General features: G+C 43.2%; 4 protein-coding genes across 14 annotated transcripts; all 4 read left to right on the forward strand.

Annotated features, from left to right (window-relative positions):
- The first annotated feature begins 2,497 nt into the window (after positions 1-2,497).
- LOC139915864 (uncharacterized) lies at positions 2,498-11,061 on the forward strand. The gene is made up of 12 exons (XM_078290564.1): positions 2,498-2,757; positions 3,922-3,947; positions 4,030-4,107; positions 4,213-4,355; positions 4,458-4,580; positions 4,690-4,747; positions 4,944-5,321; positions 5,713-5,852; positions 5,984-6,100; positions 6,853-6,910; positions 7,452-7,523; positions 7,669-11,061. The coding sequence occupies exons 2-12, from the start codon at positions 3,923-3,925 to the stop codon at positions 9,216-9,218; spliced, it is 2,742 nt and encodes a 913-aa protein (XP_078146690.1). The 5' UTR covers positions 2,498-2,757; position 3,922; the 3' UTR covers positions 9,219-11,061.
- Positions 11,062-12,246: 1,185 nt separating this feature from the next.
- Positions 12,247-23,902, forward strand: LOC139915863 (regulation of nuclear pre-mRNA domain-containing protein 1A-like). The gene is made up of 7 exons (XM_071904635.2): positions 12,247-12,583; positions 14,817-14,946; positions 15,092-15,198; positions 18,274-18,368; positions 18,749-18,875; positions 20,480-20,655; positions 22,736-23,902. The coding sequence occupies exons 1-7, from the start codon at positions 12,433-12,435 to the stop codon at positions 22,832-22,834; spliced, it is 885 nt and encodes a 294-aa protein (XP_071760736.2). The 5' UTR covers positions 12,247-12,432; the 3' UTR covers positions 22,835-23,902.
- Positions 23,903-24,508: 606 nt separating this feature from the next.
- Positions 24,509-34,403, forward strand: LOC139915854 (uncharacterized). Of its 2 annotated transcripts, XM_071904602.2 has the most exons (13): positions 24,509-24,782; positions 24,971-25,039; positions 27,127-27,151; positions 29,555-29,641; positions 29,743-29,891; positions 29,997-30,116; positions 30,266-30,311; positions 30,867-32,067; positions 32,221-32,299; positions 32,514-32,603; positions 32,752-32,853; positions 32,996-33,275; positions 33,921-34,403. In XM_071904602.2, the coding sequence occupies exons 1-13, from the start codon at positions 24,723-24,725 to the stop codon at positions 34,175-34,177; spliced, it is 2,565 nt and encodes an 854-aa protein (XP_071760703.1). In that variant the 5' UTR covers positions 24,509-24,722; the 3' UTR covers positions 34,178-34,403. The 2 variants fall into 2 exon arrangements, with proteins under 2 accessions (XP_071760703.1, XP_071760704.1); XM_071904603.2 differs by lacking the exon at positions 27,127-27,151 and having other exon boundaries at positions 24,742-24,782.
- A 344-nt stretch (positions 34,404-34,747) lies between these two features.
- Positions 34,748-58,582, forward strand: nfyc (nuclear transcription factor Y, gamma). Of its 10 annotated transcripts, none has more exons than XM_071904580.2 (11): positions 34,748-34,834; positions 47,063-47,172; positions 47,331-47,402; positions 49,204-49,317; positions 51,045-51,140; positions 52,466-52,642; positions 55,557-55,625; positions 56,141-56,299; positions 56,712-56,816; positions 56,971-57,030; positions 57,328-58,582. In XM_071904580.2, exons 2-11 carry the CDS (start codon positions 47,074-47,076, stop codon positions 57,445-57,447), a joined length of 1,071 nt encoding a protein of 356 aa, XP_071760681.1. In that variant the 5' UTR covers positions 34,748-34,834; positions 47,063-47,073; the 3' UTR covers positions 57,448-58,582. The 10 variants fall into 10 exon arrangements, with proteins under 10 accessions (XP_071760681.1, XP_071760688.1, XP_071760684.1 ...); XM_071904587.2 differs by having other exon boundaries at positions 47,334-47,402; XM_071904583.2 differs by having other exon boundaries at positions 34,750-34,838.
- The last annotated feature ends 5,996 nt before the right edge of the window (positions 58,583-64,578 follow it).

Below are 64,578 nucleotides of genomic sequence, written 5' to 3' on the forward strand. Positions count from 1 at the left end.
TTTCTTTTTCACTGAATTAGCGTACAGGTGGAAGGAGTGGGCTCTTGTTTTTGTTTTTGTTTTGGTTGTGCCACAGGGACTTTTCTTTTGTTTCCAGGTTTGATCTGTGGATTGGGTCCTTCAAGGACTGATGCTGTGCTGACGGACTTTTGAATCTTACTTATGAATGCTGCAGAGATGATGCTGTGCTTTTGTTTAGTCTGTGTTGTTTTGGTTCTTGTTTATGTGTTTATTTTTTTGTCTTTTGTACTTGTTTATTTGTATTAATGTTCCTTAACAAAAAAAAAAGAAAAAAGAATTCAATAAAAACTTAACTAACAAAAAAAAAAAAAACATAGACGAAGAAAACTTAGTACGTTTGGTTTCACCGAATAGTTCATTGTTTGTCCCTTAAAATCTTGGGAGAGAGTGTGTTTGGAGAAGGGTGCATTCTTCAGATAAGGATCCTCTTCTGCAGGGAGTAAATTGTAGTTTGTGACAGGTTTACAGCCGGTTCTGGGGTTCTGTTTCTGCACTGAGCGGTCAACAGGAAAGAAGAGTGTTATGTGTGTGTGTAGGAGGGTCGTATATCGTGGTATCAGTCACAATGCTACACACATTACCACTAACGTCCCCACAAAAACATAGTTACTTGTCTTTGGGAGTGGATGGCATGGGGAAGATCCACTGAAGTGCGGGGTATATACCAATAGAGAAAGGGAAGTATAGTGACCACCATTCATAGTATTCTGTTACATCACCACACAGCCATCTTGGTGGGAAAACAACAGGTGATTGTAATAAATGAACAGGTATTATAATCAAATGACAGCCACAGCCACTGAGCTGTGTATATGCTAAAGCACCATATTGGTAGGAAATACATCATGGGAATACTATCAATAGCTTGTGCTGAAAGCCATCAGGCCAGGAATGCTGCATGCCCCTAATTGCAGCTGGGGCCTGACTTAAACCTCTCTTTCTAGCTCAGGTCACATCATAGAGAGCGGGGCTGAATCAGACCTGTCCTATGAAGGAATAGCTATTTGTCATTGGTTTAGCCAGCAGAAACTGGTCTCATCCTATGATGAGTCCTGGGAATAGAGGCAGTTGTTGAGGAAGATCATTATGTCTCCTGATACCAAAGTGATGTGTCCTGTTACTGATAAGAGCAGCCTAAGAAGTGACCTATTTACCTGAACCCCTTACTCACTGCAGTCAATTAAGCTTGACTTGGACAAGTCATTGTGTCATATTTTCCACCCCCAGTTCCTCACAGTCTGTCTTTAATCCCTAGTGGTTAGAAATTGTCTCTTTTCTCAAGGTCAGGTGGTCAGGTGATGCTCTTGTTTGTTTCACTGCACAAATTTGACTACACTTCCCAAGAAGAGCAGCAGGTGAGACCCTCTCACACTGTTCCATACATACATGTGTGCAATAAAGAAGACCATACTTGGGCACTCCAAACCTGAGTCTGAGTTCTGATTTCCTCACCACTATATACTGTACATGTACATGTATGTTGTTGGCTCTCCTTTTCTCTTGCACAGCCTCATCCTGAGCCAAGATAACAGTGAGAAAACCAAATGTGCAGGCCATGGCACTGCTGCTCTGTAGATAACGTTTGCCAGAATGTAGACCAGATGGCCTTGAGATATGTTGACCCTGAGGTCATCATGTAGCACTTTGCTCCTTGTGTTCATTCCTTGTTGAGGCTAGCTCGCTCTTCAGCAGATTCCCCAGTCTGCTGAAGACCAGTATTCTCCTCTGCAGATCTTGTGTGCCTTTTACTAAACTACAATACATTGTGGCGATAAGTAGGCTAATTTAATTATCCCCTACAGCCTTGGACATAATTATCCGCAACATTGGTGTAAGGCTGCATTCTCAAACCAAAATGTTTTCAAGATGATGTCGAGGAAAGGATGATAAATTAAGTGTACAAATGTGGAGAACGCAAATCCGAGAGCCGCTTTTTGATGACATATAATAGGCTATTATTATTATCATCATTATTATTGCAATAATAATTAGATACCCACCAAAAACACACCCACATCCCATCTGCTGGCATGAAAGTTACGGTAAGCACACTATGGGTTAGTAGCGGTTAGTAATAAAATAGGCTAGTTTTTTTTTCTTTTGAGGACAGAATCATTTCTCAAAGATTGCCTGATGAATTTCAGGTGGCAAGTTATTTCGTATTTTTCATTATTATTATTCAAAAAAGAGCATGTTCGTAAATAAAGTTGAGTGCTTTATGTTGCCAGTTTTGACGGAAAGTCCTAATGTTGAATGTAACTGGCATGACGGAGAGTCCAGCCCACTCCCGTTCAGCAGCAGGAACCTGGTGGTGTGATGCAGCGCGTGCTTCAGTCTCGCCTCAGTGACAGGAAGAGGGTGAAGCGTTTTAAAGTCGCGGCGGAAAATTGAGCCCCGGTGCCCTTCCACTCCCACTCGATGCAAAAGCAAGCGTGGGTGGCTTGACGTCTTTCTCGATCACTTTATCCATGCTGTCGGCATATTTTGGGTACTTTGTGGACATTAGCGTCTCAACGTTTCGACTACCTTGAAACAGACCAGGCGGACTGCGGACGTCAACTTGACTTTTTTCAACGGTAAGTTAGCTTTAGGAAGGCAGTTTGTGTCGGTGGCAGGCAGGTCGAGCTGGTTCGACTGTCAAACTGAAAAACGTGATTGCGAACAGCCGTTTGAGTTTATCTGAGCGTACGGGTTAATCAGTTTGTTTTCACTTTGACATTAGTCATTGCTGTTCAGGTATGTGTTGGTCATGGTTGGTGGCAGTGGACATATAACTGAACTTCAGACGTTAAGGCGTTGGGTTCTGTAATATATGATGATATGACGTTATGTATCTAACGGTTGAAGTGTGAAATGTAGGCTACTAACTTAGTTAGTTGCATTGAAACAGTCATTTCTAAATAATTCTGAGCAGCTCGATGATTGCTCTTAACTAAAGCTACTTAACATGACTCAACTTTTATGTGTTGGCTGTTGGGAAACACGTTATTATTGCTTAACTTGGGATAGCTAACGTCAGCGATTTTTTCCCCCAGTCGTCATTTATTAGTAAAACTGGCAGGTACTCGTCCTGCTGTTTAGTGTAGCGTTAACCTACCAGGGGTTATTGGTCCTCAGCAAAACCGCCAGGGGCCCCCAGCAAAATGAGGAATAGTTTAATTTCTCTATTATTTAATGTGAAGAGAGGGCAGTGAGAGAATGATCTAGGAATGAGAGGCTCTTCACTCTCCTCACTCCTACACCTACAGAATAAACAGTTAACCTAATGTTATATAATTATGTAACAACTAAGCCACAATAAAAAAACTTCTCACAAGCGGTGAAAACCGCATCAAATGAAGGTTTGTGGTCGAATGCGTGTCTTCATGTGAAACAGCCTCTGTTTCTTTTCTGTCCTTTCTGAATAGTCAGCTTGTGTTGCAGCGCCATCTGGTGGTTAGACAGTCCAACCTAGAGCTGCACTCTATCAAGGTGCCATATGGTTATTGTAGTTCAGTGTGTTTGAGAAAAAGACCATTAGGCAGGTCATAGACTAAAATAACCCTCAAAGCTCGACTAACACAAAATGAGCTATTAATCAGCTTGCACAAAGGACCAAAGTGATCTGAGAGATGTGGAATACCCACACACCTCTGTCTTTTTTGCCCCATGTTTTGACGACAGTTATTTTTTGCCCCCCAATGGTTGGCAACCTTTAGAGATAGTATAAAGGAAATCATTATTTGTGCCAAACTGCTTCTAAACAGCTATTTAGGCGGTGCCGGGGGAAATTCAGTATAAGCCCTCTCCACTTCCATGCACTGTTTTCTGAGCATATCTACTTTTGGTACTAAATTGTCTCTTTCTTCTGCTACACCCTCCTCCCCCAACTGCATGCAGGTGGTGATCCTAAAGCTGCAGCATGCAGCCAGGCGGGGCACATAAAGGTAAGCCTTTTCACACTTCAAGTGAGTCATTGAACCCTGTTTTGTCTACATGCACGTTAAATGTTTGTCTCTTTATTTATAGGAGTGTCTGGCAAGAGCGAGCTGTTCCATTCCCTTAAGGTGTATCTGAACAACAAGAACAGACTACAACCCATCATTGGTCAGTAGTAACAAATGTCTCATAAGATTTTGATTTGTGCTTTGTTGTCTGTGCTGCCGTATGTGTGAGACTGAGATAATTCCTGTCACTTTATGTGTATTCCAGGCCTGGGCAGTGTTACAGAATGTGTGAAAGCGGGCATGCACAACAGAGAGCCATTGTACCTGTGTGAGGTGTGTGTGTGTCGCCTCAGCAAGGCTGACATACGGAACCACATCATGGGAAGTCTCCACAGATACAACTACATTGTAAGTAGTAGAGGGCCGGGTGGTGATAAACGTCTTTGTGTCAACATCTTTGTGTCAGTGTCTGACCAGGATGATACTCACTGGTGGTGTTTGGCCTGACAGAAAGCCTGGCACCCACACTTTGTGGCTGAATGGAAGAAGAGTGCTGACCTGTCCAAACTGGCCTGGCCACTGATGGAGATGGCTAAGATACTTGAGAGAAGAGAGGGACCTGGGGAAGTACAGGTAGGCGATTGAATGCATATGACTGTTTATGATTGCAAACAAATGAGTGTTTTGGATATGGGATGTTTGAGTGTTCATATCATTTTGTGTGGCCTGTCCTCATGTTAAGGTGCTGGAGTTTGAAGAGGCTGTATACCAGGAGATGGCATTACACAATGAGGCTGATGGTTAGTGTTTATCCCTGTCTATCCATTTGTTTAGGATGTGTTTGTCCCACTTTATACACTCTGCTTACCTTCCCAATCCCACCCTCCGTCTTCTCCTATCCTCCATCTATCTCCTTTCTCTATTTTGCCTCTATTTTTACTTCCATTCACCCCTCTGTTTTACTTTAACCATATCTCTGTCTCTCTCACCATACAGCAGTTACTCTGTTAAATACCTTCAGATGTGGGCAGGGGCAGAGTGAACCTCGGAGCCAATCAGAGACCACCTCTGCCCAGCTGGAGCGCCCTGCTGTCCAGTCACAGAGGGTTGTGCTTCCTCCCCAGAAGCACCTGAGACAGTCAAAGAAACCAGTAGGCCAACCGCTCAAGGCCATCACGCAATTACAAACGACCTCAGCTCAGACTGACAAGCCTCTACCCTTGATACAGTCAACTGCAGCTCCCCCTGTCAAGTTGAAAGAGAACCCCTCTGTATTGCAACTGGGGAACAGTTGGAAGTCACTTGAGCCCCCTGTGCAATCAGAGAACAGCAACAGCTTTATTGATGGCTACACGGGGAACAAGCCTCTTATTGGTGAGAATGGTTGGAGAGTAAAACATTTTTTAATTTGTTGGATTACTCAGAAACATGTTTGAAAAGAAAAAAGGCATTGGCTTGTGAGATAAGACGTGGCATTTTGCACATCTTATTAGAAATTAGAGTAAACTGTTTAATGGCATATTCAGTATATTCATTTTTGAAGCAACATAATCTGCTGGAATATTAACCATGTTCAGTTACATTACTGAGTTTGCTCTAGTATCCAGTGATTCCAATTTTAAACTGGTCATCAGTACTTTATAATGGATATTTTCTAATAGTAACCTACATAATTCTGTTGGTGAGTATGCTAATGATGAGTTGTAGTGCAATATTTTGGGGATGGATCATTTAAAAAAACGCTGTGTGTGCATGTTTGCACTAGGTCTTAACTGTGTGGTTGAGTGTAGAAGTGAAGAAGATGGCCACCCATACTGTTTCATATGTCACTGCTGCCGCATCAAATCCATCAAAGATGACATCATTGATCACCTGACCAGTTCCTCCCATCTCTTCAACTACATGGTCAGTTTGTTCTGCATCAGTAATTAAAGTGAGCTAAAACATGAATCCTGTACCATTCTGCATCCAAAGGTTTCTGTAGAGAAGATACTAGGAGTGAGTTTTAAGTTAATTTAAAACATCTTTGTGTGTAGATGGAAGCTCATCCTGAGCAGGTGGAGGTAATGATGGCGGGGATTAATGGCAATAGACAGCTTCTCCAATCAGTGGCCAAGAAAGTGGAGCAAGAGGAAGGCAGAGGAGAATTAAAGGTATCACATACACTCTTGTGCACACACTGTCCTGCTTTGGTTTTGTATGTAAAAAGGAGTGGAGAGTTTGGAGAGTGTGATACAGTGTACAAACAGACAGGGTAATATCCTCAGCCCAGTATCATACTTTTATAATTGATCAAACGGGCCTAATGTCTTCCCTGAGAATTTCTCAGTGGAATTGTGCAGTCAATATTTTGACCAGCTTTACATCCTTAGAGAATCCAGTGGAGAAAAGAGTTGCAATGAGGTAAAGAGCAGATAAACCAACCTAAAGATGGAATAAAGCTCCTCCAAATTAGCTTACATTTGTTGAGAACAGGTGTTCGCTTGCACAGACATGGTGATACTGTGACAGGGATATGTGACCGTTATAGACTGCACTAATAATTTGTATAACCTTCCCTAAAATTCAACACCGAATTGCATATATACTTGGTTTACATGACAGGTACTGCATGTTTCTAGTAGTCACCCTGGAGGTGTCTGCACATGAACAAACCTTTGCCTACACCCTGTGTGAGAAAACAGAAAGTTTAGACTAGAATTATTTTTGCTGATTGACAACTTACAGTATCTGAATTGTCCTGATGCAGCAAATCCCACCCATTTAAATGTTAAGTGCTGACAAACTGATGAATTGGCCCAGGGCCTGGGCTGGTACAGTCTTGGTTTCTCTTCTCCACTCAGTCTCCATTTTTCCTCTTTCATTCATCCTCCATCTTATGTTCAGAACATCTCATGTTTCCTAGGTGATGAGGGTACCAGCCTCCCTCTGTATCCTGCTGACTGGCAACAGTTATCACTGGTGTAAGTACGAATGTATCCTCATCCACTGTCTTTCCTGTTTGGCCTAACCTCTTCCCTTTCCAGCTCCTGCTCTTGAGTGACTAGTGATGTAAGTATAACACTACACTGACACTACCCTACACTCTCATGCTGTTGAAGAGAAGTTTACTGTGATAATTGTTGTTTGTCAAGACCATGTTGCTTCACCCATGCATTTCGATGTGTAGATTTGATTAGGCTCCATAAGTCAAATTCAGGCATTTTCTTTGCTCCTTCTGTGTTATTCACCCCTGGTGTTTGATTTTTTATTTTACACTCTCCTTTCATCCTTTGTGCTTGGTTTTTTCTATTCTCCATAACTTATCTCTTAAATTTGTCTGCATGTTTGAATCTTCAACCACTTCAATGTTTCTTTTCCAAATCCAAATGCATTCTCTTCACCTGGCTTATTCTTCTGCTCCTCCTGTGTTTTTGAGTACAAACACTCATGATTTTTATGTATTTTTCTGCGTATACCCCTTGTATTCTTCTCCTCTCTTTCTGTTCTGTCTCTTCGTTTCAGGTATGAAGATGTTGTCTAATGGTAATGGCTGGACAAGTACTAACATCCAGAAGAGAAAAATCCCTGTCAAAGGTGTGTGTCTCTGATGGGCAACAGTTGAATCAATGGAAACCAAAAACTAAAAGAGCCTTCTGTTTTCTTTCAGTCATGATATTGTCCTTTTCATTTTCTGCTGCCTTTCAAACTTTCTGGGTCCATTTTATGCCTATTCTCTAAGGGCCAAGTGTTGGTGTCATCGAGGCCTCGGATCAAGGCGTGCCACAGAAACGCACTGCAGTTCTGTCAAAAAAGGCAAATAGGGCAAAGAAGAGGAAGAAGTTTGCAAATGTGACAAATCCTGTGTTCAAGGTAAGCCTGCCTCTGACCAAAGGTTCAACGGTGCTGGAGAGGACACCTTTCAGCCTGGACAGCCTCCCTGTGTCACCCACGCACTCACCCACTGCAGACCCAGGTCTTAGCCCCTCATCCGAGATAGACCCTGACTCTGGGCCACTGGCCATTAACCAGGCTGAGCACACACCACAACCTCAGCTCGACTTTTTTAGTGGAGGCACAGATGCACACACCGACGGTCAGTACCTGGGACAGGAAAGAAACTTCAAAGACACTCAGTATGAAGAGGTGGATGGTTATTTCAGTGACAGTCAGTGCTTCAACCAGTCTGAAAACATGACTGGAACAAATCCATATGAACAAAGAATCTTCCATAAGCCAGCATATGAGACAGAAAAGGGACCAACCCATGCCTCATTCCTGCATGAAAAGCAGGGTGGTGAGACATCGAACTGTTCAGTTTCTGAAATACAAAATGCTTATGAGGAGCGGAATAATGGCAGATGGCATCATACTCTAGGAGGACTAATTAAAACCATGTATAAAGACCGGCAAAATGAAGGCTCAGACAGAGAAGACGAAGGGCTAACTGCTACTGTGTACCACAGTCAGGATTGGTCAACTTACAACTCCTGCCAGAGCGAAGAGGAGGGTTGCACTGAAGAAGACCAGCAGTACAATTCTGATTTTCAGAATAAAGTTGGCTTAAGAGTGGAAGTGCCAAGAGAAGAGGGACAGAGGGCAATGAGCTCAGGCAAGACTCACCGACAGTATTACCAACACCAGCCCCAACAGCAACACTTGGCAGAAGATTACACAAGTCTTCCAGACAGCCTAGGGCATCATGGCTCCTCTGGTTTAGTCGTTCATAGGAGCAACATGGATCCTCACGTAGATGAGTCGATTGCTCGCAGTGGTGGCATCGCAGCAGAGCCTAGAACGCAGTTCATTGAAATGGAACAAAGAGGATTGCAGACTTCGGGATACATGCAGTTCTCTTCTGGGTATGTCCAAACGGCTCCACATGGGTACACGACACAACCTATGGCCTATGCATCCTTCCACATAGGCCATGGGGTGACCTCTGACCCCTACTACAATACTGGACCTAGGACCAACCCTGACCTGCACCTTCCTCCTCCAAACCCCAATGCTGGTGGGCATAGATCCCAACCCCACGTGTTTATCCTGCCTGGGCAAGCTCAAGGTTATGGAACCCACTCTGAATTTTCTTCCAGAGGGGCTGGTAATGGTTTGTCAGGTATGATGATGCCAGGGAATGCGGGTTGGGCACCCTCTCCATATATGGTTACTTATCCCAGTACAAGTCCCACATCTGCACATCTTGGAGGACCTCACTGGGACCACATTTCTGCTCAAAGCACTGATGTCCCTGTTGGGTCCAACCACACTCAAATGGTCCAACATTTCTAACAAGACTTGGATATATCTGGTTTCCTTAATTAATGTGAATCTCCTAATGTTGGGATGTTGTTGTAACTGTAGTGATACACCCTTCATTGCCTCTTAAGGTTATGCAGTGTGAGATAATTATTCAGCTTTGTCCTCCTTGACTTCTTATTTACATTGCATCACTTTTCAACTAAGCAGTGTCATTTCATTTTAAGCCATTTTTCTTTCATATAAAGTTGAGGCAGTAGCCTTTTCTTCCACTTGAAATGGGCAGAAATGTTTAGTTGATGCATTTGCATATTCATGGGTACTTGGATGCTACACAACAAGAAGAATTCTTGCTGTGATTGGGTCCAGGCCAGTTGCAGTCACCTAATTCTTAAAAGTAAAAGCTAGTACTTTTCAATTCAGTGTTGGCCCCTGTGTCGTCCACATCAGAATGTGAATTATCTTCTCCCTGATCGTGTCTTATCTGAAGAATGTACACACATGACTCGAGCCATCCAATTAGAATAGGAGCCAATGAGATCATTTAAAAAAGGAAAAGCACTAGCTTCTACTGCAAGACAATGCATGTGATTACTGAGTGAGAAACAAGCATCTTGGCTATTAATGTGCTGGCTATATTTATTTGGGCCAGTGTTTCCCTACAATAGAGAAATTACTCCATATTATATCATCAGCTCCAAATCATATTGAGGCAGTTTGTGGCTGACAGCTGACATGAACATTTTCTATTCCTTTTGGACCATTATGGCTATGTGACTATTTGATATTTTTAAGTAGGTTGTGACTTTCGTCTGAATGACATCAAGAAACATTTACTTGAAATTAATTCAATGTACTATAGGTCAGTTCAGCTTTGTTTTGCCTGATGATATTATTATGGTCTTGCATTATTTAACTATATGTCAGCAATGTGTTATTCCACTCAATATGTCATTAGATAAAGCTCTGCAGCTCTACGGTCTAGATTTTCTAGACCGTAATTGTTTAGTTTCTTTGATGTTTTGTTTCTTTGATGAATATATACTATATTTCTGTTCTAATTACTAAGGTGTGTAATCATCTAATTATCCGAGATTAACATGATATAGATTGCTTGGTTAGATGGAGTTAGTTGATGTAGTTATTTGGAGTTCAAATATGTTTCAGAAGCATAGGCAATCTAATGCTTTCCATTGGTAATTATTAGGCCATCTTAAAAATCACTCCACAGCAGTCACCTAGACCTGCAGCAATGTCTGTGCATGTTAAACTCCCAGCTTTACGATTTATTTTGAAGATTTAACTGTACCCTTTTGAACAGTGTTTAAATGAGTGTTTGTGAAATTGTAAAGTTTCTTCCTGTAATTCAAGTTAATGTGACAAGATCTACTTGTCTGAAGTTCCTAAATCCAACAGCACTCTTTATTTGTTTTTCATTTAGTCAACCTTTGCCCAAACTTGGCCCTCTGTAGGAACCTTGGTACACCAGCTGCAACCCTCCATTAACAGCATCATCAACAAAAATATTAAATTTGAAGATTAAGACAGGCCATGACCAGGGATTAATCCGAGGCCCATCTCTTAATGTTCTCATGATACTAAAAAAATTTCCAGAAAATACACGGCCAGTTAATTATCCCTAATTTTATGAAGCATGGAATGCAACCAAAGCATCGTGAACCTGTGTATACCAAGGTTGCTTCAAACTAGGGGAACTTGGGAATTGTTGTCTGTACATGCTGTTAAGTGTTGAAGAGAAGCTGCCATGTCAGAACGCTGTGAGGCCACTGAATGTTATTTTGATGTACATGTTTCACACTAGTATTGAATGGTGTAACTTCTGTTTACGAGTGCAAAATAAATGACTGTCTTTGCAGATGTCATGTAGTCACTTCATTTAGTTGTGTGAATCATCACTGCTGTGCCCTTCTTCCCTGAATCTGTAACCTAAATTATTGCTTGCTCATTGAATTATAAAGGAGAGGACTGACGGGAGAAGATGCTAGGTTTTATATCAACTGGCTAATATAGGCTGTAGAATGTTTTGTTTGTATCTCTTTATTTGCATGAGAAGCTTAATTGTAAAACCAGTATCTAGGTGGTTGCATTCACTAATCAAAGACCAAAAGCTACATGTACATGCTTCAAGTTTGTTTAGTCATGACCCCATTAGTCCCCACTGTCTCAATTCTCACTGGCAGACATACTGTCAACTGAAAACAACCTCTCTCTTTACCTGGTGTGTCTCTGTGGCTGCTCTGGAGCCTTCTGCAGACGTCTCAGAACTGACCATGACAAGAAACAGCACCACTACTACATCCACACCCACCTTCACCATACAGGGCCCCTCAAACAAATCTATTTGTATGAGTGCACAGAAGTGTGCTGAGTTTTAGATGAGTCTATTGTTTCTCTTTAAATAAAAACATTATCATGATTAATTACCTCTATGAATCATGATATTTTCACATTCAGATGCATCTGATGTATAAGCTCACACTGAATGGGTACAGGATTCAGGAGAGAGGACCCGTGGCTTTTCAGAGAAATATTGTGGTATTAATGGAAAATGTCTGACAAAGATCATTCATAAACATTAAAGTTCTCCTGGACCTGCATATAAAACAATACTATCTCAAATGCCTGCAAGAATTGGGACAATGTGCTTCCTACAGTTGTTTGAGTGTGAGGGAAGGAGGATTTTTGTCAGTGACAACCAAAATATAATCAAATCTGTATGAGGACACCACTAGATCTCTTGTTTAACATATTTTAAACAATTTCAAGTCAAACAATTACATTTTGTTTTGCAAGCTAAAAATGTTTGTCATCAATCCTTTGGGTTTGTCTATAGTAGAAATTTGTTATGGGACCTTCTATCTGGAGGGGATGGAGGCTGCCTGGGGAAATCCAAATACTGTAGCCAATTAAAACACAGATAGATAGAGCTTGTATCTTTTCAACCTATCATTGGACTGTAAACAAACGCGGAACCGCCTCTTGCAAGTTGCTGTGGTTTTCACCAAGGCAGCAAGACACCCTTTAACAGCACTGAGCTGGCAGTGCACTAGCTAGTTTGTTAGCTGGCGAAAATAGCTAACAACAAACACAAGGAGGCTAGGCACATTACATTAACGTTAGCTAAAATTTCTGCAGTCACTGGCTATCTCGCTTTAGCTAACAGATCTGGGAGAAATCTTAAAGCTGCCTCCCCCACTGTCCAGTATTTCGCCTGAATCTCGTCGAGATGTCAGCTTTCTCTGAGGCGGCTTTAGAAAAGAAACTATCCGAGCTTAGCAACTCTCAGCAAAGTGTTCAAACCTTGTCACTGTGGCTCATCCATCATAGAAAACACTCGAAGACCATTGTCAACGTTTGGTTCAACGAACTTAAAAAAGGTAAGCTTAACATAGTTCCTAGCAGTCAAGCCAGCTAACGTGTTTCTGCCAGTCACAACCAAATATTTTTTAGCGTTGGCTAACAGGGATAACTTGGCTAGCGCTAGCCAAAACGTTGCTGTTTATTTCAAACTTTGTTAGCCAATGTGTAATCAAGTAGTCGAGTAACGTTAGTTTCCCAATAAGTTTTGACTAGCCAACATCAAAAATAGCGTTAAAGTTAGCTGTCTTCTGTCCTGTAAGTTATCGCTGGGTTTGGCTAGTTTACAATGCTGTACCCATGTTAAATGAGAGGATAGCAACAATGTTACTCAATGGCTCAACCCCAAATGCATGCTATATCGTGTTAGCTTACTTGGGCTAATGCTGCTCGTGTTTACTAGCTAGATAGTAGTCATAGTAGTAGCTACTGCCATTCAGTTTAGCTGTTGGGATGGGCCTAAAAGGTGGTGTTTTTACTTTGGGAGGTCAGTGTTAAACGGCAAACGTTAGCTAGGCCAAAAATGGTGTCTTACATCTTTTTTGCGAGGTAACATTACATACACTAATGTTTCAAAATGAGCAATTCTGTTCATTACAGCACCTTTCCTTCTTTCTTCCATCTGATGTGACTTGCTCTTTCAATGGCAGGAACACACAAGCTGACAAAAGTTTTAAACATAATGCTTTGGTGTTAGAGGCTGAAAGTGCTCAGCTCAAAATACAAAGGTGCAAGGTGTAAAGGCTCAACTGATAGAATATGAAGAAATAGACAGCACTGGAAAGAAGAAAATTAGTTAACTTATCAACAGTTACAATTAACATGTAGGCTATATAGCTGAAACATATTCATCATGACTGATATGTGACAGATTGTTCATTTCTTTAATGATTTTATGTTTCTCACAAGTGCTCAAGTCTGTCAGCCACTTGAGGCTGTTGCAATATTACCTGTTTTTTAATAGGATAACTGTTATAATTTTGTTTTTGGCTCATTACTAACATCTGTTCATAGAGGTAGAAAGGTACTGGTCACACACATACTTACATACGGTATAATCATACATTTCTCTGTGGCTTCCCGACACCAGTCTTCAAGAGAAACACTGCTTGAAAGAGAAATCCATCACTGCAGAAAAGAACACGGCTGTAGTGAACATTGCTATATTACACAAATGTTAGATTTGCCATTCAAAGCATATCAAAACGAGAAGATATTGACAGAAAATATTGATCACAAAGCTGCCATGCATCACTATAAACAAACGTAGCCAGATTGTGGTATATCAGTAAAATGCTGTTAAAGAATTTGTTATGTAGATGGAGTGATAAGTACACCATTGAATTGTTGGGGTACAGTCTTGAATGTAAATGTGCTATAGTCTATTGTGTGGAATTGGATACAGCTATTTCAGTACAGCTTGTATTCTACAGTGCTTATATTTTGGATATGTGTCTAGGGCTTAACGTGTTGTATTTTCATTCTGGCACTTTTCCTTAGGGTGCAGGTCAACAGCCTAATGATACCTCAGGTGGTTGTTGTATTTTGGGAGGTTTTCTGTAGACCGAAAGGAGTGTGGGGTGTTTATAGCAACAGGGGATTCTAGAGATATTTCTCTGGGGCTTTTATGCTGAGCTCAGTGTTGACTGTGAACTGTCCTGAAACAACAGGCATATTTATCTATTTATTTAAATTGTCCGATGTGATGTTGTAAGAAGCTACATGTTGGTGGATGTAATCTGAATGGAAAAGATTTACAAGATAAGGTCTGCAATTAAAGAGAGTGGAGAGAGAAAGAGGAGACCGATTAACTTCTTAAAACATACGTTTGCCATGGGGGCTTGTTTGTAACCATAGTGAAGAGTGTGCTGTGTGTCTAAATGATTGTGGCTGGGGAGGTTTTCTTCTCACTTGTGGCTGATTGCTCTGGGGTGATTTGCTCTTTTTTAAGACATTGAAAGGAGTAACTGAAGTAACACGTTTGTAGGTTTTAGATAGGTAATCTTTTTTGTGATTTAAGAATGAAATTAATATTTTAAATAGGTTAATTGATGCATCATTATTCATTAGTGTATAATGCAGGCTATCCATGAGTTGAAACAGGTAACCTGTAAATTAAATTGTTTACTATTCCTTTTGGTGCAATGAACCATGTGTCTCTGTTGCTGCTCAGCTTGAGGTTCAGTCTTGTCAGTTATAGCTGATTGACTCACTGTAATATGTGTATGTGTACGTGCGCATGCATGTATGCAGCTCAGGTATCACGCAAGCTGACCTTCCTCTACTTGGCCAACGACGTCATTCAGAACAGCAAGAGGAAAGGACCAGAGTTCACCCAGGACTTTGCACCGGTCATCATCGATGCCTTCAAACATGTGTTCAGGTCAGATTTAACAGTACCAAGCATTATTAAACCTGAATGTATGAAAACAGCACAGGAAAACACTTTTTTTTGGTTTACCTCAGTTGGATTTCACAAAGCCACTGAAAATGTACATGCCTGGTCTGACCTGTGTTGCTCTGTGCAGGGAGGGGGAGGAAGGCTGTAAGAAGCAGTTGGGTCGGATCCTGTCCATCTGGCAGGAGAGGGCTGTGTATGAGAACAACCTGCTGGACCAGCTCTCGCAAGTCCTACGTAAGTTCACACAAATGGTTGGGTTTCCTCATAGTTTGTGTCAGGGTTTTATTTTTTACTGGACAAGGTGTCTGGCTAGATTTCTGTTAGTGGACAAATTGTTACATTTCCAGCTATATCTATTAGCTATATCTATTTGCCTAATAATGAGTATATATAATAATATATATATAATATATAATATATAATATATAATATTTTTGTTTATGTAATGACATGATTTTGAAATTGACTTTTTGACTTTTTTAAACCATTTCAAAACAAACATGAAATACGATGTACATGTCCTGCACAATAGACTGAAATGAGCAAATGGAAATACAGATATAAATGTAGTCATCAATGGGCAGAGACAGGTTTGCCTGTGCCCTAGCCTGAGTTTAGCCTCACTCCACTCACCTACTTGCTCAGTCTCTCGACAACACAAACTGAAGAGTCTAGTTAACATTTAGTCTAAAAAGTTACTTTAATGGATACGTTGTTGCAATGATTTTCCCAGCCAGCAAATGTGTAAGAATTCAAGCAGAAATTTAACTGGAATTTCAACTTTAACAGAATAACAGAGAGAGAACAAAATAAAAGCACTTTCCTGCTGGTGAGTAAATTCAAATAAAACATGGATATCATCAAATCTGGTGTTGCAAGATTTATAAAAGGCACTCAGCCTTTTGTTTACTGACTAATATTTGTGACCTGGGGGTCCATGAAACCAACTCAAAATCCACTGTAATTAAAAAAAACAACAAAAAAAACATCAAAAACAAGGATGTTTTTTTTTTATTTTTATTTTTTTATTAATATCTGAATATCTGACCTTTGGACCTATAATTGACTGCAACCACTAGTTCATTCACTGATACTGTGCTAGTTAAAAGCTCCAGGAAACTGAACCCATTCTAGACTGTGTGCTCACACTGTGCACTTGGTCCCTATCTGACAGCTGACAAATTCAATGATCATCTAAAGATGAGTTTCAGGACAGCCTGCCAGATAAGAGGCTCAATTACTCAATTATAGGCCGCAGTCTATACCAGCCATATGCATTTATTAAGTTGTCTGACTAAGGTGAAGGTTAGCTTATTTTATCTTATATATTTAAAATTACATTAAAAGTTCTTTTTTTTTTTTTTTATTATAGAGAAGACATCTACATTTTGAAATACTGTATCATAATGAAAATTACTGATGAGCTGTAGCTCATCCAGTCTTTGAAGGAGGATGGGGAATTAAGTCAGGGATGCCCCATCTTTCTGTGCGTATTTCAGTGTTTGGGTTATTGTGATACAAAGAACTTAAGTTTTAAATTGGGTTTATCAAGTGGCCCCCTCCCATCACATATGTTTCACTGAACTAGACCCACAACAACCTCCAGAAGGATCAACAGTAAGTTCTGGTGTCCCAGAACCAAGTCCCGCCACACTTGAACTCTACACTAAACAGAGCTAGAGTTAACATTTGGTCATGGAAATTTAGAAAGGGTTCATGGAAAAGTTTTGGAATTTCATCAGTGAAAAGGTGTGAGAACCCTGATAATGTCTAAACTTGCTGTTGGTCTCAACAACAATAGGCGAATGGGACAGCTGATCCCGCTGACTAGGTTTAAACTTTGCTGGTTTAAATTTCCTTGGGTGTTTTTTTTGCATTTTTAAGCAGCAGGTAGCACAGACTTAATAAAGTGGTATGACAGGATGATCTTGAAATTTCAAATCTTCACAATATCCTCTGCAGCTAATGTGCTGTATGGCAGGAAAATCTGCCTCTAGCCTGACTTGGAAACTAACCTGATTAATCAAATAAGAGCCATCCTTAAGACAACTGTGGATGGATAGAACAGGTTATTATATCATTATATATATGCATAGAAGAACAGGTCATTAAGAAGCAAACTTGAGTGAATCAGGCACCAGACACTAAAATCCTCTATGCCTATGTGCTGTCAGCCTGTCACTGTGCGCTGTCAAACCTCATCATAGTTTATAGTATTTGAGAAAATTGTTTTTCACAAATCATGCCTGTTGTGTAAAAAAAAAATAGAAAGTTGGGAAGGCTACTTGGTGCAGTGTCCGTTTGGACATTGTTTCCCTCCCTTGCATAACACTGTGATAGGTAGCACTTCCAAAGGAGGAGTCGAAGGCACTCCATATTGAATTTATAGCCTTTAATTCACGTGGGCAAGTATTAAAAACATGACTTATAACCTGCTTACATCAAATACATTTCTGGGGACAAGTGGAGTAATTACTGATGACAATACATTATTATTTGGTCAGTGTGATTAAATTATTGGACATACATTAGGTCAGCTTACAGGGAACACTGATCGTGAAAGCTCCGCTGATGATGCAGCCAAAACTGAATTTCTATTTTTCCAAGTTAAATTGGATTTCAAAATATTTGTTCAAAAGGTTTAATCCTTACAACTACAGTCAGGTCCTCACTGCATATGGCACTGGATAATGCTTCAAATTAGCTTTTATGCACATACTCTCCTCTGTGCTCCTCCATGCAATACCCTCCAAACCACACTGTTAATGTGGCCATGTCCTGTACACAAATTTGATGTTGCAGGTGAAGCTGTTGTCCATCCACTTACTGACTGTCCCAGACATGAAATCGGCCTGAGAATATTATTTGAAGGCAGTAAGCTTTTTGCACATTGTCTGTCTGTTTGGTCCAAATGATTATCCTATTTTACTGAATACCAGCACCCACAGTGTTCAATCCCATCGATCCTGTGGAAGGTGAGAGGCAATCATATCTACCACTTATTAGCGGGTGTCCCAATATAATGGGCATGAAATATAGGAAGATGAGACGTGGAACAGCCTGGCCTGCCCTTCTCACCAAGACAAATGTTGGATTGCTGTTGATTGACTGACACTAATCAAGGTTAAACAGTCAGGTGAAGATCAAACATTGAGGAAAAGTGGTGGCTATTCAGGATGGATTGGAAGATGGGGGGGTTATTATTCTGCCATTTAAAATTGTAAATTTTCACTGTTCTTGTGCTGGCAAACAGTGCCTCTGGATGTGACGTTTTCCTTTGCCTTTTTGCTCTTTTCTTGTCTATTTTAGATGGAGAGAAGAAGGCTAAGAAGAGGTCATATGAGGAGATCCAACTGGATGATGAGGACTTTGCCTCCCAGAGCTCCCCAGCAGAGCCCCCACAGGTGCTGGCCTAGACAGCCCAACACCCCACAGCGGGGCCATAAATAGAGGGTGTTATGAAATTATGCATTTAACCACACAGAGGTCATTTTATAATATTTACTACAGTTAAGAGTGTTTCTGGACTAATTTGTAATATTTTTATCTTTATACTTCCATTCTCTGCTCTCTCTTCCATATTACTCACTTTTTGTTTTACTTCTGCCTCCTCCTGCGCCCCTCCCTCCCCAAACACACACACACTCACTCACTTGCATGCTTTTCTTTGCCCTTAACTGCTCACTCACTGTGCCCTATTTCTTTGCTTCTGTCCTCCATTTGCTCTGCTTAACTCCCATCCCTACGTCATCATCCTCTCCCCCGTTTCCCCTTCCTCCCTCAGACAGCTGAGTTAATCCGGGCCCTGCAGGAGCTGGAGAATGCAGCCTCTGGCGACTCAGCGCTGCGTCAGCGCATCTCTTCCCTGCCTGCCGAGGTGCAGGACGCGTCACTCCTTCACAGAATCACAGGTAGGAGGCGGGACACAGCCCACTATTGTGTATGTACACACGCGCACAGAAATTTACAGTTACTAAAGGAAACCTGTTTCACAGTACATGCTCATTAAACACATACTCCTTAGCTAGTCAAGGAATCGTCATCATGAGCAAACAGGGTGGCTTAAAGGATAAGGCCGGTGTTTTTTAATGCATTGCTTACCGTCAACAAATCCTATGAAAATAACAAAATCAGCATGTAGCCGGTGCCCAATGAAGCCATGTCCCAGCAGCCATAGAACTCCACTGTATTAAAAAAGCTATTAAAAACACATCAAAGAGCAATGCTGTTGCTCTGGGCAACATATTTCATCATCGCGATGCACCGGGCCAGCCGACTTTTTCCTCAAACAACTTAATAAGCCGGCTGTAAACACTTTGTGATCTCAGGAAAGTAGTTCCGTAGCACCGAAAATAGTCCCCGGTGTAATGAAGAATTTGTTCCCATTTGAATTTGATTTGGTAATAACTACAACAGTCTGACTTTTCGTGGTAACAGTTAGTGATTTTTAAAATGTAAACTATGTCTTTGTGAGCTGTATTTCAAGGTTTTTAGCTTACAATTGGAGCCAATGACTTCCGGGTTGACGGCTAAAAACGGTACGTGGGAAGTCAGAAAGTAACGGGAGTAGAGCAAACGCATTGTTGATTTTGTTATTTTCATAGGATTTGTTGACGGTAAGCAATGCATTAAAAAACACCGGCCTTATCCTTTAATGAGTAAACAGACCGGCATTCAGCTGGAAGGCCTGGGCTCAAGCCCCTGTGACAGCAAACGTCCTGCTGGAGTGTCCTTGAACAAAACTCTGAATCCCTACCAGCTCTATTGCAGCCGACCCTCTGCTCCGACCTCCCTGTGGAGAGGGGATCAGTAAAAAGATGATTTTCCCCTTCAGGGATAAAAAAACCAAAAAAACAACAACTTTCCACAACTTAAAGACGAGATGAAATGAAAAATGCCTTTTTAACCCTTTTAGATCACATCCCCGGTCATACTGTGCACCTATTTAACAATATATGCCAAAAAAAATACCAAAAATCAATTTCATTGTATTCTTATATCAAAATTCAATCATGTTTTCTTCCTGTAAAACAAAATATGCCGTGTGCTTACGTAAGCATGCCCGTAACTAATTTCAACCAATAATATCATGACATCCACCCATCAATCAATCTTCAACTTTTAGCGCACAGAACTAAGAGGCTAAGATTCATTAGTTAGCTAGCTAGCAACAGCACACCCACTTTTCAACGTTCAAATCAAATTCCTCCCAACGTTATGTCCCACCTGTCTTTCCTGTTTCACTCGTAAATACGTCACGATACGGAAGTTAGATACTCTCGAAATGCCGTTTCATCTCGACTTTAAAGTTGATGGCATGATGAGGAGCGAATATGCTTCCACCGGGCATAGGGAACAGAAGAGTTGATATGCTTGCCAGCGATTAGTGCTATTTTCGTTTTGGCTGGCTGTTCTATCAGTACTGAGGGAATACTGCATGCCCTCCATCTGAACCCTTCAGACCGGTCATATTCAAGCACTGTGCCCTCCTCTCTGTGTGCTTTGTGTGCTTCAGATAAGGAGTCAGGGGAGCGGCTCTCCCGGCTGGTGGAGGAGGCCTGCATGCTGCTAGCAGACTACAGTGGCCGCTTGGCGGCAGAGATCGACGACCGGCGGCAGCTCACGCGCACGCTAACGCTCTTCCTGCACAGCCAGAAGGACGGCTTGGCCCAGAACGAGCAGAAACTAGAAGTGCGTAAATAATCACCTTTTTTTCCCTCCTCATTCAACCTAGTTGCCGTTTGTTATCTGTGTTTGTCCGTCTACTTCACCTTTCTATCATCATTCATCCTTGATGTTAATCTGTTTGTCTGTGTAGCTTTTTACTCACACTTATTGTTTGTTCACCTTCTGGAATTAAATTTCTTTTCATATATTTCAGGATGTTATATGTTTCTGCAGACTGTTTTATTACTAAACCAGGCTGTAGATTTTAAATTTGGTGGACAAACAATATGATTGTTATTAGTTTTATGAACACTGGGCAGATTTATTTGGATATACACTTGACATCCAAGTTCGGTATTCCCTTGCCATTGGGAAATACTTGCTCAGTGAGGTTGCTTTCATGTAGCTCAGTTGCGTTTTAACTCATCTCGTCTCTTATCCTGTGCATTTGCTAGAATGTAGTCCTTCCCTCAAGGTAGGTAACGACCAAAAATGCTTCAGTGTCTCATTTTCATCATCATCATCATCTCTACACTTTCTCTTGCTTTCTCATAGACTGTGGATGCCGTTTGTGATGAATGTTTAACTGTCCAGTCTTTATCCACAGGACATGAAGAGGATTAAGTATCTCGTGTTTGTATCTTCACTAAATCAAGTCTCTTGTAATAAAAAAAACAGGAAATAAAAAATGAAACTGATCTTGTGAGTGCTGTCATTTTGCTTTGACACCTGCTTCCCCTGGTGATGCTTGCATTGTACAATCAAATTTGTTACGTTTTCTTTGATGTAGACATAAATACTAACTACACACTTTAGGCTTAAACTGAGCTGTATTCAGTGGTAGGTGTAGATGTGCCCAAAGGGAGGAAAACGTCAGTTTCATATTATGACAAGAATAAGAAAACAGCAACCAGGTTTCAGCCATCTAAAATGGGTTTTATTCCTAACCAATAGGTTTGTTTCTGCTGTTCATAACATATTCTCTAATGAGATTTTTTTATTAATATTGATAACATGATGTCTAATTACTAGAAGACAAAGAATAAATGTGATATTTCTCAATTGAAAATTCATGTTTCATTTTGAACTGTGAAACCTCCCTTGGCCGGAGGAAGTTTGTGTTCTGCTTGCACAACACACCCGACATCCATCAGCTGTTTGGCAATCATACATGACAAGCATATCTGACACAGTAACACATGCAGAGAGAATAAAACATTTGACCGGCACTTGAGGTGACCGTGTGTATATCAGTACATCCTAAGTCATAACATTAGCCCCAGCAGTCATTTAACGTGCATATAGAATTAGGTGAAAACATTTCTGTGGGCATCAGCTTTGCTCCTCTGGTGACTGACCTTGGGCTGTGTGCCAGGGTCGTTGTTTCTGTGTTAATCTCACACACTCCCTGATGATAGACCAGCGCCACTTAGATATGACATGCACAGCACCCTCCCTCCAGTGGTCTTCGTAGGCTTCAACTACTGCAGAGAAATGTGAAATAAACTGAACTGCTCACATCCCCTTTGCTAAGGATATTCTCGAAATGGAGGAGAAAAGGTTTCTATTCTGATGGCCTCCAATGTGTTTTGTAGATGGAAGTGAGAATAAACCATGTAGAGATAAAATTGAGTAATACAAATTTTTTTTCATGTGGCACAGGAATATTTTTGAGGGAGGACAGCGTTGATGGCCTAAAAACATTTGAGGAACTTAATCACATTGAACCTTGGCATAGAATTTGATCTGTTACTCTGTGGGAAAACACACAAAGAAAATGTTTCATTTTGATGGGACACTTGCCTAGAAATTCACACTTAGTTCATTAGCCTACACCTCAGTTAGAGCCAGTTAGACCTTGAACTCCTGCCACATTCTGTAATGGAAAATGACCATGATGGATGACAAAACCTTAAGTGTAGACCTTAGTGTGCTCATAACATCCTTTATTTACAAGTTTTTACTAATACTACAAATGCACTCTTGTTTTCCTGATAATATTTGGGACTTGAAACACCAAAGACTCACAAATCATAACCCCACTGATTCACACCATTAGGTTTCTGAGTGCTGATGGACCTTTTCTGTTCCTTTACTGTTTCAGGAATACAAACGCAAACTGGCCCGGGTCACCCAGGTGCGGAAGGAGCTCCGTTCCCGTCTGAACAACCTCCCAGGGGGGCTGTACAACCCTGCAAACTGACCCCCCCCCCCCCCCCCCCCCCCCCCCCCCCCCCGACACCCCAAATCATCTCACCCCATCATTAAGCTATTCAGCCAGTGACATTACCATTGTCAGTCATTCTTGATTTTTGGGAACTGTCTCTGTTCCTCATCATAGAGCATCCTGACGTTTTCATTCTTGTCTTCAGCAGATTATTTCTCCATATGTCTGTCATTCTCCTCTTTGCATCTTCAAGCTCCTCCCTCTGTGTTGTATACTGTCAATACACTGTAAATTAAGATTTATAATCATCAGTCACAGGCAGGCCCCTCATGCTTTGGCCCCTGCCCGCCTACCTTTTCCATCTTTACAGTGGTCAGGATGATGCTGGTGTGATATTATTTTTGTATTCATAGTGACTTCAGATAATGCACCAGAGGCACAGCTGTGCTCCCTATGAGTATATCCCCTCCGTGTGATATTTCATAATCAGTTGCAGTATTTTGGATTGCCGTCATAACCTTGTTTTGTTTGTTTGTTTTCTTTAGCAAGTGCTGTAAATGCGACTTCAAACTGGAATAATTCAGTTTGTTTTCATACAGTATGATAATGGCCTTTAAGAAGATTGCCATGCCTACGTTTACTTATGAAACCATGCTGAAACTGAGTAGAGATGCTTCTGCAAGCAAACCGACATATGTGATTATAATTGACATAATTCCCCTTGGGGGGATGTAAACCATTGTTCAATGTATATATTATTCAAAGTTGCATGTAAATACGATGAAGTTGTTTGTTATACATGTTTGTCTTTATGATTTGTGTCCATGTCAACATGGCTTGTGAAATGGTCAGAAAAATAACTGAGGCATCTGTGTAGATTGGTGATATCGCCGTAGTTGCTCAGACCTCCACTGTATTGAAATAATGAGTGAAGGAGCCTGTGGTGGTCTTGTTTACTGTATCATTACAGCTTCATAGTTTTATCCTCCAGTCTACTGAATGTTGCGCAGCTTGACAAGTGCCCCACACTTTCCAAAACCAGACTTTATAACACTAGTTTGTTTTTGTACATACAAAGCAAATTCTTCTTAGAACCAAATAAACAGAAATATGTACAAACCTCTTCTGTCCTGCTTGCAATGTACGCCATGGGGTTTGCGTGCAATTGGGGTCCTGGCCAGCAGGAGGCATCAACGGTCATCCACAAGCTTATTTTCATCATGGTAGGACAGTGCAGGCGAAGGGTACGCTCGTTTTGGTTCACATGATAGTCCCAAGGACGGAGTTTTCGCAATTTTCGAAATTATTTGTATGCAAAAATGCACAAACACTAAGGCATGTTTGATTCAGAAACCACACGTACAACATATAAACAACATGTATTATAAGTCAAAAGTAAATCAACGAAAAATGAATAAAGAAAAAAAAAAAAAAGGTGATGTTATGCCTTGTGAGTTCAGCAAGGTGAAGATTTTCGTGTGTAACCAGTCGTGCAGATCAACACAGAAGGAAACAGGTGGTTTCAAATCATCACAAAATGTACAATTATTATAGTCAATGCCAAACCGCTGTCATGAGAGTTCACTGGATGGGTGTGTTTGCATTGGAGAAGATGTGAAATCATGACTCCGCTCATCTGGGCATCCGAGGTTGCCAAGGCCAACACCCGTGCACAATTTAACTGTACAGGAAGTACCCATCAGACTCGTTAACGTAAATGCTCAACGTAGCTAAATAACGAAGGAAATTGCAAAACTTACAGAATCTCACACAAACCTATTGACTTTGGTTAAATATTGCCGAGTGTAAGAAGGTAGTGCCCTTACCACAGAGTCTAGGTTGCGTTAACTAAACCACTTTAAGTTAAACCATTTTGCTATCTAGCGAGGTAACGCTAGCTGAAGCTAGCGATATAGCAATAACAATGGAGGGTCTCGAAACACCGTACGATGTTGAGGGTACGATTGAATTCATTGATTGCACGGTAAGTGAGCTATTAGACACATTTTCAAGACAACATAAATATAAAATGAATGGTGACCGAATTACAGCTTTAAGCATCATCTACATGTATTCATTTAAAGTTAGTAATCACTATTGGTGACCAGGTTTCCTTGGTGGCCCCACGATAGATGACAAGAATGCTGATTGATATTTTGACTTTTCCCCCAGGTCTGCAGTAAATCCATCAGAGGTGACACCTTGTATAAGATACACCTGACCACAGCGGGACATCTGAAGGTACACGGCACAGTCTATGGGTCCAAATAGCTAATTGCTCAGTGAATTTAAATGCTTAGTTAATGTTAAAATGCTTGATCCATGATAGACTTAGGTTAATAAAAAAAACTGTGCCTGTTACTATTCTTAATTTGATCTGCATATTTGCCTTTCAGTCAATCATGAGTCTTCTCTCTGCAGGTTAAAGATAAAACCTTAGCTGGAACCAGGAAGTGCACAAATATTTACTAGCTTTCCCTACTTTTGTTTACATCTGGGGACCATCATTCCTTACTTGACACTGATTCCGATCCTTGTGTCCTATGATTTGTCATTGATATTGTCTTCCTGCACTTGACATCAAGTGACGTTGCATGGGACCTCCTTGGTTTGGATTCCTTGCTATCCTTACTACATCATGCATTGTGGTGATTTGGATGCCTGATGTGGTGCTGGTACGATCTGTGTTCTCCAACATCGATGGGCAAAGCGTTCTGCCTTTTGCCTCGGCCAGATTTGAACCACAAATCCTGTGCACACAGGCACTTTGGTGACTTGTGCATAAATTCAGCATTCTTATCCAGTCTGCAAGAAAATGATCCAGTGAAGGTGACACAGCAAATGTATTTGCACTTGTGGTTGTGCTAACACAAAGAGGCTGTATCACTGTCGTCAAAGTGTCTCTCGTTGCCATGACTGAATCGATATCTATAAACCATTCAGTCTCCGGGTGCTCCAGTGTACAAATCATTGCACATTTCTCCAACCATATTTCCTTTCTTCAGCTCCTAAAACCAACTACCAACATTTATGTTTTTGACCGTCTTGAAGGCGGTGTCATGGTCATTTTTGAAGAGCACACCTTGCATTTTGGCTATGGCACATACGCACACATAGTTGACATGGTGTTGCATTCAGGTGGATGTTGTATTCCTGTCAGACTCGACTTCCTTTTCCTACACGTTGCAGCCCTTCACATCATTGTATGTGGAACGTTATGATGTGATCAACTTTGTGTTTACAGAGGAAATGTAACAGAGGAAATACTCACATTTGCTATGAGGCTACTGCTGCAAGAAATACTGCTTTGCACCATAAAAATATTTCTTCTCCAGTCTTCAGTGCCATGTCTTCTGGAGACCATCACCTCGTGGCTGAACTCGCTTTTCTGTTGGTCCACATCAGTCTAATATCGAGACTCTTACCAACAATGACACTGCATAAATCCTTGGATATTACTCTTTCTCATGCTACACCCTTGGAATGGTTGTTGATGGTTGTAAGCGTGACAATCAGAAATCTTGGGTAATTTTATCAGGGTTTCAGGAATAATGGAAGTAGAGAAATTAGATTAGATAAACACCAGTGGAGGCAGGTCGTCAAGCCAAGTCGTCTTTGTCATTCTGATCGAGCAAGAACATTTCACTTGTGGTAATCGGTGTACAGCGATATGGATTAACATTTCATAAGATACCCTCTAACCTTGGCAGTCATGTGTTTCAGTTGGAGGATGTCACTGGGAAGTGAAACGCTTCTTTCCAAAGGTTCTCCATTTATTGAGTGCCGGACCGTTTGCCCATTTCTTTTGGTCATGTTAGATTTTCTTTCTTGCATATAGATACACATATTCACAATTGAATTTGGTCATTAACAGTTAATAAAACCTTCTTCCAGGATGTTCCTTGGACATCATTCTTGCATTGTGACTGCGGGTCATGATGAGCTGTTACATTTCAAAATGACATTTGACAAGCTAAGCTAAAGGAGGGCAGACCGCCCATTCTGCTATTCTTCGTAAGCGCTCCCTATCAAAAAAAAGCTAGTTAAAAACTCTTGACAGTAATAAAAAATGGTGAGCATTCAAATGCTTTAATTGACTTATAAAGGTAAATAAATTAGTAAATAAAAATAGGTTAACTCTTGACCTTTACTACACCTCAAATGAGCTGTGGTCTTGGTTAACCTTTATGTGTAAATGGATTGTGTGTTTCCATGATATAACCCTTTCTCTATTTGTAGCAGTGGTGAACTTCGCCACTCTGCCCAGTGGCGAGTTTACCCAGCACTGATTGACTTTATTTTTATTGCTCTCCTTTTATTCCTGGCAGAAAGAGGATGCCTTGGTTGCTCAGGGTAAGTAGTTTTCATCTTCGTCAGCTTGGGCCCATCCTGGTATAGAGTAAGTTTGCTGTCTCTTCTGGCAGGTTATTAAGTCTACACATGAAGGTAACAAAGGTCACTATAATCTGTTGCCTGTTTTTTGATGGACAATATTATCCATCTCGGTCCACCCATGGCTTAAAGGCGGTGTCCTGTCTCTTCAAATAGGTTATTAAGTTTACACATCAAAGGCAAAGGTCATTATTTTATCTTTTTTTTGGACAGCGTTGTTGGGAAATGTATTCCAAGATGTTAAATATAAATTTATTGACTGAAAATTACATTCTGGATCTCTGCTGGACAATTAAACACAATTGGTTTATGGGAAGAAGAGTGGATTGTGGTGTGCGCTCAAAGAAAGGCAAGTGAGCTTCCATTTGTTTCAACCGAGGAAAACAATCATGACTTCCCATACTTAAAGCATGGCAACAGATTTTCGGACTTTGTTTAGGTACAATTAAGCTGTACCAGTGACATGAAAGAAATCTGCTGCTATCTCTACTCCTTGGAAATGCAAGTGGCATCAGCATTTAGCAGTTTCGCCATCAAGAAGTCTACAGTGGATACAACAAAGTTGGAAACCAATGTAGCCGAAAAGTTCCTGCCACCATATTTCTGTATATGAAGATGTTTTCACAACAGCATCAAAGAATCGTGAAATCCAGAAGATTGCGGCCCATATTGGTTCCTAAAAGTTCACTGCCCTGTCGATGCAGGGGTTCATTTAGTGGAGCAGAATTTGAGGTCCGTAGTGTTCAAAGCTGAACCGGTGGAGACTATACACAAAGACATGTATGGTCACTCATTCGCAGTCCTCAAATTCCTGTTGTCACTGTGTGAACTCAAGAGTTCAGTCCTTTTAGCTGCAGCTGCAGTATAGCAGTCACTGCATATACAATACTGCCTCCAATACAATAAAAAATGCATTTGCCTGCCAAGATCAGAGATTTTCTTTCACATTTATACCTCTAGGCATATTTCATATGCATGGCATATGGGCTCACCCACTAACAAGGGTGGAGTAAGGTTGTGACATCAAACATACACGCAGGCAGTTCATTCTGCACACTCACTTTACAGGGGGTCTTGGTCAGCCAAAGAGTAATACAAGACTCAATCATCAAATAACACTCTCACATTATTTGCGAGCGCTGAGATTTTAGTCGCACCTCTTGGAACATGGGGTTTCAGGATGGAGAGCTGAAACCACCAAGCCCCTCAGAGCCGATTAAAGTCACATTTGTTTGAGACTAGCTTTGGATTTTGAACCAGTATATTTGTCTTTCAATTTACTGGTTCAGTGCCCTTCCTTCTCAACTATGCATTACACATTACAGTGCAAAGACATACGCTGTGGTTATTTAACCACAGTTTGGAACAGAAGAGTCTTGCACTTAAAACAAAATCCCATACAAAGAATGGGGTCTACTGTTTGTGATACATACGTGTAACGTATGTAACATATGAGAAGATGGTGAAGATTGTGAAACAGTGGAAGAGTTCATGGATATATGCGGACAGTCCATACCTCAACTAATGTGAAACCAATGCAGAGAACACAGGACAACAGAAAGCTGAAGAACCACAACGATTCACAGCTGCCAGAGAGGAGCCAAGTCGTTTCAGATCCCATTGTCTCTTTGAAGTCAACTGTATTCATATAGTGTATGAATGTGGATTACAAGAGGAGTGCAACCTGTCTGCAGTTTTCATTGCGAACATGAGGCTGGCCACTTTTTGGATTTTAACTTGTATTAAAATATGGAATTATAGACTTTGCTGGCATTCCACAGTGATAAGGAATATAACAGAAGTTATAGTGCCTACAGCTGCGTCTCAGTAGAACGTTTTCTTTTCTTTTTTTAAATGCATACCCTAAACAGGAGTTAATTACAAGTAAACTACTCATATCAGCCCCCTGGATAGTGATGATGTGACTTGCTTCCAGTGTAGTCCAAAGTGCCATATTTTTAACACATGTAGCTTGAATGCTACTGTGACTACAGGCTTTGGGGCAGCCAGTGTTGGGGGTCAAGCGTACATGAATTGAGGACTCATAAAGGTATGAGCTCTTAGTTCATGTACAGTCGTATGACTGCAAAGGTCTGATTAAAAATGTTACACCAAATTAAAATCTACCTTTTATTATATTGCAAGAGCCTGAAATTGAGATGGTCTTGCTTTACATTTAAAGGGTTTGATCTAATCGACATCGTGAGTGAATCATACAAAAGATGTTTGCATGATATAAGCTAAACTACACACACAATGTGTCTATATATATTTTTCAGCACTGCACTTATAATTCTTTATGACCTAAACTGTCACTGTTGTAATGTTCATCTTTTTCTGACTACTATTGTTTGGGTTTGTCAGGCCTTGCCATCAGGGATCACACTGTACCAGATTTCGAGGACATTGTACAATACCTACAATACCTGAAGCTTGATGAGCCCATCATTGGTGAACAACTTGATAATCACCTTGAAATAATTTCATTTTATTGTACTTTTTTTTTATTTTTTTTATCTCTGCTTAACATTTTTGCTTGTCTTATTTCCTAGGTCTGAACTATTTGGAAGAAGTGCCTGGCACAGATGCCAGTGACCCTCAGCCAGGCCCTAGATACTTATGTAAACTATGTGATCTGCATGCAAACCTACCCAATATGGTCAATCATGTCATTGGACGTAAACACCGCCAGAAGTACCTGGTAAGGCGTTGTGCACATTTTCAGAACAAACTGATATTTGCTAGTGGGAGCTTTTGAATTTCTGCTGTGCTCTTGACTTAATGCTTTACTTTGATCTTAATGTAGCAGCTGAAACGGCCAGACTTGGTGACTTGGGACAAAACAACAATGATGAGCCAGTCAGGAAAGGTCATAAGGGCAAAAGCAGAGGTGGTAGAGAGACAGGATGGACAAGGAACTCCGAGGGTGGGTCACAGACATATAATTAGCCGGTCACATTTATAGGTATATAATAACTGCATTTGATCACTGAACAATCCAATCGATTTAGAGTGTAACAGAAGTTGTTTGTGGTATTTACAAATTGTTAATGTTAACTTTTTTGTGTGTTTTAGCCAATGAGGAAAAACAGGACTGTGGGCAAATCAAACATCTCAAGAGGTAGGCTACATTCTTTTACTCTGGATTCTGTATATGATTTATTATCTTATTATCTTATCTTTCTTTTACTTAAGAAATTTCAAGGAAAAGCCAAGTAATTGCTCGGCCTATTTCACAGAAATAGTTGAGTAGACCTGGAAGTGTCAGGCTTTGATGAACATGATCAAAATGTACATGGTAAAGGCGGGTTATGGCAGAAAAAGTTTGGGAAGCATTAGGCTAGTCAACACATGCAATGTAGAAATCATAAAACATAAATTTGTCGTAAATTACAGTGCCCAACTTGATTGAAGGCCATTGATAGTGTGTTATGGTAAAAGCGGTAACCAATTATAAAAAAAAACAATATTTAACATGAGAAAAATTCTAGCTGGATATATTGATATTTTCTCAATAAATGATGAAATGACCACAACTATAAATCAGTTAACTGGCTTAGGAGGTTCTGCAGATGGCAAATTGGTGAGGGCCACTACAAGTGGAAAGGGGCTTAAAGAAGGTACACAAATTAGTACATACTGTGACTAAAAATCTACATTTACTCTTTCCCTCTAGTTTTGCCAAAGCAAAAGCAAAAAATGGACCATAGTGTCCCGCAGAGTGTGGCCCAACTAGGTGTGCCACTTCACCCACCAGCACTGATGGATTACGAGGGCGAGTACTCCCACCGAGGGAGGCGTCCTCTAGACGATCCAAACACACCCCCCTTCCATCCAAATGACCCCTACCTGAGGGACGACCCTCTCAGCTGCGACCTTATGGAAGACGAAATGCGAAGACCGGATTACATGGAAAGCGATGTGTACAGGCAAGAGTTAATGGAAGCCGATTATGATAGGGAGTATCAAGAGGACTATGTGGAAGATATGCACAGAAGAGACGTACGTGAGCCGGGAGGTTTTCCCAGGCGTGATTCTAGGGAGGAGATGCCCCATAGACAGGCCTACCATGGAGACACTTACCCTGAGGAGGCCCCTCCTGACAGGAGGCCCCACCCAGAAAGTGATCCCCTCAAGCAGTTCTACTCTGAGGAAGTTCGGCGCGGGCGAGTTCGCTCTGCTGAGGCCGCTGAGCCTCGTAGGAAGGCCTATCCATTACATGACCCTCGTGGTGCAGCCTATCCAGAGGACGATCCTGACAGATACTCTTACCCACCAGAAGATTCTGAGCCAGCCTACCCAGGTGAAGGTCCTCATGAGCGAGAGTCTAGCAGGGATTACACTGATTATTCCCATGCCAGTGTTCACGATGAAGAACGCACCAGGAAAAGAGGAGGCTATCCTGAAGAGGAGACACGACGCAGAGCTTTCCCTGAGGAAGAACCCCTATGGCCAGCCTACCCAGAAGACGAACACCACCAGTGGTCTCTGGACAGGGAGCCGGGCAGACATGGAAACATGAATGGAGCGGGCAGGCAGGGATCTGGTGACCCAGAGGCCAAGAGGAGGAGGTTTCCCGAACCTTTGGAGAATGACCAGCCGTATGACAAAGATCATTTGTTTGAAATGGTCAGAGCGTTTCGCCAGGAAAGAAGAGCACCACAAAAAGGGGAGGCAGCGGACAACCCCGGGCCTAGCAGAACCGGCCCCCCTGCCTCACAGAGACCACTGGAAGTTGCCAGATCCATATCTGAGATCCCAGAGCCATTTAGACGCTTCCTGGAAGGGGCTGCAAGTAACCAGGACGACGGAAAAAGAAAAAGGAAGAGTCGCTTCTCTGATGCCACTGAAGAGGAGGTGGAAAGGGCAAAGGGGATGTAAGTGTTCATTTACTTTAAGATTTGTCTATAGAGACGACAAATGGCTGGTTAATATCTTTGAAATTAGACTTTTTACATTGTGTTACTGAATGCTTTATGTTTACACCTTTATATATTATTTCTCTGGATGTGCTTGATTTCTACTTTAAGGCTCACTGACGCATATAGAAACCCAACGAGACCAACAAGACCAGAAGTCCATGGACCACAGAGACCCGACCCCTTTGTGGTATGTCATCCCCCTCCTCTCACTGTTTTTCCTGTCTCACGCCACTTTCCACTGTCTAATAAAAAAAGGCCCAAAAATAATCGTAAAAAAAATCCTCTCAATTCTGATAACTAGTAACTGTCCAATGTTTTGGTAATGTCATACTTTTTAACTAATCTATATGATGTGCTCATTTATGTAGAACTGTTGTGATGTCAAACTTATTCTTGTTTAGAGCCCATATCATGCTGAAACCTACCAAAGAGGAAGCTCCAAGTCTTTGTCAGAGAATACTGCTGATCCAGGGATTGTCTTTGATTTGTTGGTAAGGTTATGAATCAATATTTGCAACATACATGGCAGGGAAGTGTGTATTATGCATTAAAGGATGGCTGTTGGATAATGTTTTTTTTTAAAAGGGGGAAAAAAATCTTACCAATCTCTCTTCTGTTTTCTTTGATGTCTTCTCTTAGAAAAACATTGAAATTGAGAATGTGGAAGAGGCCGACTTCCTCAAGGACAAACTTTGCCACCTTCTTAAAGAATTCCAAGCCAAAAAATCTGAGAAGACTGTGGTATGTTTTACGCTGCACAGAGCTGCTGTCCTCTTAGTGGATATGCATAGCCTTTATTATCGATCATGTGATTCAGTTTTACGCACTTCCTCAAAGAAGTAGAAGCGAATTGAATAAGCTTGTCTATTCCTTGTTCTTGTAGCACAATAGCCAAGGGCGAGCAGTCATCTCCAAAGATTACAACCATTTGAGCCAGGACCAACAGGAGTCTCCATGGGGCCAGTATGAGAGAGGCCTCAGAGAAGGACCAGAAGGAAGGCCTTTTGAGAACCAGCCCAGGCGATCAGAGGAATGCTACTCCCAGGAAGCTCCCCGAGGGAGAGACTGGGAGGAGCAGGAGCAGTTACCTGAAGAGCAATACCAGGAATACTGCCAACCTTCCCATCCTGAACCCAGAAGCACAAGCAGAAGCCGTTATGAAGGTGAACAGCCTGATGAATAACATTTCAGTTGCAATCAATTAGTAACTCCACATCAAACACAAATGACAAGTAATTTTCCACATGCAGCATATTAACAGCCAACTGCCCTATTGCTCAGTATCTGCTGTTCTTCACCAACTCCTTCTTCCCTGCATCTTCATATTCATTCCCTAAACATACTGTGTGCCGTGTGGAGCGGTTTTCAGTGCTGCATCCACTTAAGCCAATTAGGGTTTTCCAGAATTATTTGCACCTTGTTGTGCAAATATGACAACAGAAGTAATGAGTTCTGTTTTTTGGTCAGATCTGAGAAAATGTATTGCTTCATTAAAAAAATAATTTGTGTGAAAAGTCTTATTTTTAAAATGCAGCTGTCACAAATATTTGCACCTTATATATTTGCACCTGCAAAGTTAACTAAATCCTCCAAGTTTGTGTGCAGTAATGTGTGCACAGCTATATAATTTCAATCTGATGTTTTATAATGAGCTACATTATCTCTACTCTATTTCCCTCCTTCACACACACTCCATACACCATATACTGCACACTCTTCAAGTGTGTATAGTTATTTTTCTTGGCAAATCCTTTAATTCCCCTCACTAATTGTTTTCACCTATGTGCTACATGTGTCCTCTCTTTCAGAGGTCTTTGGGCGGCCTCGCATGTTCCAGCCACCACATGCCGCCCACCCAGAAGAGACAGAACTGTACCCCGAAAGGTTCCAGGAACCCATGCACCCTCATGACTACCCACCTGCTGCTGAGGAGTTTTTTGACCCCCCGTCTTCTGCACCTCCCTTCCACAGGGAGCAAGGATACAGGATGCGCCGGGGTCCTCAGCACTCCAGCAGCCTGGACAAAATCACCTCCACCCTCTTGGAACTTGTGGCTAGGAAATAATTGTCATCTTACAATTAAAGTCCTGTAAACTAAAAATTTGTACTTTTGATGAAATATTTTAGTTTGAAAATATGGTCTTATGTTTCATTTCCTTTGATTTCAATTTGTTATTGTCTGTTTTTAGGTTATTTGCTGTAGATTTACTGTAGAGAATTTGGTCCATCTTGTGAAAAAGTGTTTGATGCTGATGAATCTGATGCAAACATTAAAACATTTGTCTACTGCAGCTATCATGTCTTTGAATAATTATTATTATTAGCAGCAGTAGTAGTAGTAAAAGTATTAGCGATATCTTGTCATATCAGACTTACACAGTGCAACACATTTGGGCATACATGGATTCACACAATTATTTTAAAATTGATGTCATTGCTCTTGTTTTTTATCTATTTATCTACTTTGTTGCTCCGTAAAGCATTGGGATTAGCCTGTTAAGGTAAAAGGCATTGGTGCCACCTTGCAACTGCTTGCATAAAAGTGTTTTGAAGGATGACTTCGATATTGACGTCCTTGCATAGCAAACGTAAATGCTGACGTCAGCTCGTACGTGCGTCGAACTCTTTCCGGTTCGAGTTGAAGCCATCTTGTTTCCCGTTGCTAGCTAAATAAAATAAATAATAGGCTGAGCCGGACTTCACTTCGAACCCGTAAACCAAAGTGAGTAAGTAATTAAAATACATTTGTGGGTAAAACGTTTACGAGAAAGCATTCAGTGTTCGGTGGAAGTAGGGGCAATTACTTCGCTTCTTTTCATTTGCTCTTCTTGACCAATAGACGATTGTTTTGGAAGATGAACATAGGCGCCATTTCCCTCCCCGCTCTCTGAGGCGCTTATTGGTGGCCCGCTCAAGGGATCACAGGCGGTCAAGAAACTGCCATACTGTGTCCACCATGTTGGCTCTTGTCTGTGTAATCGGCAAATTGACTGGCCATTTCTATTTGATCCCGAATGGCGTCAGTTGCAGAACGAACTTAGCCCTAAAAACCTTGATTGGTGGAATCTAGTCCGAGGTTTGATTGGTCTGAAGGACAGATCCAAACGTTGTCTTTATTGGTTAGACTGCTTCTTCCCAGCTTTGTAAAGCTTTGCAAACTTTCATTAGATGACAGTACTCGTTGTCCAGTGGTGATTTCACCTAATACTACACATGCTGCGGAGGGTCACCTATGCTTTACCTCAATCTCCTGTGTATCTCCGACAAGCTAACATTAACTTCCCTGTGAGCCACCGTTAGCTTAAAGTCACGGACAACAATGACCAGCTTGCTAACGTTAGCTAGCAAACGTGTGTGTTTGTTTGTCAACTAGCGTTATTGGTCTAAGTGTTGTAGCCGATGAGTCCTAAACATTAAGGGACATTTACAAATGTAATCTGATACAATTATTTAGTCTTTTTGTTAACAATAGCGACCTGAATCCCTCCGTTGATCCCAACTGACTTTTGTTGTAGCAGACTGGTGCTTGCTAGCACCACTCAAAATATTGTATTGCCAGACCTTTTCGCTTGCGTTTGATGTTGGCTAATAACATGAGCAGTCTAGTTAGATTGCAAACATACTTTTACATTGATAAAGTTTTAGTCATTAATAGGTTAACCAGCAAAGATATATTATGCTATTTTCCACAATCAAGACTGTCTTTGTTCCCTTGCTCAAGTCAGACGGATGACTGTCCTTAATCTGACACATTGCCCCATACTATATAACGTTACACTATATAATGCTTGAATAATGAATAAATATCTTAAAACTCGGCTGAAGTCACAAAACGGAACAAAATCAGGTAATCAAATGTGCAGCTATAGTTACCTTATTTTACCTTTTGTATTTCAAATTTGGATTCGTTTAATTGATATTGAGAACATAGCCTAAATTATTTAATGCTATCAGTCTGACAGGAATTTGCTTCTTTCACGTTGGAGCCATATAGTGTTCTAGCAAGTCGCACCAACTCCTACGGTATACCTCCAGTAAAAGTAACAATTTCAAAGTCGCTTTGTTATTACTAAGCTAATGGCAGCAGTGGAGGAATATTTGATTTGGCCTACATCATATATATATATATATATATATATATATATATATATATATATATTATTGCATATCAGGGCAGTGTCCAGGTATAATTTCCCAGTTCACACAGTTCTGCCCCAGCTTTTCATGTGTTTAAAGAGCCTGTGTAAAAGGTCCCTCAAAATCATTTGTCTAGAAGCAGTATCATACTGTACGTCTCTTACAGAATTATGTAAGCAGTATATGTCATATAAGCAACTATGTTTCTCAGCGCACTGACTATCTACCAGTCACTTTGACATATATTTAAGTGAAACTACAGAACGTGGACCAGTCATACTATAGGGAACTGTACCTGAGTGCTGTCGTTAGAAGTTGGTATGCAGGTGTGCATGCGATTTTGCATGTTTACGTGTATGAATGCATGGCTTGGCCCGGCTGCCCCGAGGGAGCTCTTTTGCTGTGTGTTTGTGAAACCAATAGTCCGGCTGGTGCATGTTTATCTCTAAACAGCGTCACTGAGAGCAAACATGTTCCTGCTACGGGCAGTACAAGTCATGGGAAGGTCTCTTTTGCACTGTGACCTTGCCAGGTGTCATCATGGAGGCATTTGGGGTAGCCAAACTGCGCCCAGAGAGAGAGAACTGCTCTGGCATGGCAGCCATGCTGGATAGATAGGCTAGTCTTCGTGCAGCACTGCTCTGTAATCATTAACTGGACGGCTACAGTACCTGCTCTAGTCCCCCTGCTCCGCACCAAAATAGAAAAGGGAACATTTAGCTTTGTTTCTCTTGAGTCTCTATCTCGCTCACTCGCCCTATCTCCACTTGTTCTACCCCTCCCATCCTGTAACAACTCTCCTCTCTGTCCTTCTCCATCCTTCCGGTTCCCCTCCCCCTCTAGTTCGTTCATTGATGGAGCAGGTTTGCTCTCTTTCTCACTCTCTCTAGCTTGTTGTTCCTCAGTACAGTAGGGATTTGCAGTAATATGCAGAATAAGCTTCAGGTCATACTGCCATCCTCTGCTCAGGCTGTCAGCTAAAGGCTTCTCTTTCACCAAATTGCCTTGTCACCCCCCCTCCCAGTTTCTGTCACTTCACTACACTTTATCGTCAAAGCTTTACTTTATCTTAATCTGTTTGTATACCAGATGTGGAAGTATCAGTATCGTCAGTGGTGCATTAAAACACCATGGGTTGTGCACATCAGCAGTGTCCTGCCTTTGTGTTGCAAAGTAAAGGTTAGTGTGTAGAAAGTATGCACATTTAACCAGTGGTGAGCTAACAAGAAGGGCATTGTATGACATTGCTGACGTGGTTTTATGATGACATTTTAATTGTGGAAGTTGCTGTGAGCGTAGTTTTTGGGGTCAAGACAACAATGTCTTTGTGTTCTGACTTTCACCCATATCTCTTCAATCTTGTTTACCCACAAATAGGAGAAGAATTAAATGAACTCTCTTTTTTCCCCTTCCTTGGCTGCTCGGCAGTCAGCTGATCAACATGATTTTTGTGCAAGGGCTTTGTGATGACCTATTTTTGCACTGATTAGTTTCTGTGTAAATTTGATTGACACCATAATCAGGGTTTCATTGGATTGATCTAATGATTCTGGTCAGTTGCATAACTGAATGTACCCGTGAGTCATGAGAATTGTTGAATAAATTCAGCAAGCTAATTAACATTCTACAGGAATAATGAGTGACCGTGCACGGAGACAATTTTGTTCTTCTATTAGCATAATATTAACAGTACAATGAATCTCATTATAGCAAGTAGCCTGGTTAGAGGCTAGATGTTTGTGGTGCTTACCTGTGACTGTGAGCAAGGATGAATGAGAGAGCAAGGACAAAACGTGTGTGTGTGCGGATGTGCACGCATGCTTGTGCGCACGTATGAGACAGCGAGTCTGCCCAGTATGCCTTTGTACTTTAAATCATGTGGATGCAACATGCGGCATCCATTCTGACACTTCTGTGAGCCAGTGAGGGCCAGCGTGGCTGCCTGCATCACTGGGCTGTCAGCCTGTAGCAGCAGAGGGGAGGCGGGGCTGAGGGAGACATTTAGTTTGACATTGTAAATAAGCAGAGAGCAGTTGTCAGAGAGCAGCCCGTGGATCCTTTCTTCTCCGTCCAGCAGTGAGAGAGGCAAGAGCAGCCAGAGGACAAACAATGCCGAGGCAAGCTACCACCAGCACCCCTTTACACACTCCCTAAAGCGCTTTTCACAACTTTATCTGCTCTTTTTCGTCTATTCTCCTCTCTACTCTCTCTTCCTCTTTTCTTTTCCCTGACCCCTATCCTGCAGCTCAAGGTAACTTAGAACAGGAAGTTGGCTGTCGGTGAAAGGGGGTTGGGCGGAGGAAAGGGGAGGAGCAGGGGATGTGTCAGAGCTGATCGGTGGGTGCGACAGCCAATGGAACGGGAGGACCTTGTCCTCTCATTGGTGGAGAGTGTCAGAGTGAGGAGGGAGCTCGACGTGAGGCGGGGTTTGAGTATCAAGTAGCAGGCTAGATTGATTACTCTTGAATGTTAAAGGGGAAGGAGGCTGGAGGAGATTTTTGTCTGGGAGTCGGGAGTGCCGCTGTACTGTTGCCTGCTGCTGTGCTGTTGCCTGCTGCTGTGCTGGCTTTCTGATCTCTTCTGTTCCCTCTCGCCCTCTCTTCTGCGCCGGGCCAGGGGTCAGCTCAAAGACAAACGCACGGGTCACAGGCTAGAGAGAGAGAGAGCTAGAGAGCAATAAAGTCAGAGAAAGAGAGAAGCTCAGCTAGTTAGGGGGACTTGGTCAGAAGAGAAACAGGAGAGTGGTGTATGTTTAGGCAGGAGGAGATTGGGGGGGCTGAAGGAGACGGGGCAATCTGTAAAGCGAGAGTGAGAGAGAGAAGGGGGGAGGGGTAAAAGAAGGGGGGGCTTGCTCTTCTGTGTGTCCGGGCTGAGAGCTTTTTTTAAAGCCGTCCAGCGGAGCCAGAGTGCCTTTTGTCTGGTGGCTAAGACCGGGGGACTGGAGGAAGTGAAGGGGCTGGAGAGACTTTTTCTGTCAGCCTCTGTTCCTCCTCCTCCTGCTGCTCTCAAGGAGACTTGTACAGGGCTCTCTGTTTCTCTCTGTTCTGCTCCAACACAGCAGACCGTTCACCATGAAGGGCACAGGGTAAGTCTGACCGCTTAGTATATACATACACACATACACAGAAAGAGAAAGTAACTGTGGAGTTGATTAGGTTTTAGGTCTTTCTGCATGAATTGTCCACCTCTGTTCACTTTCTCTTTCTCTCTCTCTCTCTTTCTCTCTCCGTCTTACTCTGTCTCTGCAGTGATGAGATGCTGTCTGTCCTTTAGAGCCCTCCCCAATCCCCCCTCCCCTTCTTGTCCTATAGTCCTCACCTTGCAAGATCTGAGTGTGTGTTTCAGTTGTGTGTGTTTGCGCGTGGTTCTGCACTGGGCAGCAATCTTACTCTCTGATCCATGTCCTTCAATTGTCACTTCAGTACAGCGGTGTTGGTATTGACATTTGTAGTTGGCATTTTACAGAATCCACCGTGGTGCAAAACAATATTCATCCTATGATGGTTGTTCAGTTATTTTGTGTTCGTAGTGTTTTTGCATCTTCAAAGTAACAATGGATGTAACTTCTGTTGAATCACCCGTTTGCAGAATATAGCTATGTTTGTTTGTGGTCTTGTCTGCCTGTCACTCGCTATGTTTTGACTTTGGACTCAGCAGTCGGACGGCTATTGCATGCTCACACACACTCTCACTCACTCAGTGGCCCGTTATCGACTGCACTGCCAGCCTGACTCTGTGCTCATATGCACCTCAGAGTCACCCCAAGATAATGGCGCTGAGGTCCCGGAGGCCTGTGGCCACAGCGCTTCTGGGTGCTGGTCCGAATCCCACTCCTCCCTGACGTCCTTGTTTATGCACTGGCACCAGACAGTGACGCAGAGCAGAGAAGCCAAGATGGCATCCGTGTTGAAAGGGGATTGGTTGTAGTTGGACTCCAAGAGACTATCTCACTGTGTTGTCACTGTTGGTGTCAGGGGTCCCCAGGGGTGGAGGTGCAGCTGGTTGCAGTGACCTCAGGACCCCCCAGCCCCCACCCCAACGGTGTCAGATGCCCAGATGGGACAGACTGTCAGCCTGTCAGCTTCAGGGACAGAGGAGGCTAATAGTTTGATCTGATCTCTTCTGATGGAATCTTTGGAGGGCGCCTCTTCTCTCACTTGCCTCTGACTCCCGTTCTCTCCCCTCCCTTACTCCCTAATTGAAAGTTTCCATTGGTGCCTTTGACAAAACGAAGTCCCGTTGGGGAAAGAGAGAGAGAGGGATGGAGAGAGAGAGAGAGAGAGGGAGACTAAAAATAACTCTTAAGTTGAAGCCCTTGCTGCCAAATCCCAGGGTTGGCCACTGTCTGCATGCGATTTGAATATCATTTGTGCCCCATGCTGCACCGTAGGCACAGTGGGGGAGGAAAAAGTCAGTGAAAACACGCAAACACACTTGCACATATCTAGGCCTTATAGCCTATAGCTAAGGTGACGACAACGGCGTTGTGCACACTCTTTTGCCCTTGTTGCCCCTGTGTTTTTATATGTGTATGGTGTCACTAAGAGAGTGTGGGCAACCAGGGGGAGTTAGCTGTGTTCCAGTGTGTGATATGCAGGTAGCTTTAGCCCTGCCTACTTTGACGCCAGAGACTGGGCCTAGCATTGGATGAAGGTCACAGGAATGTGAGAGTGGCTCCCGCAGTCTCTCTGCCAGCAGTGAGGAGACATGCAGAGGGAGATGAGAGGACACAGAGAAAGAGAAACTCAGAGAAGGAAAATTAGACTGTATGTGTTTTTATTATCAAAGCTTCCTAGAAAGTACACAGCCAAAACCACTGGGGTCACTTAAGCGCTGCAGCGAAAGTTGAAAAACCTGTCCTTCTCTGCTCTCCCCCTCTCTCCCTCCCCCTTCTCTCTTTCCTCTCTTCCTCTCTCTCTCTCTCTCGCTCTCTCTCTCTCCCTCCTCCCTCTCTGGTTTCTCTCTCTCCTCTGTTGAATGACCTTGGGAGATCAGTGACTAGCACTTCCTGGAGTTGGCTTGAAGCAGAACCAAGGGCAAAGTTTGCAGGGCCGATTGGTCAGCTGGTTCGGCCCAGCCAAGACAAGGGGATGGTTTCGATGCAGGTCACAGCTAGCATATCAGTCGCTGTAACCATGTCGATGCTTTTTAAAAACAATATTGGCTCCAGCATCTGTTAGAATGTCATGCAGGTTTAGGACCCGGTGGTTAATCTGTAATTCCTGGCTGAGAACTTAACTTCTTGTTTTTTTGTTTTGCCCGAGTAGATCATTTACCCTGCATACTGAAGCCATGCCAATGTTTTTTTTCTGGTGTTTGTCCTGTCTGATGTAGGCCTCAATGGGTTCACTGAGTTGAACACTCTTAATAGTTCAGAGTTTGTAAATAGAGCCTTGTGATTTAGGGCCATCATTTAAATTGTTTCTCCTTCAGTCTCACGTTTGTTATCTAGACTGCTTTATTCTGTCTATTCTGCTGTCATATTCAGGTACAATAAATCAAGATGATGCTGTCACAGTTCTGAGGAAATAATAGAAATAGTAAGCCAGTGCAGGACAGAAGTAAATATTATCACAAAAGGTAAAGCAGTTCTCATTGGTCCAACAATTTATTCTGGCCTCCGATAATGTAAACCGTGTAAACAGAGGCTTGCTCTGCATTTGTTTTTCCGCTTAGGATGCTAGATAAAATCCTAGTGGCCTTCAACCTTTAGTGACCTTCCTAAGAACTGCCCATTCTGCACTGTTGACAATTTTCCACAGCAGCTTGTGGAAAAAATGACCTCTTGTAAGGACATGTCTGTGCAGTGTAGCAACACTCCATCCCATTGTTGGTACTGCATCATACAAAAAATGCCCTTTGGTTGATTTCATCCTTTAGTATAGTGAAATACAGTGGTGACCAAAGCATGTGGGTTGAGCGTAACCAACTGGAAGGTCACATTTAGGTCATATGATGGAAAAATTAATCTATCTCTGTCTTGTTTCCCCATCTCTCTGTCATCCTCCCCTTCTCTCAAATGGGATATTAGACAAGAATCTTATGCTGTCCTTTTGCCCTCGTCCATGTGCTGTTTTGATAGCAGTCACCACAGAAGTGGGAGGGAGGGAGTTACAAAGAGGGACTGATTGTAAAACACACATTTGAGTTAGTTTTGAAATTCTGCCAATATCAGGGATTAACGTCACCATAATCAATAGGACTACCATATGTAATAATGTAATGAACTACAGCACTGTAAAATAAAGTGAAGTGGTGTTCTGGTTTGTGACTGTTCTAACTCACAGCTAATATTTTAATTTTAGCTTTGAATGATCAACCAGGCCATTGTAGGTGCACAGCTTTCGATAAGAGTTTCACACTCTTGGATTAATAAATTAACCAAATCAGCCAGACAAGTTAACACGTTAACCATATCACTACACTGACAATTTCAACAAGCCGTGAATCAGAGTTTCTCTTGTGAAACATGTTCCAATAATTTACACTTATTCCGAATTATAACACTCGTTCCTCAAATCCCTTTGTTGGAGTACACATTTAGTTTGCTGTATGCCTCCCCTCTGAGCACACCTGCCTCAATGTGAAGCCTTGCTCCAGGAGCAGATCTGGGATGAGTTTTTCCTCACCGTAGCGACAGTGTGATACTGAAACACCTAGGGGGAAAGTTCACTCCACTGCCTCAAATAGGCCTTCAGGTTGTTCCCAACTGCCTTGCCTCATTACCCATCAGCTATACTCAGCAAAATTATGAGCTCAATTCACACCAACCGCCAGGTCATTAAGGAAGCAATTAACTGCAGCGCATTTCACTTACTCATTAACCAAAGGCCGATTCTGTGCATTTCCTCAACTAGTTCTCTCCTTAGGTAACTATGCCTATATGCAGAGTTCCAGCCTGAAAACTCACCTCTTCCCCTTTGACCTTTCCTCATTGTTTTATGAAACTTAAAGAGCAAATGCATAGGCGTAGCACTAGTGATTCTATCTATCGTTATTTTTCCTGTCCCTCCCCCCTTTCTGCCTGCACTCCAAGTTCCTATCAGTTTTATTCTAAGAGGAATTGAGGGCTCATGTAAAGTGGTGTGATGTTGGGAGTTGGAGCAAGGCGCTGATGCTGCTGTGAGCGGCTGCTTGATGTAACGTGCCAGGGAGGGAGGGAGCGAGGGAGGGAGGGATGAGTGGAGAGAGAGAGAACGAGAGAGGAGAGATGCAGGACTGGGCTAGCAGAACAACATTAGTGCTGATTCAGCTTCTGCAAGCAGAGCAGCATTGACTTTCTCAGAGAAGTTGGAGGGGGGAGATCAGGTGAAAGTAAGTAAGAGAGAGGCAGAGAGAAACACACACCCACAGGTGACAGAGAGGGATGGGAAGGACTGAAGGAGAGACAGGAAGAGAGAGGTAGAGTCACTGAAGGAGGAAGAAGCAAGGTGCTGCGGTGGACAGTGCCGACGAAGCACGGACAGCACATTCGCCCTCAAACACACACACACACACACACACACACACACAGCGCAGTTCGTAGGAAACCTAACACCGACATCTCTCTGTCTCAATGACCTGGTGAAGGACAACAGAACCGCAGGGAAGAGGAGAGGAGAGATACACAGTGCAGAACAACACAATGTACCCTAATATAGCATAGCAGCTTTGTACAATACAGCAAAGAAGAGCTCGGCCGGTTTGTAGCACAGTACAACAGAATGACGCACAGTGTTGGCCAGAATAACACAAGTGCACATATAAGCCTAGACTCATACCAATACAGCGAGCCATTTTCACACTGTCTTTCTCTCCAGTTGTGCGCGTCAACCCCCATGCCTCCAGACCTCCAGACCTTTTACAACTCTGTATAACGTTGACGTTTATTAGCTTTCAGGACTTTCAAAGTATATTTTCTTTGTGCAAAGGATAGCCCCACTGAGAGTGTTTGTTTGACTAGTATTAGGCCCAGACCATAGAAGGTGTTGCACCGAGCCCAGAGACAACATTATGTTCTGCACTTGTGTGTCTGGCACCCACGGGCTCCCACACAAAGTTTCCATTGATATAAAGCCTTGAGAAACATGGCAATGGCAATATCAATATAGATAGAAGACACTAGCTAGCTGGAGGAGCCACGCTCTAGGGCATGTTGATACTTAGCTACTCCTCTCTCTCTCACACAGACATGCTTTCTCTTTTTTTTTTCTCACACTCGAGCCCACCCCTCCTCACACTTGCTTTCTCATTTCTTCTCCTCTCTCACATATCGACTTCCCTTCCGCCTCTTTGCTTCACCTCTCTCACTTACCCTGTCCCCTCCCCCCTCCCCCCTCCCCCCTCCCCCCTCCCCTCCCTTTCCTCCCTCTGGCGTGGTTAGCAGTCTGTGTGGCTGTGTATTTAGATTGAAGGTCATAGGGTCACAGAGAGGGGGGGTGGGGGGATGTGTGATTTAATAATATCTCTTTCTCTCTGTGAGTGTTTTGAAGAGAAAAAGGAGGAACAACTCATGAGGTCTTTTAGAGAAGTCAAGTGTATGGGTGTGTGTTAGTGAGCAGAAGGAGGAGCTGGGGCAGCCAGGGCCTTTGTGTTTCACTTATTTATCTTTCTAAGCATTTGCTATTTTAACTCTTCTATCCTCCTCCATTTCCTCTGGGCCACGGCACTGTTGCCATGGTAATTAGCCTGATGGTTGTCTGTAATGGTGTTAAGTGAATTGCCTAATTATTGTTCCTTATCGGGCTACCAGTTGGAGAGAGTCACACAAGCTGGCAGAGAACACACACACACATACACACACACACACAAGGATGTCCTGTTAAAAATTATCACAAGATCAACTGCTGATGTGGGTAGTAAAATGCTACTTAGCTGGAAAAACAAATGGCCCTCCTTGAGACTAGTGTTTACACTTGCCATGTTCTTCTGTAGTTCAACCTATTTGCATGGTCATGGTGTCACTCAGCTTAGTGACAGAGTACAGAGAGAGAGCGAAAGAACAGGCAGAGGGCAGCTGGCCCCTCGGGCGGAGGAAAAAAAACTACAAACCCCATCAGTCATTGCTGCCCCGCGGAATGCTGGGATTGTTCTAGTGACTGCATGATTTCAATCAACCTTGAAACGCAACTGGACACTGGGGCGTCAGACAGAGAAGGGGAGACATCGTCAAGGTCAATCACTAGCCCGGCATGCCACAGCTACAAGCGGCCTGATTGATTTATATCTAGCCCCCCCCCCCCCCACCCCCCCCTGCCATTTTGTCTTATCGATTTAGGCTACTCTCTGTTGGAAACTGAATGACAGAATGGGATGCAGCAGTGCTTCTTCTATATTATTCAGTAGTGATGGTCCCCACAGCCGGATAACTTCCATGACTGCTACAGAAGATGTCAAGATGTATAATTTACCTAAATTTCCTGCCAAAACACAATCAAGTAAAGGACTAAAGTGTATAATTAGTGATTCTTCAATGTAAAATATTGAAACTAATACACTAAAACCAAAACTTGTTCCAAAAAGGGGCTGACATGGAACCAAAGTCAAAATAATCTGCTACCACACCACTGTTAGAGAACACAGTTGGGGAAACACTGGATGGAGTATTTGAAAGGACGTCTTTTGTTTTGCCTTGGTCTGTCAGCTGGACCAGAGCTGGAGCCATTCATGCTTGTTGGCCCAGAGTGAGAAAAGAGAGAGAAGAAAGAGAGGAGACCCCCCCCCTCCTCCTCCCAACACTCTCTCTCTTTGTACTGTCATGTCTCTCTCTCTCTATCTCTGTCTTGTTTGACCCACATAGCTAGTTTGCACAGCAGTCTGACTGCGGCCCTGTCTGTCTCTTACCTCCCCCTGTTAAAGCCTTTGGCACTTTGTCTTAGTGCTGGATTAATGCTGAACTGGACAAGGCACTACCCCTCCCTCACACATAAATACACACAGTTTCTCTTGAGTAGCTCCACACACTCATCTCTTGTTCTGTCTCCCCTTGTTACTTTTTCGTCTCCGGCCCATTCTTTCCACAAAGGTAGGGAACGGGAGAGTAAGGGAGAGAGTGAGAAAGTGAAAGAGTGCTATCCAGACACTCTAAGCACTGCGTGCTCAGACAGGCAGGCCAATATTCCCCCAGCAGATTCCTGGCATGCCATAGTAACCTGCTGGATCCTCTTTCAAACCGTCAGACCCCTTGTAGAAGCTGGCTTTTATGTTTACGTGCGTGTGTGTGTGTGTGTGTGTGTAACAATTGGATTGTTTTAGTTTACAACGTTTGTCGTTTGTGAGCGTGTGGTTGTGTGTGTATTTGTGTGTGCAGTGTACATCGATCATTAATTGGAATGCAGTTGTTGTCAGGAGAGTCTCTCTCTTTGACACACACACACACACACACTCCTCCCCCTTCTCTGGCTTCAGCATTGTCCTCAGTCCATGGGGTCACCAGCAGCACCCACCACAGCAGCGATTAACTTGCACATGACATGCTTGTGTTTGCAAAGTAGCCGCAGCTAGGTGCTGAAGGTGATAGAGCCATTCACAATCAGGCAGCGTGCAGCCAGTCTGATGGTGGGTCGTTAGGCATGTCAACATCCCACAAGGACAGGAATAGAAAGCCGCCTGGGCCCTATTTTAGATTTCACTGTATTCTAATTATAGGCTATGATGGGCTGTGTGGTTCTGACACACGGGGAGAGCTCTGGGCAGCAAAGGCCTGGACTGTCGCTGACACTGTATTCTGTGTTCTGCTGCTTAGTGAACAACCTGTTTTGGATGTCTGAATACTCACATTTTATGTCTTTTTTTCTTTGCCTCCACTTCTCTCCTCTCTCTTCCTTCCCTGCAGCAGAGTAGAAGATGTCTGCAGATGCGTTTGGAGCCGGGGGCAGCGATGCCCAGCAAACGCTCCAGTCCTTCTGGCCTCGTGTCATGGAAGAGATCAGGAACCTCACTGTGGTACGACATACACACACACAAAATGAACACTAAAGATGCAGTTGTTTCACTTGACCTCCCAAGACTCGAAGGCACACGCATATACAAAAGCGCACACTCTTTTGTTCTCTGTTTTCTGTGTGTGTGTCACCACCTGACCCCCCATCGATGTGTTTCAGAAGGATTTCCGTGTGCAGGAGTTGCCTCTGGCTCGAATCAAGAAAATCATGAAGCTGGATGAGGATGTCAAGGTAAGGGGAGAGCCAAAATAATTGACCAATATTGGAAAAAATATTTGTTATCAGATGCGGGGATATTATAAGAACTACATTGCTCTAATATGTACATAAATATCCCCTTCATAAAAGATGAGAAATGAAACCCACTACAGAGAAATGAAACCCACTACAGTCATTTCTGTGAATATGTCAATTCTGGGTCTTTTCCGGGGTCATGACACACCATAATCTAGTCAAGAGTGCTAACGTTGGTTTCTCAAGGCTGGCTCATGTTTCATGCGTGGCTAGATGTGCGGGAGCTGCAGACGGGCCATCAGTGTACCTTGGTATTCATGCTTCTTGCACTTCTCATGACAACTGTGTGCCTGAAAAACTCCAGCACTTTAGTGGCGCTTTAGGAAAACTCACCTCTCCACATCCTCCAACAAGAAAAAACAACCCCACTGGAATCAGCCAGTAGTTCCAGTTTCTCTTTGTTCAGTCGTTGTTTCAAATTTCAGGTGGTGCACGTACACGAACGAGCATGAACCAGCCTTAAGCCTTGTTAGTTTACTGACCAATTTGAAACTACTTAATTAGGGTCAGGTTAAGGCGAAACTGGAAATGGAGATCATATCAATCATATGATATTGATATCAAGTGGGTTCACATCAATACATGGTAACGGTGTGCATACAGGAAATCATCAAGTATCAGTAAGTGCAAATAGTTTTTTGATAGACATCAAAGATCATTGGTTGAGAAAAGACTACCTAAAGGTTGATATATGCAACCTAGCGGCTGATAAGGACTAATGTGGTTACTATCAGCATCAGTCAATAAGCTGTCGCTATAGTAAATGGTCAACACATTAGTAAAAAATAATCTGTTAATTAACATCTATTTGTGGACAAAACCCTTTTTTATATTATTGGAAAATCACTAGGTTGCATTCTTCATTCATGCCAGTAGGGTGTATTGGTTTCAGGGTATGTATCTACAAGCGTTTTTTAAAAGGACCTACATAACCCTAACCCAAAACACAAAATAATGTTGTATAATGTTGTCCGTTGCATTCAAGTAGACAATTCAGGGACATGGAGGAGTGATTTTTTCCATTAGAGCAGATTATCGGCCAGGACTATTCCTGGTCTATAAAGACAAAGCCTGGGAACATGTGCCTGTGTATGTGTGTGGCTTGAATATATCGTGTCAAGAGCGCTGTCCTTAGTTAAGCAGCAGCTTAAAGTGGTAAAGAGATCAGGAGATCACTAACATATCTGAAGGCAAGACCCTGCTGTCAGCCCTGACACAGCAGCTTTCACTGCATGTGTCTGTAGGTGTATATGTGTGTGTGTGTGTGTGTGTGTGTGTGTGTGTGTGTGTGTGTGTGTGTGTGTTAGAGAGAGAGAGAGGATATACTGTGATTACAGTTCCACCTTGTGAATTTAACCTGCACATTTAGGTACATATACTTAACTAATTATTGTGTGGCTAGAGACGACAACTCAGTGTCACTCAGTGGAAAGAAGTGGAGTTTAAGGTTAAGCAATAATCTACATGGGTTAGAGTTAACACTGAGTTTAGAACAGTGAAGAGGTGTTAGCCATGACGCAAAGCAGTGGTAACACACCACTGTAATAAAAAGAATGGAAATGTTCAATAAATCTTATTATTAATCAGTAATAATAATGAATTATTGTGTGTGTGTGTGTGTGTGTGTGTGTGTGTGTGTGTGTGTGTGTGTGTGCGTGTGTGCGTGCGTGCGTGCGTGCGTGCGTGCGTGCGTGCGTGTGTGTGTCTAACCCAGTCTAACTCCTTCTCCTCTGTACAGATGATCAGTGCAGAGGCTCCGGTCCTGTTTGCCAAGGCAGCTCAGATCTTCATCACAGAGCTAACCCTCAGAGCCTGGATCCACACTGAGGACAACAAGAGGCGCACGCTACAGGTCAGACACACACACACACACACACACACACACACACACACTTGCCTGACCGCTCTGTCCTCCTCATCCTCTTCTGACTCTTTCTCATCCTCCTTGTTTCACATGTTTTTCCTGCTCCTCCATACCAGATCACACTAAAGTTGAAGCACAAATTGACCTCAGCCTGTTCAATCCCACTCTCGCTACTGTCCTCTTATTCTCTTTCTGCACCCTCTTTGCTGCGATTATCACACCCATCTCCGGTAATCATCTCCGGTATCTACCATATCTTCACTATCTCTTCCTACCCCTCTCTTCCTTCTTTCCATATCCTCATCCTTCTGTGCTCTTTTTCTTTATAACAGGCCAACTTCTCTCCCACACCCTCGTGTCCTTTGGGTGGTCTTTTAGGTTTGTTGCTTTCTATTCACACAGCGCCTATGTGTGTGTATACAAGCAGAGGCCCCATACCAGCATCCCCTTGAGGACTATTCCTCTGTTTAATTCTTTCTCTCTCCATCGACTCTGAAAGCAAAGCCAGGCGGGCGCTGGTGACCCACTTTTCCCTCCAGTGCCATTTTGCCTGCTCTGTCGTCCCACAGCTGAATAACATGGATTCTGGAATGACGCTAGGGAAAGGGAGCGGGGGAAATGAGAGCGCTGATGGGAGCAGTTGGGAAAGGCAGAGAGACGAGAGCTTGTCTCACCTGGATGTCAAGAGGGGAAAGCTGTGGAGCAGAACATGAAAGCCCTTAAGTCCACTTTATCCATTCACATACCTCTGAGAGATTAGCGGCCCATGGATGTGTGTGTGTGTGTGCGCCAACACAGAGAGGGAAAGAGACTCAAAAAAAGAGACTGAGAAATCTCTTTCAGTTTGTCTTGGATGATTCTTTACTTGAAGACCTACTTTGAAAGTGTGTTCACTTGGCTATTAGACAAATCTCTGTCCCAGAGTCCTAGATTTTAGAATGAAACTGTCACTTGGTGGAAATCTGCGCTGCACGCTTTAAATAGAATCCCACTTTGTGTGAAGTTTTACATGTTAATTACATTTTACACCACAGATGGCGCATTAGGTGTGTGTGACGCTGACGTGTGCGCCTCATGAATGTGTGATTTTTCCTGTGTGTATTAATGCACTCAAGCAGTGCCCTCCATTTCCACATGCACACACACACACACACACAGAGCTGCCTGGGCTCTATTGTGCAGAGGGCACGCCAATTGGGGTCACCATAGCAACGCTCATCAATAGAACAAGTGTAGATGTGACCTGGTGTTACCAGATATTAATCAAGCTGCTATAAATAGCCTCTGGAGCAGGGAGGACCACAATGGGGGGTCCTGACTGCCAATATCCTGTGGAAAATTCCACAGAGACAGCACAGTGCTGTGGGTATAGGAAGGGGTACAGCAGCAGAGCCTGTGCTCGTGATGGCAGGAGAGCGTCAGTCCTGTTCATTTCCACCCATCTCACACACCAGGGTTGTGAGTTGTTGAATTTCTTTCATGTGACTTAGCTCCCCTTCCTTTCGGCTCAGTTATCAAAGCAGTCGCCTGTTACAGTTTTACTGGGAACTTCATTTTGATTCCTCAACAGCCTCTCATGTGGCTATTTTGGGAGCATTGAGAATACAACTCGGGCAGGTTTATATTTAGGTAGCTGCATATATTGAATTAGCAGCATAAGTTTAACTCTGGCCTCATCACTTGACCCTTTGCCTCTGTCCCCTTTGTGTTTACAGAGGAATGACATCGCCATGGCAATAACGAAGTTTGACCAGTTTGACTTCCTGATCGACATTGTGCCCCGGGACGAGCTGAAACCCCCCAAACGACAGGTGGGGAAACATACTGCCAGGGTGGTCTTATATCCAGCATTGTGCCAGCAAAACAGTCTGTGTCTTTAAAGATGCCCTTTTGCTATTTGGAAAACAATTACCTTACACATCAAAGCTAGTGCGAGCAATAGAGCTGACGGACCATTCATGTCTTCACCTTGAGTGCATTTCCATAGCTGGCAGCCTGGAGGTGCTGTAAACATCCTTGACTGGAAGCTGGGGTTTGGCCAGCAAGGGCTTTCAGTCGGATGTTTGCAGCATCTCGTTGCCCCTGACAACGAACAACAACCCCAACAATGACACTAGTTATACCATTAACAACACAAAACCACATCGTCCTAAAGCATTTGCATGTGTCCATGACTCTTCATGTGCACCCGACCAGCAGATGTCCTCAGGCAGGGGACATAAAGAGATGGACATCAATCGCCTTTTCTTACAGAAAACAAAATGTACGTTTCTGCTCCAGAAGGAGATTGATCGATAGAAATTTAAGATACCGGGTGGGAGTGTGATGTCAAAATGTGTTGTCAAGGAGACCATCTCCAGGCATGTAAACATCCTACACTCTCAGCTGTGTTGTCATGGAGCTGGGAGAGGGGTGTTTACGCTTCTGGTGATGGAGAAACCACGACAAGATCAAGCCCTGCTCACCTCATTAGTCCGTATTGAAGCAGAATGGCACAAGTCAGAGTTCACTGATAAGTTAACCTGTTAGACCTGTTAGACCTGCTGGATTTGGATTCAAGCCCCCATGTCAGCAAGCATCGAACCTGCTGAAGTGTCCTGAAGAAACTGAATCTCTCCCAGCTCCAGGGGTGCAACTCTGTAGCTTATACTGGAGGGGACAAGCAGAGAGAGAATTTCCGTCCAAGAATCAATGAACTATCACATTATTATTAGTTGTAGTAATATTATTATCAGTAGTAGTATTAGTATTTTTAGTATTATTGTTATTATTAGTATTGTTGTTATTATTACTGTATCACAGTTGAGTCACAAATGTTTGATACTTCTTCAAGGTCCTCTCATAGACACACACTTTTTTTTGTGTTTAGATTGATCAGAGTTAACAGATTTCACCAAGCTTAGCCTAGCATGCCTCCAGGCCTGCAGTCTGTGGTATTGACCAGTATGATGCTTGTAATGGATCTTAGGTCCAGATTACATTACTCATCCCTGGCCACAGCCCATCAGTTATTTATCAGACCTGCACTCCTCTACAGTTACACCCGCAACAATAATTCATGGAGATGTAATGGACTGATAGGCCTCTTTCGATGTGTATGTGCATGTTTGTGTACGTGTGTGCGCGTCGTCTCCAGGAGGAGGTGCGCCAGTCGGTAGCTCCAGCGGAGCCGGTGCAGTACTACTTCACCCTGGCCCAGCAGCCTGGGGCGGTACAGGTGCAGGGCCAGCAGCAGGGCCAGCAGGCCAGCGCACAGACAGCCACCACTATCCAGCCTGGACAGATCATCATCGCACAGCCACAGCAAGGACAGGTACTAACACACCTACAAATCAAGTCCAGTTTATTTTTCACACACATTTATTTATCACAAAGCGCTTTACAGAAAACAAGGGACACAAAAACAGATTAAAACATCACAAACTACAAGAACTGGGGCTAGAGCTTGTGTGTGTGTGCGTGTGCTTGTGTGTGTGTGAGAGCCTGTGTGTGCCTATACGCATGTGTGTGTGAGTGGACAAGGGAATATTAGGCAATACTAGGCTGAAGAAGTAGCTGAATGACAGACTGCAGCCGAGAGTTACGGAAACACACAAAGTACCTGTCTGTAAGACGTGTAATAAACTTCCAAGATAAAGGTACTCTGTGTGTTTGTGTGTGTGTAACACCTGGAAGATTACCAGCTTCCCAAGTTTTAAGTAGCACACACTAAACTCCACCCTGGTCCTGTGAAGCGGGCTGTAAAAGGCTTGTTACTAGGGTTGCAACGTTTAGCTTTATTGATATTAGTCTTGGCACACATTTAAGAGCTGAACACTCTCCCACCAGCAGGAATGACTGACCCTCAGAACACACCCAGCACACATAACCAGCTCCGTAAGCCTTGAACCACACACACACACACACACACCCTCCCTCTAAGGCCCTGCTGAGAGAACATTTGATTCTGCACACTGATCCATATGTATCCTACAATATTCCCTGCTCAGTTCCTTTCTGATATACATTACCTTTAAAGACCTTTAGCACCCAAAAAGTCTGTAACAGAACTGATTAAAATTCTGCTATTGTTCCAATATCCTTGACTCCAAAACTGTACACACATCACACAACTATGCTCTGTGTGCGAGTGGCTGAGAGGTTGTGACATGACGTAGTGTGTCTGGAGGAGCAGGTTGTGTGTTCAGTTCTCTGTGACACAGGAGCAGTTTCTACGCGCTTCAGCTGCATTGAAATGGCTCCCGTGCTGTGGAAAACCAAACTGAAAAAACTGGGAATCGATAGTTGGAATCAATAAGGCAAACGTGTTTCCATCCAAACATTGGAACCAGTTTCTTAATGGAACAGGGTCTTGGATCCCAACGCTAACACACACACGCACACACGCACACACACACACACACACACGCACACAGACACTGCCACAGCAGAATATGGTAGAGTGTAGATTCCCCCCCGAGGATCTCAGAGTGCTTTTACCACATCTTCAGTGGATAACACACACACACACACACAGGCACACATGCATATTTTTAGGGATGCCTTTCAATTGTCTCTCTTTCTAATTATGTCTCATTCCCACTACTTTTCCTCCTGAGCTGTTTCTCTGCTCTCGTTCTCCGCTCTCCAGCTCGATCTCTCTCTTCCCTTCTCTCTGCATGTCATTTAGTTAGTTGTGCTGCTGGGCTGCTGTGGTGCTTCATGCTGCTTCAGCAGGCTGCCTTTAGCTGAGCTGTCATACTCATTCAGACCTGGCCTGATTCGCTAGCACTGCTACTGCTGCAGTCCCTGCTGAGAGCAGCGAAGTCACGCTTTGACACTCACCTTACATACACGCCATTGTAGGCCATTCACATGGTAGCATTTTAAAAAAGCCGTTGAAACCTGCCAGGAGATTTGCAATTGTCAAATGCTGGGCAGTCCCGTAACTGGAAGGTCCCAGGTTCAATCCCCAAAACAGCCATTTGTCCTGTTGAAGTGTCCTTGAGAAAAACACTGAGCCCCTAGCTGCTTACTCACTGCAGGTCGCTCTGGGTATTGAGTGTCGGCTAAATGCCTAAATTGTATCACTTTAACATATTGGACCCTCCCAACACATTCACACTGAAACCGTTCCCCCCAACTACATGTCACATGGCTGTATAGATCTGTTGCACTAGTTAAAAGAACAGCCACATTTTGACGAGCTCAACATCTGGTATGGTAATCCGATAATATGTTGAAATGTTTGAGGTTTTACCACAATTCTTTCTGTCATAGCAACCTTGGGCGTTGTCAGATTTTACCTTCGTGTCTCATTGAATGTGAAGGGTATCCGGTTTGCTGTCTACCGGCTTAATCTTAGTGCAGCTTTACATCCCCACTATCCCTCGTCTCAGTAGTCAGGTCTCATCATTCCTTTCCTAAGTGTTCGCTAATGGAAAAGAGATGGGTAGGTTTTCACAGTTCCATGCCAATTCCCATCAGGCACCTGTCATGTTCGGTACAACGGATCTAGGTTTTAACATTCGAGAAAAAGATGTCAAAAGAAGGACAATGAGGGAGTTAGCAGAGTGAGACGTAGCGGGAGAGACTTTGGGAGGAGGAAGGTAAAAAAATACAAAGAAAGAGAATAGTGAGGATGGAGAAAGGTGGCGGACTGAGCAGATCTCATTTCATCCCTTTTATTTATGTGTGCATTTGCGTGCCTGTTGTTGTGCAGAGCTTTCAGTGTCACTAGTCGTCACTGTTGCACCAGTTCTGTCATTTCCCTCTCAGGTCACCAACTCTCATGATAAGTAGTTATGAAACCACTGTTGGTGTTACTTTAGCTCCTGTACCTAAACCTCACTGTAACATGCATGCATTTTTAAAACCTCTCCACACTCTCTCCGTGTTATCCATGTTGTTGTTGAGTTTTTCTGCCTCTGTTTTTGTCATTCCACCTCAGCACCTTTATTATTTCCCCTGTTTTACGTACACATCTTGCAAACATGCGCTTTGATGTCATTTGCTGCCTATATGTCACTGTTGACTCTAAAATGTATGCTTTCGATGCATACACTCCACCTGTGCTTAGAATCATGTTATTACAATCTGTGCCTTCTCTCTCTCTCTCTCTCTCTCTCTCTCTCTCTCCCCTCTCTCTCTCTCTCTCTCTCTCTCTCTCTCTCTCTCTCTCTCTCTCTCTCTCTCTCTCTCTCTCTCTCTCTCTCTGTGTCCTGGACATTTATTCTCTCCGCCCTCAGGTGCTGCAAGGTGCCACCATGCAGCAGTTACAGCAGGTGCAGGTGCAGTCACAGGGCACACCCATCACGGTAAACACACATGCACGCACTCATACATACATACACACACACCACGTACACAGAGGCCACTGCTTGCTGCCACAGTCCTGTAGGCGACAGCTGTCGTCCCGCTCTGTCCTGCTCAGGTGACTGAGGCCTGTTCTGTTAGGGGCGACCGCAGTGTGAGATCAGGTGGCCTTTCCTGGGTAGATTGTCTGCCAGATGAAAAAAAAGAGAAAGAGAGACCTGTGTTGAAACTTGCGTTGTCATCTTCTGTCCCCACGTCTTCTGTGTCTCTTAACAGGCTTTTACTTTTTAAGGGTAAATGAGCTTCATATTGGGTTAAAATCTTATGACAGGGAAGTTAGTGATCTCTTGCCTCCTTACCTTGGTGTCAATCATAAGCTACATATTGCACAGATGCTTTAGTTGTCATTCAACAACTAATCTCTCTCTCTCTCTCTCTCTCTCTCTCTCTCTCCTTCTCTTCTCTTCTCTTCTCTTCTCTTCTCTTCTCTTCTCTTCTCTTCTCTTCTCTCCATCAGAGTGCTCCAGTGGCCATGCAGGTGGGTGAGGGCCAGCAGGTACAGATCGTCCAGGCGGCAGCGGCCCAGGGTCAGGCTCAGACGGCCCAAGCCCAGGGCCAGACCATGCAGGTCATGCAGCAGATCATCACCAACACAGGAGAAATCCAACAAATCCCCGTAAGAAATGGAGGCAGGCTGGCGAGGAAAAGGGGATAGGGAAGGGGGGAGAGATGGGGCAAACGAGGTCAAGCTATGGATGGAAAGGTCAGGAGAGTTGACAGAGGGGAAAGGATAGAAGGTTCAGGTTAAAAGAGAGGAAATGGAAAATAGATTATGTTTAGAGCCTGTTTGACATTGTCATGGACATGGTGTTTGGCACGAACATGGTGTCTTCAGTGAACTATCTATCCTTCACTATTTGGTAATCATCAAACACAAGCTTTAGAAAGTTACCAATCCACCAGAGACAAGTGAATAATTCTCGTTGCTGTTTTGCCCAGAGCAGCAAAATGGCTGTGACCTCTGCGTTCTCCAAATGACCTTTGCTCTAAAGCGGACTTTGTCTCCCCCGTGTGGCGGCTGTGTGCAGGTGCAGCTCAACACCGGCCAGCTACAGTACATCCGTCTGGCCCAGCCCGTCTCCGGAACACAGGTGGTGCAGGGACAGATTCAGACTCTCGCCAACACCCAGCAGGTAAGAACAATAATAGTAAAAATACTATAGTGTCAACTTGGTACCCAGGCAGACATGTGGCAGGCAGACATATGGTTATTTGATTTATTTGTTGTATTAAAGTGACTGTGATTAGGGAGAGTGAGTGAATATTTTTTTCTTGTCTTGTTTTCAGATCACACAGACAGAGGTACAGCAAGGCCAGCAGCAATTCAACCAGTTTACTGATGGACAGGTAACAGATTCAATACAAAAATCTAATGTGTGACATCTTGAATTTCAGTTGGTTGTTCATTGTCAGCTGGCACTTCACTCATTGTGGGAGAAAGTTTCTTGCATTTGTCCTTAATTTTCCCCGAAAGAATGGCTTCTTAGCATTGTTAGCATTCCTCATTTTAACCAGCGGACAAGACTAGCTGCTAACTAGCTGACAAATGCCTCTTGAAGAAAAATAACTAATTCAAATGTCATCCCATTAACATCCAACTACACACACACTCTCATTCTCTCTCTATGTCTCTCCATTCCACAGCAATTGTATCAGATTCAGCAGGTGACGATGCCAGCGGGACAGGAGCTGACCCAGCCAATGTTCATTCAGTCCACCAATCAGACGGCTGACGGACAGGTCACGCAGGTCACCACCGACTGAGCCTCACCCGGAACCTTCCCTGCCACACACACACACACACACACACACCAGCCCATGTGATGCCGACAGACCACCCAGCCACCGACCTTCTCAAAGAACGCTTGACAACCTTGATTTAAAGCACTGTTCATAAAATACAAGGGACTTGAAATCTCATAACCCTCATTTTTTTTGTAATAAATTCAGTACACTGGGTCAAAAACCAAAAGGGACACTGAACGACTCCCTCTGAATCCCACATTGTTAAGCTCCATCCATGCATAGACAGTTTTTTTTTTTTAAACTTGAGTTACCCCTACAGAGCGCCCCATCTCTCCCCCACACTTGTGCAGAAAAGTATGCACCCACTGCCACAGTCCCCGACACCAGTCCCTCCAGAGCCAAATCAGTGACCAACTCTGTTCCTCCTCTGTCCTCATCTCCTCATCTCATCTCCTCACTTCCGTAATGAAAACTAAAAAACAAAACGTATTTGCTTCATTCCTGGCGCCGTCTCCTCTGCTCTCCCTTTTCGAAACGCACCGGAGAAGCGGCTGTCTCTCTTCACATGACCTGCTCCAGTCAAGCGTGTCTTGGGTTGGAGGTAGCTACAGGATACTTCTAGGATTCCTTCACCTCTTTCTTTTCCAGCTGAGAAAACGAGTGATGAGTCATGCCCTCTCCAATGTTTAACATGTAGTTGATTGATAAGAAGCCATATACCTCAAACTTTAATTTTACAGTCATTCTAATAGGAGAATGCCAGCAGAGGTTATAAGGTCAATGATATTGTGATGTAGTTTCTCTGTTGTGTTTTTTTCCCACATTGATGATGAGGCGTGAGTCAGTGTCGTAAGGGCTTCAAACTGTATCGGTGAGTTTTGTATATGTAGGGGTGGTGTGTGTGTGTGTGTGCTCACGTTCCTGTCCCGCCCCTGACAAGCACCCACACCAGAATCATCTCTACCTTTTTGTTCATTCTCTCTCACTCTCTTTTTCTTCACCCCTCTGTCTTTAGAGCAGGGAATGACAAGTCCTCTTCTCTGCCTCTATGCAGTCTCTCACCACTCTCTCTATCAGGGTGGTTTTGGAGTCTTGTGCCCTGGTTTGAAGTCTCATGTACAAACACATGACTCCTTCTGGAGTAAAAAAAACACACCCTTTTTATAGAACTCTTTTTTTTTTTTTTTGGTTTTGAGATGACATTTGCCCTCCCTCCCTTTCTCTGCCCCTCCTTATTTTGTACAGTAATGATCATTATCAATGTTCTTATTATTGTTGTTTTTTGCATGTAGTTTAAACTGCCAGCATGATATGCAATAGATAGGTACAAATTTTATTTTTGACGTTCCTTTTTGTAAACAAACTTTGTTTGTGAGAAAAATGAAATAAAAACCATAACATGCCTAAGTGTCCTGTTTTTTATAGCATGTGTCTTTGTGTCCATGCATTTGTAAATGTTAATATTCTTTTTTGTTGCTTTATTTTAGGTCAGTTAGGTGAGCAGCTTACTAGTGTCTGGAGTCTGGACAGTAGACAGTGAAGGGAGACAGGAGAGAAATGCAACAGAGACCCAAATATGAATGTGTCACTTCAAGTGTTTCTTTTATAGACACTGGGTATCTAATAGGATAGATAGTAAATGGGAACAGTGTAATAAGACATACAAAAATGAGTGTGTTATAAACTTTGCTCAATGTTATTTTAACCAAGGATACAGTGTATCAGTGGTTTTAACCATGGAGGTAGTATATTATTTGAACCCTCTTTATATTGTTTTAACCCTGCTATCTTGGAGCTTGTGTTATTCTCATTAATGCCCATAGGAGGGCAGCACTGATCTAACTGAACTTGCAAATCCCACAGATGTATTAGGGCATTTGATTTATTGCTAAATACAGGTTTAAATACCATTTTGTACCAGTAGCATTGTTTCAGCAGCATAGACATTTTCAAAGTGCACAGCGAGACAATGTTCTGGCTAAAATGCATAATCAATATCTACCTCAGTTCCACCCGAGCTAGAGCATATGAACACTACTAATCTTATTTCTGCTGCTTTCCTCAAGTGTTGGAATAGCTTCATGTGCCTGAAAGGGCAAGCAGTTAACAATAGAGTCACGAGTTCGTTGGCTGGAGACTGCTCAGCTCCTGCGAGATCAGTCTGCATTCCTTATCCGACCTAAATCTTAAAAGGCAGAGAAGTAATTATGGTGAAACAGAAAATGAGGTAGGGAGAGAGAGATGCATATTTTGAGTCCTCATAATGTCCCACTTTATCTAAAGTAATAGGTCTCACAGACAACATTGTGCCATCTCTGAAGTTCAAAAGTTGCATGTTTTTTAACACTACCACTTTGAAGTGTGCTCCTATCTAGCTTTGTGGAGGAAAACGAAACTCCCCCTCTCTGTGACAACTCATATATTATTCTAGATGATTCCCTGCCTGAGTCACGGTAGTCAGGGCCACAGGTAAACATTACCCCAACCCAGGCCCTTTCTTAATCGACTTAATCGCTGAACAATAACTGCATTAATGAGTGCAGACTCATGCTTGCCTCTTTCTAATAAGGGCGATGAGGATTGTGAGAATGTTTGAGCTTAAGCCAAGCATGAAAAGGATTGTCTAGTGGTATTTTTCTTGGCTGGCTCGTCCGGTCGGATCAAGGCAACCTTGGCCAGATGAATTGGGCCTGACTGCCTGGGCTCTGGTCTGGACCTTGTGATACAGCCACAACACCAGTTGGTCTCACCAAGTTAGCGACAAAGACCCTAACAGGAGCGGACGTTCGCTCAGATGGGGTTTGATCCTCCTGTGTTTGATCCTCGTTTTTCTCGCGCAGGTGTTCGGGAGATTTTCTTTTAATCAACCTCAAACCATCATGCAGGCTTTTCAGGGGTCCTGGCATTTCATTGTTGAGTAATAATAATAATGTGACACTTGATTGGTCCCTGTAGTGAAATTCTCTTTTCACATGGAGGTCACAGTGCAGGGTCAGCTGCACGACAGCGCCCCTGGAGCTCAGCAACACTTCAGCAGGTTGGACGGCTGCCGACAGCGGGGCTTGAACCTGAGTCCTCCACCTGAATGGCTGTGTTCCTACTCACTACACCGCTGCCCAAAGTAGAAGAATAATTGTGGTCAGTAAAGCAGAAAGCACATGTGAGACCTCATTGTCAGTTTAGCCAAACATTATGATATTTTAGCCAAAGCGGTTGCATGCAGCTTCCTGCTCTGACTCTTCCACCCTCATGAAATTCTTTGGCTCTTCTTTTGGCGTCAGATACAGAAGGATGACCTTTAGGAACTAACAACTTAAGTGTTGTGCTTTACTGATAAGTTTTAGATTTTCTGTGGGTCTGCTGATCCCAATTTATCAACCTGCTCATTAGATTAGCTTCACCCCATAGAGTGGAGAATGACCTTTAACCCTTCAGACTTTCACCTTTTCCCTTTTCCCCTTCAGAGACTGGAGTGAGTTATCAGTCTGCTGATGACAGGTCGGGACTCTTTACCACTGGATGGTTTGGAACCAGCCAGATTCACCGCTTTGTGTTCGGCCAGCCTTTTTATAGTGCAGAGTTGTCTAGGTTAGGGTTGTTTTTGGATGACAGAAGTGAGGTGATGTCTCCATGTGACTGCGATGCTGTCCACCCCTCTAACTGGTTTTCAGTAAAACACTGCATGCTCATAGCAGGGGCTTGCTTAGTCACTGCTGTAAAGGCGGTAAGGGGGGGTAGTAAGGTACAAAGGCTCTTTTGACTGGTCATGAATGGGCCACTGGGTGAGGTCTCCACCCAAACTACTGTAACTTCCTGGATCAGAGAGGCTGACCATTCAGTCGCTGGGTTTTGTGGTTGAAGCTATGCATATTCGTGTTGCAGAATGGTAGATTGACATTGATAAACTCCAGAGAAACTCTCGCGTCAGCTGACATTTTCACAGTGTCTACGTGATGGTTGGAGTGAGTTGCTCAGAGGGGTTCTCGCTCCAAAGCCAGTAGTGTTTGATAGCGGCTGACACAATGTCATCTCATCTCTCCAAAGACTATTACCAGGCCTATCACAACAACATTAACCCCACACAACAAACACTATATCAACAAATTCATCTGCCGCCCCCCCACTCCTTCCATTTCCTTCTCCCTCTGATGTTTCCCATTAAGAAAAATCTGGGTTAAAGAGGAAGAAACACAGATTAAAAGGGAAAGAGAAAAGAGATTAAATAAAGGCAAACAAGACTGCGGTCTGGGAAAGCCATTAAGTGGCGTAAGTAAAGCTCCAAGTGCGCAGCGGAAATAAAAGGTTGGTGGGGGTCGGCCGGAGTGAGTTTGTACTGTACTATGTGTAGCGCACAAGTGCTGATGTGAGTATTTTTAAGTTCCCATAGATTCCCTGAGTGGCTGTCGACTCCCGGAGCTCACTGGGCTCTGTGGGGCGTGAGTGAATGCTGGTCGGAGTGGAGCGAAGAGTGCAGTGGAAAAACAACAGAGAGGGGAGCGGTGGGCTTGAAGGGAACACAACAGCCGCCTCCTAACACTGGACCCCCACTGTCCCATCCAGGTCACCCCCCTCTGTAATTCCACCCTCATACGAGAGGCGTTGATGAGTGCCACCAAATGTGTGTGAGCTGTGGTGGCGAGCTTTTCTTCTCATCATTTGTGTGTCTTCTTTACAATCTGTGTGTGTGTGTGTGTGTGTGTGGTTGTGTACAGTTGTACGGTCAACTCTTTTATCTGCGTATGAAAGTCTGACCTTGCTCAGCTGTTGTGTGTTGTCACGGCTCCAGCCTTTAGCCTGGGACCCACGCTGGATACCCTGCCCAGTTACGAGTGTTGATTGCTGGGCGGAGAGGGCGCTGGGGCAGGGCTGGTACTGGACTGGAGGTGGGGGGGTGGGAGGTGGGGCATGGTTCTCCCCAGTGAAACTTTGATGTTAATCCCTCAGTGTAGGAGCAGATCTGGCCTGTCCGTCGACACCTTCTCTCCTCTCGCTCGGCTGGCCAGCAGGAGCCCCGTGCCCCGCCTGGAGACAAAGAGGGGACTGCTGAGAGACAGAGGGAGGACGAGGGGAGGAACAGAGAGAGGGAGAGGAGAGGAGAAAGGGTAACAGAGAAATGGTTGGCGTGGGAGATTCCCACTTCTCTATAATACATGGTCATTCCAAGAAGACCGGAATATTTGTTACACTTGTTTGGGGGAGTGTTAATTTGACCTTTGCATTTTTTTTTCCTTTAACGTGGCAATCTAGGACTTTAAGCGTATTCTGCTGTTGCATTCATTCTAAATTGGACTGGATAAGTCTAGCGCAGTATGAATTGGAAACTGAATCCTACATCCAACAAAATCAATGACTTCCAACAGTGATAGTGAAGTCTATTGATATATACTGTAGGTGTTAGTTTCTGAACAAAACAGGTAACATGCACACAACACTGTGCACCTTTAATGCACAAGCTACTGGAATATTAGAACAATTCACACTGATTTGTCATGTCAGCCAGTCACTCGTCTGCATTAACACATAGCTGTATGAAGAACAATTGTGAACAACTGAATCCATTTAATTGCCATTGATAAGTCTGCCACCCTGTAGTGGAGATGCCATGTAAAGAGTTATGGGTGAGTGATGTTACGTTATGTAAGAGGAGCGGGACCTTTGTGACTTGTGAGAGACTCCAGCTCCAGTGGCTCTGCATTCCCCCGCTCATTCCTCCGCTCTGCATGTTCCGTAAACTACAGCCGCCACATCGGACAGGGACACACATACTCAGCATGAGTAACTTGCGTTGTTTATTGTTATGGCACTCTGTAAATCTTTCAGAATGCCAAACGAACGTCTATGGTGTATGGTCAGTTTCTGTTTTACCGATCCAAGTGGAGACATGGGCATTGACTAATATTTTTATTCATGAAAAACAGATTTGTGTTTCCCTGTGTTGTTGTGGTTGAATCTATCCCAATGCTTTACTTATCTCTCTGGCCAGAGATGTGAGTGCTGGAGCTCTAGAGAAAGAAAGCAGATTTCTTCTTTTTGGTTTGAAGAACTTTATCAAAAATATGTAATTGTAACTGTAATTTTTCTCCTCAGGAATTTAACTTCCGGTTACCCCAGGCTTACAGGTGATCTGGTACTGGTACTTCTGTTTGTCTGCACATAGCAATGAGTTCAAAAATAGATCAGATTTGAGGTGGTCAGATGATCCAGCCAGGCCGGGCTGTATCATCTGGTTTGGGGACCACCTCGGTGCGTTCCACAGAGGCCCTCTCAACAGGTGATCCCTGCACAGGGCATTGTGATCCATAACAGTAGTATTTGTGTCATAACCGCAAGCCCCTGTGTGTCAGAGCCATAGATTTAGAAAGGTCTGTCCACAGAGGAGAGTGTGCTCAGTCAGTGTCGCTGCGTCCTCCAGCACCTGTCTCTGCTGTCCCAAACTCCTGTAGCCATGGTTTCAAGCTCCCTCCCACAATAAACAAGAGTGACATTTTCATTTAAGTGCCAAATGTGTCAGAACATAGAAGTTGACACCAGTGAAAATGTTTGTAACCTCACCTCTGACCAATACAGAAAACATGTTGTGGGAAATAACCTAATGGCTCAGACAAGGTAGCTGGTGCACTTCAGTAGTTGTAAACTACTCAGGAAATGTTTATAATGATCATATAATTATGATATATAAGTATTTAATAAGCAATTCTTGTCCACGTTAGCAGTGCTGCCCGATGCCTCTGATTCTTCCGGGAAAGCTTCACAAACAGAGTATCAGTGTGATCCTCCAGTCTCCCTCTGCCCCGTCACTGCGTGCATCCCATACCCATCCTGTGCGTCGCGTCCTCATCTCGCCACCCCTACTGTTTGTGTCTGAAGTCGCCGGTAGGGTTTCATCGTTTCATCGAGCTGTTACCATCTTTAACAACCAGGTGCAAGTGACAGGCAGCCGTCGGGCTATATCCTAGAGTTTTAGAGTTTGTTCGTCTGCGATTCCTCGACATCATACTGATGGTCTTCACTCCTCTGCGCTCCACCCCGCCGGAGCGCTGGACCAGGGAGACGCACAAGGAGGGGAGAGAGGAGGGCGAGCAGGCTGATGGTGCTGTGGCGACTCTCAGCCGGGCAATTAACACATTATGAACTGCAAAAATGAACTTG

This window comes from Centroberyx gerrardi, chromosome 19 (assembly GCF_048128805.1).
Source record: "Centroberyx gerrardi isolate f3 chromosome 19, fCenGer3.hap1.cur.20231027, whole genome shotgun sequence".
NCBI lineage: Eukaryota > Metazoa > Chordata > Actinopteri > Beryciformes > Berycidae > Centroberyx > Centroberyx gerrardi.

What these genes read in the sequence shown, in the direction of transcription:
- LOC139915864 (XM_078290564.1), top strand. Translation starts at nt 3,923, where the DNA reads ATGCAGCCAGGCGGGGCACATAAAG. An exon ending in CCCATCTCTTCAACTACATG is followed by an intron (nt 5,853 to 5,983) that starts GTCAGTTTGTTC and finishes CTTTGTGTGTAG; the next exon opens with ATGGAAGCTCATCCTGAGCA. An exon ending in AAGGCAGAGGAGAATTAAAG is followed by an intron (nt 6,101 to 6,852) that starts GTATCACATACA and finishes CATGTTTCCTAG; the next exon opens with GTGATGAGGGTACCAGCCTC.
- LOC139915863 (XM_071904635.2), top strand. Translation starts at nt 12,433, where the DNA reads ATGTCAGCTTTCTCTGAGGCGGCTTTAGAAAAGAAACTATCCGAGCTT. An exon ending in GTTCAACGAACTTAAAAAAG is followed by an intron (nt 12,584 to 14,816) that starts GTAAGCTTAACA and finishes GCATGTATGCAG; the next exon opens with CTCAGGTATCACGCAAGCTG. An exon ending in CCCCAGCAGAGCCCCCACAG is followed by an intron (nt 18,369 to 18,748) that starts GTGCTGGCCTAG and finishes TTCCTCCCTCAG; the next exon opens with ACAGCTGAGTTAATCCGGGC.
- LOC139915854 (XM_071904602.2), top strand. Translation starts at nt 24,723, where the DNA reads ATGGAGGGTCTCGAAACACCGTACGATGTTGAGGGTACGATTGAATTC. An exon ending in GTGGAAAGGGCAAAGGGGAT is followed by an intron (nt 32,068 to 32,220) that starts GTAAGTGTTCAT and finishes TTCTACTTTAAG; the next exon opens with GCTCACTGACGCATATAGAA. An exon ending in AAAAATCTGAGAAGACTGTG is followed by an intron (nt 32,854 to 32,995) that starts GTATGTTTTACG and finishes TTGTTCTTGTAG; the next exon opens with CACAATAGCCAAGGGCGAGC.
- nfyc (XM_071904580.2), top strand. Translation starts at nt 47,074, where the DNA reads ATGTCTGCAGATGCGTTTGGAGCCGGGGGCAGCGATGCCCAGCAAACG. An exon ending in TGAAACCCCCCAAACGACAG is followed by an intron (nt 51,141 to 52,465) that starts GTGGGGAAACAT and finishes CGTCGTCTCCAG; the next exon opens with GAGGAGGTGCGCCAGTCGGT. An exon ending in CACAGGGCACACCCATCACG is followed by an intron (nt 55,626 to 56,140) that starts GTAAACACACAT and finishes TCTCTCCATCAG; the next exon opens with AGTGCTCCAGTGGCCATGCA.